The sequence below is a fragment of the Schistocerca cancellata genome, chromosome 2, assembly GCF_023864275.1.
Source record: "Schistocerca cancellata isolate TAMUIC-IGC-003103 chromosome 2, iqSchCanc2.1, whole genome shotgun sequence".
NCBI classification, from domain to species: domain Eukaryota; kingdom Metazoa; phylum Arthropoda; class Insecta; order Orthoptera; family Acrididae; genus Schistocerca; species Schistocerca cancellata.
Genome location: NC_064627.1, coordinates 735,194,431 through 735,266,519, shown reverse-complemented (window position 1 = coordinate 735,266,519; position 72,089 = coordinate 735,194,431).

Below are 72,089 nucleotides of genomic sequence, written 5' to 3'. Positions count from 1 at the left end.
TGGCACCAAGGCAGAAGCGACTCTCATCGCTGAAGACGACACGTCTCCATTCGTCCCTCCATTCACGCCTGTCGCGACACCACTGGAGGCAGGCTGCACGATGTTGGGGCGTGAGCGGAAGACGGCCTAACGGTGTGCGGGACCGTAGCCCAGCTTCATGGAGACGGTTGCGAATGGTCCTCGCCGATACCCCAGGAGCAACAGTGTCCCTAATTTGCTGGGAAGTGGCGGTGCCGTCCCCTACGGCACTGCGTAGGATCCTACGGTCTTGGCGTGCATCCGTGCATCGCTGCGGTCCGGTCCCAGGTCGACGGGCACGTGCACCTTCCGCCGACCACTGGCGACAACATCGATGTACTGTGGAGACCTCACGCCCCACGTGTTGAGCAATTCGGCGGTACGTCCACCCGGCCTCCCGCATGCCCACTATACGCCCTCGCTCAAAGTCCGTCAACTGCACATACGGTTCACGTCCACGCTGTCGCGGCATGCTACCAGTGTTAAAGACTGCGATGGAGCTCCGTATGCCACGGCAAACTGGCTGACACTGACGGCGGCGGTGCACAAATGCTGCGCAGCTAGCGCCATTCGACGGCCAACACCGCGGTTCCTGGTGTGTCCGCTGTGCCGTGCGTGTGATCATTGCTTGTACAGCCCTCTCGCAGTGTCCGGAGCAAGTATGGTGGGTCTGACACACCGGTGTCAATGTGTTCTTTTTTCCATTTCCAGGAGTGTAATACAAATCAGATTGGTTCTTTAAAAACAGTGCTCATAGCACGATCCACATAACAAACATTTCTTGCTGATGCATGGAGCCGAAATTAATTACTCACGAGTTGCGAAGAATATTGTTTCAGGTAACATACGTCAGTGTTGTGCGCGGCTAATATTCGGTGGTTTTAATGATCATTTTTCTGAAGATAAATGTTTCCATCATAATCAATAGTTGTATAGAATCTGTTGTATGAACTGTGATTTAGTGACACTTACACAACTTACAGACAACACTTTAACACAACGTTAACTTGGACCAAATCTTTAGCCGGGAGAAAAAATTATTTTGTAATTACTCACTGTAATGAAATAAGATTATAATTTTCATTTACAAATTTGTTAAATACCAAACCAGTGAATAACATAGCTAACGCCACAACCGACACCCCACTACGTTCAGATTGATCTTTCGTACTTCCTTTTCCAGATTTTCTAGCTTCGCTACCACATTAACACTTGTGACATTCCACGCTCTAACTCGTAAAACGTTACCCTTTCGCTGGTTACTCAATCCTTTTGTCATGATGACATACCCATTTGCGGTTTCCTGCCGGACATTGTAATGGTGGGCTAATTCGCATTCTTTGGAAAATGGGGGAACGTTTTGCTACTTTTTTCAGTCACGAGCTACAGGCCTTGTGAATTCACATTATGTGCGTCAAAAAATACCAAGCGTTAATACACTACTGCTTACAATGGATGAAAGTCGCCGACAAAGGATCAAATAGTGCCATTTCGGAAGCTGGTGGCTCCTTTACAGCAGATAAAAAACTACCAGTAGTGTTGATGCCGTCTTCAGTGGGAAGACTGGTTGATGCAGCTCTCCATGTTAATATATCCTGTGGCAAGCCTCTTCTTCTCCTAATAACTATGGGAACTTGTAGCATTCTGAATCAGCTTACTGTATTCATCTCTTGGTCACCCCTTACAATTTTTACACCACACTTTCCTCTAATATTAAATTCGTGAACCCTTGATGTTTCAATATGTGTTATATCAACCGGTAGCTTCATTTATTCAGGTTGTGTCATGTCTTTCGTTTCTCCTTACTTCTATTCAGTATGTTGTCATTAGTTACATGATCTACTCCTCTAATCTTCAGGATTCTTCTGTAGCGACACATTTCAGAAGCTTCTATTCTCATCTTGTCTAAAGTGTTTATCGTCTCTGTTTCTTTCGCTTTCATGCATGGCCATACCGAATACAAACACTTTCAGAAAGGAGTTCCTGACATTTAAATCTATATTTGATGTTAACAAGTTTCTGTACTATTCTATCCATTTTTACCATTGACAATTCTCCTGATGACGACATTTTCGGGAGTGGTCCCCGCCCGGAAATCCTAATAAGGAACTGCTATACCTCCGGAATGTTTCACCCAAGAGGATGCCATCGTCATTTAACCATGCAATATAACTTCCTTATTGTATTCTGGAATATTTGTCTCAATTAAGTTCATCTCTTGTCAATATTATGATTTTTATATCTCGGGTCGTTAATGAAATTGTAGGTGTGTCGACACAACTTAAGACTCCTTATACATATTTGCATTCTAAATTGCATTCTCCTATATGTCTACTACTTAAAGTATGTTACCGACCTTCGTTTCATCATCAGCACAATCTCACAATATCGAGTTAGACAAGACTGTCCATTCTGGTGGTGATCGTTCCTCGGGCTGACCTGCTCCTCATCTCTCCCTGTGTTGGGGCGCACGTGCGATATTTACAGCGGGATTCTAGCTAAAACAAACGCTGCAGGAATTGTAGCAAATGTACCGGCCGTACAGATGAGTAAAAACTGCAAGGCGTTGACAGTCAGCGAAAGCATTGGACATTGCTTCGCTGTACATCAATTTAGCTCTCACACTGTCTTTACTACAAGCTAGTAATTGTCGATGTTAAAGACAGCATAATAAACGGTAATTCCATCCTATAACGACAAGCCAACAAAGGGAAAGTTATTTGTCTTATATTAGGAAGTGATGGAATATATCCATATATGTTTGTTGAGCGTTGTCGAATTCTAGTTAACTCATTGGTGATACTGTTATCTGTAGTAAAAACATATAGTCCGAAAGACAATACAGTGCAAGGGATTCTCGTTCTCTTGCACACTGTCCTATCCGTGCACCTACTCAATTCGTATTTGTTACTGACGAGGCATTTGTCATATGTGATAGTTCCTTAGCATTGTTTTCTAACAACATTGCACGCCTTGAAAAAGAAGTATGCGCCGACTAAATAATCACCTGTCAAAAAGCAGAAACATTTTGCAGTGCTGATTCAGTGAGGTTCTGAAGGTACCGACAAGGGACGTGGAACCATCCCGACTCCAATGCCGTGGCCAGCTTCACTAGCTTTTTCGGTTGGGGATACGTTGAGCATCAGCCCGATCGGTGATTTTCTACGGATTTTAGACTGGGTTTAAATCCTGGGAGTCTAATGTCCAGGGGAGTTCGGTGAACTCATGATGGTGCTCTTCTAAACAAACAAATACATTAAAAGCTGTGTGACGCGTTGCATTGTCCTGCTTCTAGATGACATCGTCACAAGAAAAAAACAAACGTAACTTAGTGGTGTACTTGGTCCTGTACTTGGTCCCGGAAGGCTAGATACATACTTTTATTGATCCACTGTGCCTTCCAGAATGACAAGGTCATCCAGGGAAAGACACGAAAGCATTTCGCGGACCATGACGCTTTTCGCTTCAGACGTTTCAAGCCGTACACGCTTAACGCAATTCATCTGGAAAGGCCATCTCTCACCATTCAGTGGACATCCAGTTGCGGTATTGGCATGAAAATACCAGCCTTCGTCTCCGATGAACAGCACTCAGCCTGGATGCATGGACCAGACGCTTGCTGCGAAGGCCCACACGCACCAACGTTTGCCGAACGGTCGGTGAGGAGACACCGTTGATAGCCCCTTTGTTCATCTGGGCACCCAGATAGTCAACAGTTGAACATCTACCAGTATTTTCGCCCTCACTCATCTCCGCAGCCGTCATTCGCCCGTGTCAGTTGTGGCCCGCGGTGAACCGCAGCTGCCATGGTGCTGGTTTTGGATAGCGCCATTTTACCATGTACGATACACCTTAACGACGATAGCCTGCGAACGGTTTGCAATCTTAGCCATATCGGAAATGCTTCCACCCTTTGTCCGATAGCCAATGAGCACAGCCGCTCGGATGTCAGATAAATCGTTCCGTCTCCGCATTATGTCAACGACTGAAAGCGTTATATACCCTCCACTGACAGTGCTGTCACCTGCTGTCCGTAAGTGGCTATTGCACATTGACGCTGTTCATAGGCGAGGGTCACATTAATGTGATTGGACCTTGTAGTTCCATCTTCTGATACTCTCCATCAATGAGTTCTGTGGTAATTGCTTCCACCACTCTGTGATCATGCCCCTGTTTCTACTGACCTCAGTATTTAGTAAATACACCGACACTTCTCCAGAATTAACAGCTCATATTCCACATAACTCACGTTCCCCATCATGACTGAAACGATCTGGTCAGGACCGCGCTGGCGTATCGCCACAGAGGCAGCTGGGAACCCTGCAGCGAACTGGGCCAGGTCGCGCTTTGCTGCGTGGAAACTTGGCGACACGGCAGGCCCGTACAGCAGCAGCGTGTATTTTAGCAGCGGCGGCGTTGTGCTATCTTTGGACCCTCTGATTTCCTGGCGTCCCGGTAGGAGGCGCGAGAACTGATTCGCTCGTTTTATCGCTGTTTGCCAGTGAGGAAAAGGAGAAAACCGTATCGCGGTCGGAGTTGGTGTTGGTACGAGAAGGCAGCGGGTACGGACTGAGGGGCCGGTCTGCTGAGACGGCGGCAGTTGGAGCCACTTCATGTGTTCGGAGCCGTATGCACGATAGCATACCAGGTTTTCGAGAGAGAGTGCACCGGCAATTTGGCTTCTGTGGTGTTCTCGCCGTGTGCAGTGTGGATGTTGACGACCGGAGAAGTGCTCTGAATGATGGCATATGGAGTACTAAAGCAGTTATGGTGCGTTTTGTGTTTATTCCCTCACCTGTGGAATTTGAAGATAAAGTTTTTTGCAATTATTGTAATCTATTTGAGGCTGCAACTCTTACTTCGTTGATTTACTTAGTGATTTCTACTTACGTATGTATAAGCAATTGGTCTGTTAAAATCTCCAAGTCATTCTCGGGTTACAAGAATGTTAACATAGCTGAGCCACTGACTGAGGTGGTAAATTTGTCTCTGAACTGTTCTGCTTCATCTGTTCATGCGCACTGGTGTTTCCATTTGTTGTTTCTTAGCTTTAAGTCTTTCCTTACCTGTTGTAAGTCTGAGCAATGTTGAATCAGATTTGATGTTTTAAGCTAACGTTCTTCTAAATTTGTGTTAGATGGGTTTAAATCTTGAGGATCTGCAACCTCAATTTTATCTGCAAATGCTGAACCTGAAGTCCTCGCCAGACGAGCAAGCTCGTATCTATTATTCTGTAGTTTCAAAAGTGTATTCTATGTCTGTTGATAACTCTGCTGTTGGTTATCGAAAGTTTCTTAACCTTTCATATTAGAAGATTTAGTATAGTAATTGAAATTTCTGCTTACAGTTATACGGATTAAGCCTTATTCACTTACCTTAGAGTTTGTTTGTATTGTATTGTATGCTAACTGAGGACCTAGAAACGACGGAGAGGCTCCGTCCCCGCTGCAGCCGCAGTGGTCTACAATCACACGACGACTACCTCATTCCACTGCACCCCTCCGCCTCCCCACACCGAGCTCAGGGTTATTGTGCGGTTCGGGCAACGGTGGACCCCCCAGGGAACGTCTCACACCAGACGAATGTAGCTCCTATGTTTCCATGTTAGAGTTATGGTGGTGTACGCGTACGTGGAGAATGTTTGCGCAGAAATCGCTGACATAATGCAGCTGAGGCGGAATAATGGGAACCAGCCCCCATTCGCCGAGGCAGATGGAAAACCGCCTGAAAACCATCCACAGACTGGCCGGCTCCCCGGACCTCGACCCAAGTCCGCGCTAGACTGCTCGCTTAACCGAGTTTAGTAATAGCTTATCCAACATTACGCTACTTTTAGGCCTTTATTAAGGCTTGAAAGACATGAACACCTTACTGCAGGAGCTCTTGACTTTAGTGTCGTAATGTGTATGCTATTTATTGACAGCTATGGCTTCTGAGCCGCGACACTGTAATTGGCGCGGAGCTTGCCTACGTGTATGTACTCCGTATTTCGGCATGTGTTTGTGCCCAGACGGCGTCTACGCTAGCCGTTAGGTCTCGCTAGAGTTTGGATACCAGCCGCAGTTATTAAACAAGACTTTCGGATATTCTGTTTGAGGAGTGGTTTTATATAACTGCCTTTCCGAGCTTGCTCTGTCTTGTGATCTAACGTAAAGAACCTAAGAATCTATTTTCTGAACTTGAGTTCACGAACGTTTACTGTACTATAAATTTGAGCGTTTAAATTAGAAATGTAATTCACTCCTCTGACTGTCAGCTTGGCCGAACTTGTCGCACACTTCTTGAATCTCCTTGGAAGATTACCAGACTTAAAGTGTAAATTTGTCCTTTCTCTCGGAGGATTGATTCTTGTTCTTCGTCGTTGTGTATGTTAATGTGGGAATTAAAATTAAAAGGAAGGTCAGCGTTGGCCGTAATATTGATGTTTTATTGATAGCAGAATCGATTTTCGATCACATAGTGATCATCTTCAGTGCTGTGGTGAACAAATTAAACTCAGACACAAGATCAATATTACGGCTTACGCTGTCCTTCCTTTTAATTTAACACATACGGTCGTTGTGCACACAGCACTCCATGGAGTCGCCAAACAGTTAATGTAGGGATCTTCACTTAACTCCACTGTTATATTTGTTTAGGTTTTATCTAAGGACCTCACGTCAGTTTAAAATTTTGGATTACTTTAACCTGTTGTCTACTGAGTTTTAAGAGTGACCCCTGAAGCTTTTGAGTAGCGTCTTCCTATTTATTGTGATAAAGAGTAGTTGTTTAATTATTGTTATTTCATTTTAAATTTACTTGTGTAAGTGAAGCTTGGTGCTTAAATTGACATTTCTCTATGTTAAAGACACCTTTATGTTAGAGAAACTTGCTGTTCATTGTTATACATCGAAGAGCCAAAGAAACTGTTACACCTGCGTAGTATCATGTAGGTCTCCCGTGAGCACGCAGAAGTGTCGAAGCACGACGAGCATGGACTCGACTAATATCTGAAGCAGTGCTGGAAGGAATTAACACCATCAGTCCTCCATGGCTGCCCATAAACCAGTAGAGTACAAGGCGGTGGAGATCTCTTCTGAACAGCACGTTGCAAGACATGCCGCGGAAGTTTTTAAACTCGCAAGAGCGTTGCTAAAGCCACTCTCTAGCAGTTCTGGACTTGTCAGGTGTCGCATTGTCCTGCTGGAATTGCACAAGTCCGTCGGAATGAACAATGGACGTGAATGTTTGTAGGTGATCGGACAGGATGCTTATGTATGTGTTACCTGTGAGAGTCGTATCTAGACGTATCAGGGGTCCCATATCACTCCAGTTGCACACGTTGGCCACCATTACAGAGCATCCACCAGCTTGAACAGTCCCCTGCTGACATGCTGAGTCCTGGTTTCATGAGGTTGTCTTCATGCCCGTACACGTCCATCCGCTTGAAACGATTTGAAACTAAACTCGTCCCACCAGGCAACGTGTTCCACTCATCAATCGTCCAATGTCGGTATTGACGGGCCCAGGCGAGGCGTAGGGATTTGTGTTGTGCAGTCATCATGGGTACACGATTCGGCCTTCGACTCCGAAAACATATCGATGATGTTTCGTTGAATGATTCGCACGCTGGCACTTGTTGATGGCCCAGCATTGAAATTTGGAGCAACTTGCTGAAAGGTTGCACTTCTGTCACGCTGAGCGATTCTCTTCAGACGTCGTTGGACCGTCCCCTGCAGGATCTTTCTCCGGCAGGAGCGATGTCTGAGGTTTGATGTTTCACCGGACTCCTGATATTCACGTGGATCTGTCGTAAGGGATATTCCACACTTCACCGCTACCTCGGAGATGGTGTGTCCCATCGCTTGTGTGCCGACTACAGCACCACTTTCAAACTCACTTAAATGTTGATAACTTGCTATTGTAGCAGCAGTAACCGATCTAACAACTGCGCCAGATGCTTGTTGTCTAATATAGGGGTCGCCGACCGCAGCGCCGTGTTCTGCCTGTCTACGTATCTCTGTATTTGAGTACGCATGACTGTATCAGTTTTTCTGGATCTTCAGTATATATCGTGTTACTAGGGGAGGCCGAAATGCACGCGTTTTACCTCACGCCGGCTGGCGCGAGGAGGGAAGAACTATACTGACGTGAGGTCTGGAAAATGACAAGGAATTAGAATTCAGAAATCGGACGTAATTAACTTTAATCCATTAATGATGAACGTCGCTCTTGACGGTACATGAGTCACAATATCATCTGTTCAGAAGACATAGTAACTGAATATGGCGCCTTGCTAAGTCGTAGCAAATGACGTAGCTGAAGGCTATGATAAACTGTCGTCTCGGCAAATGAGAGCATATGTAGACAGTGAACCATCGCTAGCAAAGTCGGTTGTCCAACTGGGGCGAGTGCTAGGGAGTCTCTCTAGACTAAACCTGCCGTGTGGCGGCGCTCGGTCTGCAATCACTGATAGTGGCGACACTCGGGTCCGACGTATACTAACGGACCGCGGCCGATTTAAAGGCTACCACCTAGCAAGTGTGGTGTCTGGCGGTGACACCACATATCGGGTGCAAGAGAGGACTGTACTTTTACTCATAATTCTGACACTTGTCATATTTTCAAATAAATATGTGGTTTCTTAAGGAAAAATGATGTACTCAGCCTGGGTTCGCTTTTCCACGTCCCCTAGAATTTCAGTGATTTCAGCTTTCCAGCTCTATCTCGCCACCCTCACTTAGTTACACTGAAGAAAATGCTGCCTCCTCAGCCGTCCATTATTGCGAAAGTGTTGGCGGTGCTGGATTTGGTGCGCGAACTGACCTCTCGATTGTTTCCCAAACATTTTCGATGAGATTCATGTCGGACGATTTAGAATTGTCAAGAAAGTTTCCAAACAAATTGGAAAGAATTGTGGCCCCGTCACAACGAATAGTCATCCATAAAAATTCATTCGTTGTGTGGGAATATGAAATGTATGAATGGCTGCAAATGGTCTGCAAGTAGCCGAATAAGTCGATGATCGGATCTATTGGAGCTGAGGAGGCAGTCCATTCCATGTAAACAGAGCCGGCACCATTATCAAACCTCCACAATCTTGCACAGTGCCTTATTGACAACTTGGGTTCATAGTTTCATAGGTATGCGCTACACATTTGAACACAACCATCGCCTCTTACCAATTGAAATCGGTACTCATATATCCAGGCCACGGTTTTACGGTCGGCCAGACCCACTGATATGTTCATGAGCCTAAGAGAGGCGCTGCAGGAGACGTCGAGCTCTTAACAAATGCATTCTCTGCGGTTGTTTACTGCCATAGCGTATTAATGCCAAATTTCGACGCATTATCCTAACGGTACATTCATAGTACGTTCCACATTGAATTATTCTGTTATTTGAAGCAATACTGCTTATATGTTAGCACTGCCAACGCTACGAAAACGCTGCTGCTCTCGGTCATTTAGATAAGAATGTCGGTAACTGCGTTGTCCGTGATGAGAGGAATGCCTGAAATTTGGTATTCTTGGCCCACTCATGTCGCTGTGAATCTCGTAATACTGAATTCCTTAACGATTTCCGAAATGGAACGTCCCATGCGTCTAGCTCCAAATAACATTCCACGTTGGGAGACTGTTAATTCCCGTCGTGCGGCCATTATCACAACGGAAACCTTTTAACGTGAATCTTAAGTACAAACGACAGCTCCGCAAATTCTCTACTGTTTTATAGCCAGTGTACGCGATTCTATCGTCTTCTATATATACCGTCTTCTATATATTCGTCACCTCAGTGTACACTGGTGAGCCAAAACATTATGACCACAGCCCACCGCAACGTTGAATGCCTCCTGGTGAAGCGAAAGATATACCTATTCAAAAAAGCAGATAAAAATTCATTTGGCGCCGTCCTGAGAGACAATCTCCACTCATTCCAAATTAATAATGTTTGTGTAGACCAGATTTGGCTTAAAGTCAAGGAAATAGTATCGGCAGCAATCGAGAGGTTTCTACCAAATAAATTAACAAACGACGGAGCTGATCCTCCTTGGTACACAAAACGGTTAGAACACTGTTGCGGAAACAACGAAACAAACATGCCAAATTTAAACAGATGCAAAATCCCCAAGATTGGCGATATTTTACAGAAGCTCGAAATTTAGTGCGAACTCCAATGCGAGATGCCTATAACAGTTTCCACAAAGAAACTTTGTCTCGAAACCTGGCAGAAAATCCAAAGAGATTCTGGTCGTATGTGAAGTATGTTAGCGGCAGGAAACAATAAATGCCTTCTCGGCACGATAGCAATGGAGATACTATTGAAGACAGTGCTGCCAAAGCATGGTTACTAAATACAGCCTTCCGAAATGCCTTCACAAAGAAGACGAAGTAAATATTCCAGAATTCGAGTCGAGAACAGCTTCCAACATGAGTAACGTAGAAGTAAATATACCCAGAGTTGTGAAGCAACTTAAATCACTAAATAAAAGGAAGTCTTCTGGTCCAGACTGTATACCAATTAGGTTCCTTTCGGAGTATGCTGCTGCATTATCTTCATACTTAGAAATCATATACTACCGTTCGCTCGACGAATGATCCGTACCCAAAGACTGAAACGTTGCACGGGTCACACCAATGTTCAAAAAAGGTAGTAGGAGTAATCCACTAAATTACAGTCCCATATTCTTAACGCCCATATGCAGCAGGATTTTAGAACATATACTGTGTTCGAACATTATGAATTACCTCGAAGGAAACGGTCTATTGACACTCAGTCACCATGGGTTTAGGAAACATCGCTCTTGTGAAACACGACTAGCTCTTTATTCACATGCAGTGCTGAGTGCTATTGACAAGGGATTTCAGATAGATCCCGTATTTCTGGATATACGGAAGTCATTTGACACTGTACCACACAAGCGGCTCATAGTGAAATTGCATGCTTATGGAATATCGTCTCAGTTATGCGACTGGATTTATGATTTCCTGTCACAGAGGTCACAGTTCGTAGTAATTGACGGAATGTCATAGAGTAAAACAGAAGTGATTTCAGGCGCTCCATAAGATAGTGTTATTGGCCCTTTGCTGTTCCGTATCTATATAAACGATTTGGGAGACAATATGAGCAGCCGTCGTCGGTTGTTTGCAGATGACGTTGTCATTTATCGAAGTCAGAAAATAAAAAAAAACTGCAAACAGTTTAGAAGAAATATCGGAATGGTGCGAAAAGTGGCAGTTGGCCTTAAATAACGAAAAGTGTGTGGTCTTCCACATAAGTGCTAAAAGGAACTCGTTAAACGTCAGTTACACGATAAATCAGTCTAATCTAAAAGCCGTAAATTCAACTAAATACCTAGGTATTACTATTGCGAACAACTTAAATTGGAAGGAACACATAGAAAATGTTGTGGGGAAGGCTAACTATAGACTGTATTTTATCGGCAAGACACTTAGAAAATGTAACAGACCTACTGAAACGTCCCCTTAGAAAAATTAAACAAGACTGTGCTTAAACTGACACACAATATTTTTAGCGCAACGCAATCTGACTATCAAAGATCCCTGCAAAAGAATGGCCCTGAGTAACATTAAACTATACCTTTCAGAAATCACTTACCTCACCAAAAATCTTCATTACTCGAACTACTGCAATACAGCGAGCGCCACTACTGCCAGCTAAATAAAAGATTCAAACTACGGAAGGCACTAACTACTGATAGGGATAGTTAGCAAATGAAAGATATTAATAGAGAACAAACAATGTATTTACCTTAATAATCATAATATATATAGGAGTTCATGACAAATTACAAAACTCCGCCATCTCTCTCCCCACATCTACCACTGCTGGCGGCTCACCTCCAACTGCACAACGCTACGCGCTGTTCACATCCAGCTGCCGCTGCCCAACACTACAATGGCAGACAACAATGCAAACTAGCCACAGACTGCACACAGCACAGCCAGTGATTTTCATACAGAGCGCTACGTAACGTTGCCAATAAGAAAACATAAACAGCCTACTTACATAGCCCCATGCTCTCCACAAAAAATTTTACAAATTGTTTTTGGCAGTGGCCAATAATGATTTGAAAAAATTTTTCATAATGACAATAACAAAGATATCAAATGCACACACTTATTTATACAATGTTGGTCAAAAGCTAAAATTTCCTCACAGTCCATAAAGACAGTCCAGATTGTTCATCACAGAAAAATTTCAGTGGTTTTTTTTTTCAAAGTCTGAGCAGTATAAGAGAATGCACACGGAAGTAGTGGATTTCCATGCAGTCTTGAAGAAGTAGTGGTGTCCTTCCTACGGAAAGACAGTGCTGACTCTTGACATGCTGACAGGTAATGGGCCACAACAGAGCAAACCCACAGCAGAGTCATTCGAAGTTTTGAAGAATATTGGTAACTAGGTCACCACAGAGCAGACCCACTGTAGTCCTGGTAGAGAGTATGGTATTGGTGGGCCACCAGAGGTGCAGACCCACTGCAGTCCTTGTAGAAATTGTGGACAGGCCCACTGTAGTCCTGGTAGAGATTGTGGTATTGGTGGGCCACCAGAGGTGCAGACCCACTGCAGTCCTTGTAGAAATAATGGTATTGGTGGGTCATCAGAGATGCAGACCCACTGTAGTCCTTGTAGAGATGGCCAGCAGCCATCTGCTGCGACTGTGCAGATGCACAATCACCATCGAAGAGTCTTGCGGACATTTTTGTGGGGAGCATGGGGGCTATGTAAGTAGGCTGTTTATGTTTTCTTATTGGCAACGTTACGTAGCGCTCTATATGAAAATCACTGGCTGTGCTGTGTGCAGTCTGCGGCTAGTTTGCATTGTTGTCTGCCATTGTAGTGTTGGGCAGCGGCAGCTGGATGTGAACAGCGCGTAGCGTTGCGCAGTTAGAGGTGAGCCGCCAGCAGTGGTGGATGTGAGGAGAGAGATGGCGGAGTTTTGAAATTACATATATTATGACTTGTGATGATATTAAGGTAAATACATTGTTTGTTATCTATTAAAATCTTTCATTTGCTAACTATCCCTATCAGTAGTTAGTGCCTTCCGTAGTTTGAATCTTTTATTTAGCTGGCAGTAGTGGCGCTCGCTGTATTGCAGTAGTTCGAGTAAGGAAGATTTTTGGTGAGGTAAGTGATTTGTGAAACGTATAGGTTAATGCTAGTCAGGGCCATTCTTTTGTACGGATTTTTGAAAGTCGGATTGCGTTGCGCTAAAAATATTGTGTGTTAGTTTAAGCTTTCATGCCTTCCTTTGTACATATTTGTTCATTTCCTTTAATATCTAGTTCCTAGCTGCACTGCAGCATTGGTTAAAATAAAATTTTATAGATGTACTAATATAAATATTTTATGCCTACAGATCCAGAAAAAAAGAATAACTTTGATGTACTTCAAAAAAACGAAGGAGCACAAAAACACATTTCCCTTCACAGGAATTGCATATAATTTTCTTTTCAAGTACTTGGTAATTTTTTGTAGAATTAGTTTTGGTGGTGCACTACTTTAATTACATAGACATTAAGATGTGAATAGACATTTCCCTTATGTGCATTGTTGTCTTTAGGGCACTATTTTTTCTGCTTGAGCTATGTCATGTTTAGGTATAAGTTACTGCTGTTTGCCAGGCATAGTGTTACTGAATTTGACTTTGCGTTACTCTTCTAAGCTAGTTTTACTACTGATTTATTTTTCTTCTTTGCTGCACAGTGCCTTATATTAGTTGTAGTACTGCAATTGCTTTGCCTATTTAAAATTTTTGTCCTTGATGTTTGTGTTAATTGTTTTATGCTGCTGCATTGCCTCGTCCCTTAGTTTAGCATCTGAGCTCAGTAGATTTAAGTTAGCTTAAGAGGGGGTAGCCTATAAGAGAATGAGTTGCGATGAATTTGAAGAAATGCACTGAGAGGCTATACGAGAAAAGTAGAGAAATCAGGTATAGATAGGACTTTTGGAAATAATGAAGAACGAAGGGAGATCTCCGAGAAGTAAAGAAAGTTTTGTTTGCAAAATACTGCAGTACCAAATGTTACACAGAAAACAAACCCCTGTCCTTTCCTTTTGTGTTATCCCACTATGTGTTTGTGTACCCTTGTGTATTTGTTTTCTTCCTGTCTCTGTGTAGTTTCATAGAAGTTTTTCTTCTTCTAATACTAAGCTACATCCACTATGATGAGGAATACTGTTATCCTCAAATATAATTGGCATTAATAATATGTTATTTACCTTGTAAATATGCTTAGACATTATTTATTCTGTTTTGTTTTAATGCTCAAGTGTAAAGTTGATGTTTCTAAAGTTCTTCTGATCTTTATGTATTTACTTATGTCATAATATATGTAGCACTTCATGACAAATTACAAAACTCCGCCATCTCTCTCCCCACATCCACCACTGCTGGCGGCTCACCTCCAACTGCGCAACGCTACGCGCTGTTCACATCCAGCTGCCGCTGCCCAACACTACAATGGCAGACAACAATGCAAACTAGCCACAGACTGCACACAGCACAGCCAGTGATTTTCATACAGAGCGCTACGTAACGTTTCCAATAAGAAAACATAAACAGCCTACTTACATAAAGAAAACATAAACAGCCTACTTACACTACTAAGGAGACTGCCTACACTACGCTTGTCCGTCCCCTTTTAGAATACTGCTGCGCAGCGTAGGATTCTTACCAGATAGGACTGACGCAGTACATCGTAAAAGTTCAAAGAAAGGCAGCACGTTTTGTATTATCGCGAAATATGGGAGAGAGTGTCACAGAAATGATACGGGTTTTGGGATGGACATCATTAAAAGAAAGGCGTTTTTCGTTGCGACGAAATCTTCTCACGAAATTCCAATCACCAACTTTCTCCTCCGAAAGCGAAAATATTTTGTTGACACCGACTTACATTGGGAGGAACGATCACCAAGATAAAATAAGGGAAATCAGAGCTCGTACAGAAAGATATAGGTGTTCATTCTTTCCGCGCACTATACGAGATTGGAATAATAGAGAATTGTGAAGATGGTTCGATGAACCGTCTGCCAGGCACTTAAAAGTGATTTGCAGAGTATCCATGCAGATGTAGATGTAGATGGTGCTGTTGCAGACACGTGACGCTGTAAAAAAAGAATGTAAGCGAAAGAGAAACGAGTGGGCGGTCAGTACAGCGAAGATACGGGCAGCAAATGAGGAAATCTACACATGTAAGAGGTTTCGTCAAAGAAAACATTATTGTGGCGCTGTGGCTAAAAACGACTATCTCTGAAACGGCGACACTGGTCGCCTGTTGGTGTACTACTATCGTGAGCACCTAAAGAAAGCGGCTGAAGCATGGTGAAATAATGAGTAGGCCGTACGGTATTGGACGACCACGTCTCAGGTCGGAGGATCCCCCACTGTGTAATGCAGGACAGGCAGCGATCTGTGGCAGATCTCACGACATCAACAATACTGGTGCAGGCAGAAGTGTTATGGAGCGGACCGTTCAAAGGCCGTTGTTGAACATGGAGCTCCGTATCACACGACCCCTACATGTGCCTGTGTTGACCCAACGACATGGAGTTTACAGTGGGTACAACATCACTGAGTTTTAACCGTGGATCAATACAAACGTGTAGCTAGTCGAATAAATCGCTTTTCTTGTTACACCAGGTCGATGGCTGGGTCCTTACCTTGGGACTGAAGTAGTTATAATCCACACTTCCTGTGTACAAAATACAGTCACGCCCACAACTGCAAAATATGGATACAATTTAAAACTTCTTCGCTCTTCGGTCCATAGTGGTTTTATCCGTATCTAATTGTTTGATGGAAAATATGACAGCCAGAAATTTTTATTTGAAAGTCATCCTGTTATATCTCTGTTAATTGAATTGCCATTTGTTACAAATCCCTTTGTGCATCTTATTCACAAAAAACTGGTTGATGTGCTAATATTCCTATGTCTATTTTAATTATGTGCCGAGGAACATGGCCCTTATGTTTCCGACGGTATCAGAGATCCTTTTTATCTGAGTATACAGTTTCTGGTTTGCTTGTCTGCTATACTGACCGTGTCTAGTTCTCCTAGAGACGTATATTCTAGGTCCCTAAATTCTCCTGAGAATATTTCGTTCCTCATGTTCTAGCCGGTTAAGTAATCCAGGCCTAAGAGCTTTACGTCTCTCTGCTGCCTATAATGCTTCAGAGAATACCACTGACTGGCACAGTCTAAATTTTGCGTTATAGGTGTTCATAGTAAGTTTGCACGCTAAACTGTTGTTTGTTATTCCTGACACCATAATTTCTTTTAATGAGATCAGTTGCTATCCATTCCTCTTTTTATCTAGACAGAAGTGCCACAGAAACTGCCATAGGTATGCTTATTCAAATACAGAGATATGGAAACAGGCAGAATAAGGCACTGCGGTCGGCAAAGCCTCTGTAAGATGTGTCTGGCGCAGTTTTTAGATCGGTTACTGCTGTTACAATGACAGGTTATCAAGATTTAAGTGAGTCTGAACGTGGTGTTATAGTTGGCGCTCGAGCGATGGGACACAGAATCTCAAAGGTAGCAATGAAGTGAGGATTTTCCCGTACGACCACTTCACGAGTAAAACGCGAATATCAGGAAACCGGTGAAACATTAAATCTTCGACATCGCTGGGGCGGGAAAAATATCCTGCAAGAACGGGTCGAACGGCGACTACATAGAATCGTTCAACGTGACACAAGTGCAACCCTTCCGCATATTGCTGCAGATTTCAGTGATGGGCCATCAACAAGTGTCAGCGTGCAAACCATTCAACGGAACATTCAGATTTGGGCTTTCGGAGCCGGAGGTCCACTCGTGAACCCTTAATGACTTCACGACACAAAGCCTTACGCCTCGCCTGGGCCCGTCAACAACAACATTGGACTGTTGATAAATGGAAACCTGTTGTCCGGTCCGACGAGTCTCGTTCCACATCGTAGCAAGTGGATGGACGTGTTCGGGTATGGAGACGACCTCATGAATCAGGGGACCGTTCAAGCTGGTGGGGGCTCCGTAATGAGGTGGGGCGTGTGCAGTTGGAGCGATATGGGACCCCCGATACGTCTATATACGGCTCTGACAGATGACGTAGATGACTCATCCTTAAGCCTACTGTCTGATCACCTGTATAGGTTCATTTCTATTGTGCATTCAGACGGACTTCGGCAATTCCAGCAGAACAACGCGAAGATACACACGTGCATATTGCTACAGAGTGGCTCCAGGAGCACTCTATTGAGTTTAAACACACCCGCTGGCCACCAGACTCCCTAGATATGAACATTATTGAGCATATCTTGGATGCCTTGCGACGTGCTGTTCAAAAGAGACCTCCACCCCCTCGTACTCTTATGGATTTATGGACAGCCCTGCTGGATTCATTGTGTCAGTCCCCTCCAGCACTACTTCAGACATTAGTCGAGTCCATGCCATGTCGTGTTGTAGCACTTCTGCGTGCTTGGGGGGGGGGGGGGGGGGGGGTGTCTACACGATATTACAGCTCTTCAGTGTGTATTATTAGGCGACTCCACGGGAACCCGGAACCAAATACCAGCTGCAGGTTGCTTATGTAACGGCTTGCAGGAGGAACGAAAACATAATTGAGAGTATTTCGGGGAGTTATTGTCCGAATTTAAAGAATTAATATGGTGCAGTAATCTGTACTTAAGAGGTGTAATCTCATGTTAAAAGCTTAAGACAACAACACAAGTATTAGAGTCAGAAACACTGTGTTCGTCTTGAGGAAGTGTAACGACGCGAAAATACGCGGAATTTTGTTCAAATGGTTCAGATGGCACTGAGCACTATGGTACTTAACTGCTGTGGTAATCACTCCCCTAGAACTTAGAACTACTTAAACCTAACTAACCTAAGGACATCACACACATCCATGCCCGAGGCAGGATTCGAACCTGCGACCGTAGCAGCAGCGCGGCTCCGGGCTGGAGCGCCTAGAACCGCTCGGCCACCGCGGCCGGCGGAATTTTGTTCATCCAGTATTTAAACATGAGAGCACTTAGCGGCTTCGAGCCAATTTTACAAATAATTTCAGACATTTTTGAAACCTATTCTCACTTACGCCCCCCCCCCCCCCCCCTCACACACACACAGACAGACAATACAGGCTGAGTCACTAATTATTGCTATCTAGAATAACTCCGAAAGTATGATAGTTGCTGAAAAGTTTGTGGGACCAATTTTGCATGGGACAAAGGGGTCCATAATATGACTTATTTTTCTTTTTTTTTTCTAGGTGGGGTTGCTTCAGAGATATGGAGGGAAACTTCTTTTTTTTAATTGGATGCTGTAGTTTGGTACTTATTTTCTGATAGCGGCTATTGAGACGAATCCAATAATCTGTAACAGTAAGGTTTTGAAGGTTAACGAAGTTCACAAAGGTGACACGAACGTCCATTTACAGAAGGTGTTCGAAGTGATGACCATTGACATGAATGCAGTGCTGCAATCTTCTTATTAAGGATTGAGTGGTATTCCTTAGCACATCGGCGCTTATCGAAGCACATGCTCTGACAGTTCCCTCTCGTATATCGTGCTAGTAATAAATATTCACGGAATACGACGTATCCATGTAATGTGTCATTGACATGTAAACACCATTCGACTGTTTCGTGATACAACACTAATAGAAACGGTAAGATTAGTACCGTCGAATCAAGCGAATGTGAATGATGTATTCCTTCGAATAACAAATCGATATGTTTCTCATTTACGGAAATTGATGAAGAAATTCTGTGAGAGCTAGAGACTTATACGCTGAAAAATATCCTCAACGTACTGACCCTACACGTCTTACATTAAAATATGTGTATGATAAATTGAGAACAACTGGACCTTTAACGCATCGGAAACATGTCCAGCAAAGGGAAGTTACTAACGAGGAAACGGAAATTGTTACTCTTGCTACTGTGGTTCGAGATCATTGTGTTAATTCCCGTCAGATCGCAAGTGAACCTGGCATGAGCGAGAGCAGTGTTGTTCGTGTTCTTCACCGCCATAAATATCATCCTTACCATATCAGTCTCCACCAAGAATTAACTGGCACGGATTGTAGGTGTCGCATTGAATTATACGCATGGGCTCAACTTCAGATTTTGAGGGATGACACCTTTATTAATTTGATTGTATTTACTGACGCAGCTACATTCACGAACCATGGAAATGATAAACTGCATAAAATGCATTATTGGACAACTTAAAATCTATGTTGGCAGTGGCGAAGTGTACACCAAAAACCGTGGTCTGTGAATGTATGGTGTGGGATTAGGGAGGACAGAATTATAAGCCCCTGTATCATCGAAGGAAATTGGAAAATTGGAAATTTGTGGTAAGTTCCTAAGGGACCAAACTGCTGAGGTTATCGGTCCCTAGGCTTACACACTACTTAATCTAACTTAAACTTACTTACGCTAAGGACAACACACACACATACGCATGCCCGAGGGAGGACTCGAACCTCCGACGGGGGAAGCAGCTCGAACCGTGGCAAGACGCCTGCGACCGCGCGGCCACCCCGCGCGGCATTGAAGGAAATCTTAATGGTTGGAAGTACATCACATTCCTGCAAGAAACATTAGGTCTGTTACCGGAAGTAATACTTATAGGAACAAGGAACAAAATGTGGTGTCAACACGATGGGTGTCCGGCAAATTTTTCGCTGATGGCTAGAAGTGAGTTGCAGAGACAATTACCATATCATAGGATTGGGTGCGGAGTTGATCAGTCGTGGCCGGCTCGTTCGTCAGACAGGTCGCCTCTGGATTTTTTCTTGTGGGGATTCGTAAAAGATTTTGCTTATTAAGACGTTCCAACTATACCTGAAGATATGCGAGAGAGAATTGTCAGAGCATGCACTTCGATAAGTGCCAATGTGATAAGGAATACCACTCAGTTCATGATAAGAAGATTGCAGCACTATACAATTATTAGTTGAAGACTTACGCTTAAAAATGTTTACCTTAATCCATCAGAAGTGAAACCGACGTTCTTCGTCCAGTAATTGACTTTATGAGAATTTTGTCAGTATTTAAGAAACTATGCGAATGAAGGATAACTGAGAAGGTGATCCATGTAATACCCTCCAATAATGTTGTCGTGAAGATCGAAACGATATAATCGCCATTCGTTGCAAGTGCAAGTACGGTACCTATGAAAAAAAAGAAACAAAGCTGAAGGTTAAAATCGACTTCAAAGATATAGCTCACAAAGTAGTTAACGCTTGAAATAAGGTAAGACAGTAGATAGAAAATTGAGTAAATTAGGTACGTTACTTTCTTACCTATCTGAAACCAGGCACGGGAGTTGCAGCTTGCAAATGTGGACCCTGACTTCTGTGACCACCAGGAAACACTGACAGCCCAGGTAAGTAATAACTATCACGTTGACGCTGTGTCGCAATGTGCACGTGACTAAGAGCGCTGGTCGCTCGCTTACAACCAGTCGAAGTTCGTCAAAGCATTATGATCCTTTAAGTCTAACTAACTATTCAACGTATTTTGTATAATTACTGAATTTAGGTTCCACCTTCTAAGCAAAACACTGTTTTTTCTTGTTACCCAAACATGTTTCGGAACATCTATGCCATCATGAATGGGTTTTGCTTATCGAATAATCGTAGAATGGGAACATATTTTAGGTTGTAACTGATATTTAAAAAAATTAGGCCTCATTTTGTTAGGTCAGTTACAACCTAAAATATGTTCCCTTCTCACAACTGTTCGATAAACAAAATCCACTGATGATGGCACGCAGGTGCCGAAATATGTTTGAGTAAAAGGCGGAACCTATATCCAATAATTTTAACTGCAAACAAAGAAAAACACAAGAGCTGCAAATCAAAAAAAAGAATGATATTCTGTACACTATCTTTTTTGTATTTAAGAATTTTCACTGCCTCCAACAGATTTTTTTTCTATGGAGGATTACAAGACTTTCAGCAAGACTTGTGATGCCATGTCCCTCTTCCTGTAGGTGCGATATTGATGCAGATTTGGAGTTCATTAAACGAAATTGTTCCTCGAACGTTTTACTGAAGGACTTAACTGTTTGCCTATGTGGTTTTTGGGACAACCGTTACATTTAGTACAGTAAGCACAGGCTGCCTTATATTGCTACAGGATACACTTTCTCTGTGACTACATTTTTCATTCTGGTTAGAAGGAAACTTTCTCGGTTCGTTCGTCTAGTTTTCCTTTTTTTTTATTTCAAAAATGTTGACAGTATCCTCAAAACGGCAATACCTTAACTAAGAACGTTGGATTCATCAATGATGCATAAGAGAAATAATTTTTGTGAGTATAAGTCTTCAAGTTGCATAGACTGTAAACTACATCCTTCTGAAGAAGGGCACTAAATACCCGAATCTGGTCGAGAAATTAAATTTCTTATATTCAACTTTTGCTTATTTTTTCATTATGTAATACTACAGTTGCTGAAGATGGAAAAAATACTTATCTTCAAGTAATCTATATGTATTGTATTGTATTGTATGTTAATTGGGGGCCTAGAAACGACGGAGAGGCTCCGTCCCCGCCGCAGCCGCAGTGGTCCACAACCCAACGACGACTACCGCAGTCCACTTCACCCCTCTGCCGCCCCACACCGAACCTAGGGTTATTGTGCGGTTCGGCCTCCGGTGGAGCACCCAGGGAACATCTCACATCAGACGAGTGTAACCCCTAGGTTTGCGTGGTAGAGTAATGGTGGTGTACGCGTACGTGGAGAACTTGTTTGCGCAGCAATCGCCGACATAGTGTAAGTGAGGCGGAAGAAGGTGAACCAGCCCGCATTCGCCGAGGCAGGTGGAAAACCGCCTAAAAACCATCGACAGACTGGCCGGTTCACCGGACCTCGACACAAATCAGACAGGCGGTTTAGTGCCCGGGAGCAGGCGCTCCTTCCCACCCGGAAAGCCGTGCGTTAGACCGCACGGCCAACCGGGCGGGCTAATCTATATGTAATACAGTTTATCTTTCAGTTCGTAAATCGGTAGGCTACAAGCCGTAATGTGGTCAATTAAAACCAACTTCTACCAGCTCTCAACGGTATTTTCATTCTTCATGACCTATAGCACGTGCGGATGCCGTGCATATAGAATACTTTATTGGTTAAATTGTGTCTTACAAATTTTCATACAATGTCTCGATCCAGAGCGGTAAACCTGTTTTAAGCGACTGCCTCTCGTATTGAGTGGTTTGATTACGACTATAATTTGATTGTCAGTGAATAAATTTGTAGAGAGTGCTGCAAGAGAGGTTAAACAAACGGCCAGAATGAGACATTTATACTTGTTTGTACCCTCTTGTTCGATCCAGCGAATCGTTTATTGGTTATTAATAAATTGTGGCGAACGAAACTGTGAGGTACTTGGCTGCCGGCAGATTGGCGCCATTAGAGCCAAGCACGTCACTGCTACTCCCGCTACGGTCATTTAAGTCTGTGTCCGCGCGCAGGTTCCCGCCGCCGCCCACTGGGGAGGGAACAGCTCTGCCGCTGATACTCTCAGGCGTCGTGTTTGTGCGGCGAACTGGAGTCGGCCTGTGGCGGGCTTTGCGGAGGATTCGGCGCGCCTGAGTAGATATTAAACTGGAAACAACTCTCGAGCACACGTCTCGGTGAGCCAAGTGCACCGCCGCTTTGAGAGCGGCCGGTCCCAGACGGACGTGCGAGTTGGCAAAAGTGGCAGCGGCTGCGCGATGAGCCGACGGTCGGGCAGTTCCCGCCTGCTCGCACGCACTCTCTGCCCACGCACCCACACGCGCACGCACGTTATTGCACGGCCCTCTACTTTTATCTGCGCCCGAGCAGCAGTAACGGGCAACTGCGTGCCGCCTTTGAGGGCGATGTGCAGATTAAATTAATTTTACGCTGTTTTAGTTCCGCGCGGAAATTATTCATTAAGGGCTTGCGGTGGAGCGGTGCGGACGGGGTCTCCCCGTAATACGTCATAGCCGGCGGCTGGACGTTCGGCGCACGCGCAGTAGGCGCCGCCTCGGCCTCTGCGAGCTGGACCCCATTAGTTGCGGCTTGACGGGTCGCTCCACTGGGCGGAGAGCAATGGTTACCAGCTGCAACCGTCATTACAAGTAACTGCCGCTCACATGTGGCACTAATACTTGGTCATTACATCGCGAGAATGACGTTCACACAGCCTATCTCGATGAGTCTGTGGAGTGGGGATGTAACAAGGTTTCATCAAAGTGTTATTTAGTTTTAGAAGTTAAGAAATGTGTTAATATTACAGTGCTAGTGTCAACTGCATTATAACAGAAATTAGTTCGGTGAATACCTCTGAACATAAACTTCAATAGGGCAAAAATTGTTCAAATTGCTCTAAGAACTATGGGACTTAACATCTGAGGTCATCAGTTCTCTAGACTTAGAACTGCTTAAACCTAATTAACCTAAGAACATCACACACATCCATGCTCGAGGCAGGAATCGAACCTGCGACCGTAGCAGCCGCGCCTTTCCGAACTGAAGTGCCTAGAACCGCTCGGTCACAGCGGCCGGCAAACTTGAATAAAGCTAAACAATACTATCTACAAACAGTAGATGTATGAACACTTGCATGCAATTGTTTCATACTGACCCTGAGACTGAAGCTCTCAAGTAGCAGTAGTATTACGTCCAGCCAACAGCAATAGATTATCAAAACTAGACGTATTCATCATAACGGGTTATCTCCAACCGCTGCTTACAAAAAAATGTCGTAATTCATCTTCCAGATAGCTTTTAATTATTTTCTCATGGTATTTTCGTGCGTGCTGCCCATTTGCATAGCACTTGTTAGTTACAGAGTAGGCGATGGTTGCAGCCTTAACATGGCTTTTACAGTATTGTTCTGAAGCCAGTTCATAGATATAGGGCACTGATGGGACCGTGTATACGATTGAAGTTCACGTCCTCAGCGTCAATTAAGGCACGTGGATGGTGTAGAGTCTCCGAACGTGGTTGCACTATAATGAAACAACATGAAAATGACGGCTGTAGCTGTTTCATTTTATTACGTAGGTGAAAGGGCCGAAGTCACGCAGAACATCAACCATTAGAATGGATACACAAAAACTTGAAATAGGGCAGTTTTGAACAAAAATAGTATTACACAAATATTGCCAGATATTAATTAATTTAATTAGTCAACAATCTCTTTAGTTTCCTCTCGAACGCAATAATTATACACGCAGAAGGAGAGAGAGAGGAAAAGAAAAGAGAATGCGAACCACAAAGGACTTCTACGAATGGGACGAAAATCTGTAAATCTAATGTAAGTGTACAGACAAGCAATTGAATATAATATCAGAAAAATTGGTTTTTTTTTTCAAGACAAAAGACCTTCATAATATGAGCAAGTCAATTACGCGTTGGTCCACCTCTGGCAGTTATGAAAACTGTTACTCGGCTCACCATTGATTGACTGAGTTGTTGCCTGTCCTCCAGAGGAACATAATGACAAATAATGTCCATTGGCACGTTAGACAGTCAAAATCACGACATAGATGGAGGGCCCTGCCCATATTTCTCCAAATGTTCTTAATTGGGGGAGATCCAGTGAACTTTTTGCGAATGTAGAGTTTGGGAAGCACGAAGACCAACATTAAGAACTCTCACCCCCTTCTGGTCGGCATAATCTTTCTGAAATGTAAAGCCCATACTGGCCTGCCACAAAGGACAATAAAACGTGATCTACTGGTAGTGTCTCGGTCCTGAGTTCGAAACCCATCACCATTCAATTTTTTATTAATAATCACCGTTGGCGGCCGAACACTTCCAGAATAACACCTCACTCTCATTCTGTCAATGGCGTTGTCAAAGAGGAAAGAGGAGTGAACAGAGATTCAGGGCACTCTCTTGTCCTTGGGTAGAAACTGTCCCTAATAGCGGAAGAATTAGCAATGGTTAACGGGATGAGGATGCAGAGGGAAATGCAAACCACTACATTATGGACGCATAACGTGTATCCACATGATACGTTCCCTGTAAGTGAAGAGAGTGATATGATGGTGTCTGCATTGGCAAAAGATTCCGCACTAGTCCCCCATTCGGATCTCAGGAAGGGGAATGCAAAGGGGAATCTGACCGTGAGAAAAATACTGAATAACCAATGAAAGGATAACATTCTACTAGTCGGGGTGTGGAATGCCAGAAGCTTGAAAGTGGCAGGGGAGCTATAAAATCTGAAAAGGGAAATGCTAAGCCTCAATCTAGATATAGTAGGGGTCAATGAAGTGAAATGGAAAGAGGACAAGGATTTTTCGTCAGATGAGTATAGGGTAATAGTAACAACAGCACAAAATGGTATAACAGCAGAAGCATTCGTTATGAATAGAAAATCAGGACAGAGATTGTGTTACAGTGAGAAGTCCAGTGATTAGGTTGCTCTTATCAGGATCGAAAGCAAACCAACACCGACAACGACAGCTCATGTGCTCATGCTGACGTCGCAGACTGAAGATGAGAAACTAGAGGAAGTGTATGAAGATATCGAAATTGTAATACAGCACGTAAAGGAAGAGGAAATATAAGTCATGGGGGACTGGAATGCAGTTGTAGAGGAAGGGGTGGAAGAAACGGTTACAGGAGAATAGGGGCTTGAGATAACGAATGAGACTGGAAAAAGACTAAGTTCTGTAATAAACTTCAGCTAGTAATAGCGAATACTCAGTTCAAAAGTCACAGGACGACGAAATGTACTTGGAAAAGGCCGGGTGATACGGGAAGATTTAAGTTAGATTACATCATGTCAGACAGAGATTACGAAATCAGATACTGGACTGTAAGGCGTACCCAGGAGCAAATATCCTGGCAGAAAATCTAAAGAGATTCTGGTCGTATGTAAAGTATGCTAGCGACTAGACACAATCAATGCCTTCTCTGCGCGACAGTAATGGGAATACTATCGACGACAGTTCTGCCAAAGTAAAGTTATAAAAAAAAGCATTCTAAAATGCCTACAAAAAAGACGAAGTAAACATTTCGGAATTCGAAGCAAGAACACCTGCCAACAGAGTAACTTAGAAGCAGATATACTCGGAGAAGTGAAGCAGCTTAAATCACTTAATAAAATGAAGTCTTCCCGTCCAGGCTTAACAATCATATACAACCACTTGCTCGCCGAAAGACTGTACTCAAAGACTGGAAGTTTGCACGGGTCACAACAATATTGAAGAAATGTAGCAGGAATAATCCACTAAATTACAGGCCCATATCATAAACGTCGATATGCAGTAGGCTCTTGGAACATATATTGCGTTCGAACATTATAAATTACCTCGAACACAAATGGTCTACTGACACAAATTCTAGACGGATTTAAAAAAAGTCGTTCTTGTGAAACACAAAGGTGTCGAGTACTATTGACAATGGATTTCTAATTGATCCCGTATTTCTGAATTTACGGAAGTCTTTTGACTCTGTGCCACACAAGCTGTATGTAGTGAAATTGCGTGCTTATCGAATATCGACTCAGTTATGTGACTGGATTCGTGATATCCTGTATGAGAGATCACAGTTCGTAGTAACTGAAGGAAAGTCATCGAGTAAAGCAGATTTGATTTCTGGCGTTGCCGATGTAGTGTTATGGGCACTCTGCTGTTTGCCTGCCGTTGTGACCGAGTGGTTCTAGGCGCTTCAGTCAGGTACCGCGCGCCTGCTACGGTCGCAGGTTCGAATCCTGCCTCGGGCATGGATGTGTGTGATGTCCTTCGGTTAGTTAACTATAATTAGTTCTAAGTCTAGGTGACTGATGACCTCCGATGTTAAGTCCCATAATGCTCAGAGCCATTTGAACCATTTTTGAACTCTTCTGTTCCTCATCTATGTAAAGGATTTGGGAGACAATCTGAGCAGCCGTCTTAGGTTTTTTGCAGATGACGCTGTCGTTTATCGACTAATAAAGTCACCAGAAGATCAAAACAAAATGAGAAACGATTTAGAAAACTTCTCTGAATGGTGCGAAAATTGGCAGTTGGCCCTACATGACGAAAAGTATGAAGTCATCCACATGAGTGCTACAAGGAATCCGTTAAACGTCGGTTACACGATAAATCAGTCAAATACAAAGACCATAAATTCAAATAAACATCTAGAAATTACAATTACGAACATCTTACATTGGAACACATAGAAAATGTTGTGAGGAAGGCTAACCAAAGACTGCATTATATTGGCAGGACACTTAGGAAATGTAACACATTCTCTAAGGCGACTGCCTACACTACGCTTGTTTGCAGTCTTTTACAGTACTGCTGCACACTGTGGGAGCCTTACCAGATAGGTTCATCGGTGTATATGGATGCAGTTCAAAGACGGGCAGAACGTTTTGTATTATCGTTAAAGAGGGTAGAGAATGTTACTGACATGATACAGGATGTGGAGTGGACGTCGACAAAACAAAGGCGTTTGTCGTTGTGCAGGGATCTTCTTACGAAATTTCAATCATCATGTTTCTCCTCCGAAACCGAAAATATTTTGTTGACGCCTACGCCAAAGGGAGAAACGATCATCATAATAAAATAAGAGAAATCAGAGCTCGCACAGAAAAATGTAGGTGCTCGTTTTTTCCGCGCTGTTGCATTGCAATAATAGAGAATTATTGTGAACATGGTTCGACGAGCCCTCTGCCAGGCGCTTAAGTGTGATTTTCGGAGTATCTATGTCTGTAGATGTAGATCACAATGTAGTAGTGATGAAGAATAAGTCAAAGTTCAAGAGATTAGTCAAGAAGGATCAGTACGCAAAGTAGTGGGATACGGAAGTAATAAGGAATGACGAGCTACGGTTGAAGTTATCTAAGGATGTAGACACAGCAATAAGGAGTAGATCAGTAGGCAGTACATTTGAAGAAGTATGGACATCTATAAACAGGAAGTCACAGAAGTTGGAAAGAAAAAACACAGGAACAAAGAGGGTAATTCCATAAAACCATGGGAAATAAAAGAAATATTTGAGTTGATTGATGAAAGAAGGAAGTACAAAAATGTTCAGGGAAATTCAGAAATAGAAATATAGAAGTCGTTGAATTAAATAAACAGGAAGTTCAGGGAAGGTAGGACGAAATGGCTCCTTGAAAAATGTGAAGAAATCGAAAAAGACATGATTCGGGAAGGACTGATTCAACATATAGGCAAGTCAACCAACCGTCAGTGAAATTAAAAGCAAGGATGATAACATTGAGAGTGCAGTATGAATTCCACTGTTAAATGCTGAGTGCGGTTAGGTAGAAAGATTATACTGAAGAAATCTATGAGGGAGAAGATGTGTCTGAAGTGACACGAAGAAAAAGCAGTCGATTTCGAAGAGGTAGTGAGTCCAGCATTAGAATCAGAATTTGAAGGAGCTTTGGAAGACACTAGATCAAATAAGGCAGAAGGGATAGATAAAATTCCGTTAGAATTTCTGAAGTCATTGGGGCAAGTGGCAACAGAATGACTATTCACTTTGGCGTGTAGAATGTGTGGAACTGGCGACATCCATCCCTCTTTCGGAAAAATATCATCCACTCAATTCCTAAGACTGTAAAAGATGACAAGTGCGAAAATTATTGCACCATCAACTTAACAGCACACATTATCAAGTTGCTGACAAGAATAATATACGGAAGAATTGAAAAGAAAATTGAGGATGTGTTAGATGACGTTCAGTTTGGGTTTAGGAAAGGTAAAGGGAACAGAGAGGCAGTTTTGACGCTTACATTGATAGTGGAATCAAAACCAAAGAAAAATCAAGACACGTTCATAGGCTTTGTCGACCTGCAAAAAGGTGTTCGACAATGTAAAATGGTGCAAGATGTTCGAAATTGGTGTAAACTGTAGGGAGAGACCAATAATGTATAATATGTACAAGAGCCAAGAGGGAATAATACGAGTGGACGACTAAGAACGAAGTGCTCGGAATTAAAAGAGTGTAAGACAGCAATACTTCTTTTGCCCATACTGTTCGATCTGTACATCGAAGAAGCGATGATGGAAATAATTGAAAGGTTCAGGAGTGAGGTTGAAATTCAAGATGAAAGCATCTCTCTGATATAATTCACTGATGCATTGTTGTCCTGAGTGAAAACGAAGAATAATTACATGATCTGCTAAATAGAATGAGTATGGAATACGGATTGAGAATAAATCGAAGAAAGACGAAAATAATGAAATTTAGTAGAAATGAGAGCAGCGACAAATATAACGTCAGGACTGATGGTCAGGAAACAGAGGATGTTAAGAGAATCAAGATAATGGCTCTGAGCACTATGGGACTTAACTTCTGAGGTCATTAGTCCCCTAGAACTTAGAACTACTTAAACCTAACTAACCTAAGGACATAACACACATCCCTGCCCGAGGCAGGATTCGAACCTGCACCGTAGCGATCGCGTGGTTCAAGACTGTAGCGCCTAGAACCGCTCGGCCAATCCGGCCGGCCCGAGAATCAAGACATATGAGATGTGGTGATACAGACGAATGTTGAAAATTAGGTGGACCTGTAAGTTAAGGAATGAGGAGAGTCTGTGGAGAATCGGAGAAGAAAGGAACAACGGACAGGATGGCAGGACATCTGTTAAGAAATCAGAGAATGGCTTCCTTGGTAATAGAGGGAGTTGTAGAGGAAGACATAGTAATACATCCAGTAAATAATTGAGAAATTAGGTTGCAAGTGATATATTGAGGTGTAGAGGTTAGCACTGGAGAGGAATTCGTGGCGGACCGCAGCAAAGCAGTAAGAAGACTGAAAACTGATGACTACAAAGAAACAAAAATGCGTATACTGTAAAGTTGCCTCGGATGACAACCAAAGAGGTCCTGCTATGAAAATACAGCCTGGTAGTTATGAAAAGAAAACGTAAATTAGTTACAAACTACGGTGTGCCCACACTTAATCCAACAAGTAAACGTCACTACAGATATTCGAACTTAGGTTATGAAGTATCCGATATTCCTGCCATCCTTGGCGCTGATGTGGCGCAGACGAATAGCGAAATTCTGTATGACCCGCTGAAGTGTCGGAACATCGATGGTGTCAATGAACTCCTGATTGGCTGTTTTCTGCTCAACAATAGTTTTGGGATTATGGCTGTTCTGCAAGGTTCGCAGGAGAGCTTCTGTAAAGTTTGGTAGGTAGGAGACGAGGTACTGGGAGAAGTAAAGCTGTGTGTACCGGGCGCGAGTCGTGCTTCGGTTGCTCAGATGGTAGAGCACTAGCCCGCGAAAGGCAAAGGTCCCGAGTTCGAGTCTCGTTCGGGCACACAGTTTTAATGTGCCAGGAAGATTCATATCAGCTCACACTCCGCTGCAGAGTGAAATCCTCATTCTGGTATTGCAGTATACTTTGTCTTTAATGTAGCCCAACAGAATGGAATCGCGTGCTTTCATATCCGGAGAACATGGCGACCAATCGAGGCCCACGCCAGTGGCGTCTGGGTACCCCAGAGCCAAAATGCGGTCCCCAGAGTGCTCCTCCCGGACATCAAGAACTCTCCTGCTTCGATGGTATCGAGCTCCGTCTTGCATGAATAACATCTTGTCGAAATGAGAGTCACTTTGGATAACGTCCCATCATGAAATTCCGTGATTGCCGCGCAGAGTGGCCGCGTGGTTTGAGGTGCCATGTCGCGGATTGTGTGGCTACTCCCCCCGGAGTTTCGAATCCTCCCTCGGGCACGGGTGTGTGTGTTGTTACTAGCATCAATTAGTTTAAGTTATCCCTTAGAATTTCACACCCAGTTGAACATTTGAATACATTCCGTGAGGGGACATTGCACACCACACAGTCACCCGGTGAGGTGAAGATGCTTCTTAATCACAAAATGCGGATTCTCAGTATCCATAATGCGCCAATTTTGATTATTAACGAACCCATCCAAATGAAAGCGGACTTCGTCGCTAAACCAAACCAAATTAAACCATACTAATTCCCAGTATGACCCGCGTCCAACCGTGCAGTTTCAACTCCCAACGCAAACCGTTCTGAAGTTATGGCGATTTCAATAATTGTGACCCTGTAAATGTTCCCATCATTCCTGGTTGCAGGGCCGCATAGCCGGCGACAGCCAGACTGGTATACAACCTTTACCCGGGGCAACTCTAGACACGTCTTCGCTGATAAGTTCGAAGCGAGACAACTCTATTGCAGTCAACGAAATTCCAGGTCGAAGACTCGTCTGGAAACGGACCAGACAGGGGTGGAATACCAACCTGTCAGTCACCCACCATACGGCCTGACAACCAGCTGTGATGGTCTGGGTTCCCATTTTGTTATATAACAGGAGTGAGTTGGTTGTCAACTGCTGCAGATTTACACTACCTCGACGATATTTTTGTTGTCCTTGATGACAAGCCACCCTGTACTTACATTCGAGCAAGATAACGCGCATCCGCACGGTGTGATTTCCTACTACCTGCCTTCGTATTTGCAAGTCCCACCTTGGCCAGCAAGAGCGCCAGATCTGCCTTCAATTGACAACATTTGGAGCATTATGGGCAGGGATCTCCAACCAGCTATGGATTTTGACGATCAGAATGACCAACGGGACATGATATGCTGCAATATCGCACAGGACGATATTCAGCAATATCAATCAATGCCCAGCCGAATAATTGCTAGAATAAGTGTCAGAGATTGAACAACTGGTTACTGACTCGCTCAATCTGTCAAACTCATTATCGTGAATAAATGAACCATTTTTTCTGAAATTGTGATCGCGGTTCCCTGGACATGTACGTCAGGTCTACCGGTTTCTGTTCCTTCGTGTTATTCCTTCACGGTGCGTCTTTTTTATTGTTTATTGTTTTATGGTATAATTTGGTCCAGAAAGCTTGATAATACACGTTTATCCATGAACTGACTTTTGTAGAGGGGTTTTTAACCATTTAATTTCTTAATTATGACTGTTTTTTGAGAAAACGAAAAATTTATTGATAGTAACACAGTATACTTTTCACGTTACGTGCCCTGAAACAATTCCCATCATACAACCATTTCAGGAAGGCCTCATTAGAGTAACCCTATGTAAACTCTACCAACATAACTGCTTCTCTGTAGGAAAAAGATTTCAGAATGCAAGATTTTAATATCTAAACTTTGTCGTTACTGATGGTCCATCAACTAGCTAATTAGATAAATCTCTTTCTTAAATTACATTTGAAAACAAATCTTTTAAAAACACACACACATTTATCGTTATTTTTTAAAGTGCTCGTATATACTGGTGACGTTGTCGTCTGTCGGCGACGACATTTGTGACAGTGTGCATCACTCCGAACTTGTTTCTCCTTAGACCCAACACTAAGCTAACTGTTGCCAATTTATGGGAAAAATAATGTTTCGTTTAAGGAGATGCTGATGGACTGCATCACTCCGAACTTGTTTCTCCTTAGACCCAACACTAAGCTAACTGTTGCCAATTTATGGGAAAAATAATATTTCGTTTAAGGAGATGCTGATGGACTTTCTAAAACTTTTCTTTATTTGTTGATATAATCACTTTCCTATGAAGAAATCATAATCGGTTGCACTCACATTTGGTATCTTCAGATCGTAGAAAAGCTTATATTAAGACGTTAAAGCTACTCGCTATAATGTTTTATTACAAATCAGCCTTTTAAGTTCCAAACGCATCCATTAAAACTACCGTCAACTTAATGTACCGCTAATGTGACAGTTTCGTTAAGTAATATGGGTAGCTAGGGTACTGTGCGACCAGTTTGATTTTCGCACTAGCTATAGGAGCCTCATGCATCCTACAGCAAGTCAACGGAGTACTGAAGTACTTTCCATATCACCAAGCGTGTGTCAGATAAGGTATCGAAAATTAAGTCTCGCATTCAGATTGGGCCTCACACCCATACACAAATCTACTTTATAAAGAAACACATTTATTAGTTTTCTATCCCGGTATCGAGCCGTTCGTCTCTCTCACAACACGTCACATCATTCTATTCTGTGCGAGCATTAGTTGGTCTGCAGCTCACGAGGGAAGAAAGAAGAAAGGGGATTTCAGGGTACACACACTACGGAATAAGTCTCACACCTACGCCATATATGATACATTTTTACCTTTCGTAGGTAATCCTCGTGGTCTAGGGTTAGCGTCCTTGGCCCCGGGTTCGAATACCACCACTGCATAAATTTGGAATGAAAACCACCAGGAATCGCGGCCGAAGACATTTCGCCTATGAACACACCCTCATTCAGCCAACGGCCTTTTCAAGAAGGGTAAAGGAGAGGACAAACTCAGGGCACTCTCTTGCCCTTGGGGTGGGAAACCGCCGCTGTACGCAGGAAGAATCAGCAATGATTAACGGCATGGGGAGGCAGAACGCAATGGAAACCACTGCATTAAAGACACATAATGTGTATCCACAGGGCATATGGCCTGTAACTGAGAAGGCTTCATGATGATCCCTCCATTGGCCAAACATTCCAGAATAGCCCCCATTTCGATCTTCGGGAGGGGGTGCGAAGGGGGAGACGGCCATTACGAACAGATTGAATAACCAACCAAAAGATAACGTTCTACGTGTGGAAGCTAGAAAATCCGAGAAGATAAAGGGTAGCTGTAGACACTACGGGGCTCAGTGAAGCGAAATGGAAAGAACGCAAGGATTTCTGATCAGATGAGTATAGGGTAATATCAACTTCAGCAGAAAACGGTATAACGGTAGTAGGATCGTTATGAATAGGGAAGTTGGACAGAGAGTGAGTTTCTGTGACCAGTTTAGTGATACGGTTGTTCTCAGAATCGACATCACACCAACTCCGACAACGATAGTTATGGTAAACACGCGGAAGTCGCAAGTGGAATATGAACAGACAAAGAAAGTATATGAGGAATTGAAAGGGTAATTCAATAAATAAATGGAGATGGAAATCTAATAGCCACTGGATGACTGGAATGCGGCTGAAGGGAAAGGAGTAAAAGAAACGGCTACGTGAGAATATGGGCTCGGTACTAGAAATGAGAGAGGTGATAGACTAATTGAGTTCTACAGGAAATTGGAGCTAGTAATAGCAAATACTCTGTTCAAAAAAATGGTTTAAATGGCTCTGAGCACTGTGGTACTCAACTGCTGAGGTCATTAGTCCCCAAGAACTTAGAACTAGTTAAACCTAACTAACCTAAGGACATCACAAACATCCATGCCCGAGGCAGGATTCGAACCTGCGACCGTAGCGGTCTTGCGGTTCCAGACTGCAGCGCCTTTAACCGCACGGCCACTTCGGCCGGCGCATACTCTGTTCAAGAATCACAAGAGGAGGAGGCCTACTTGTAAAAGGCCGGGACATATGGGAAGATTTCAGTTTGATTACATCATTTTCAGACAGATATTCCGAAACCAGATAATGGATTGTAAGGCTTACCCAGGAACAGATATAGACTCAGATCACAACGTAATAGTCATGATGAGTAGATTGAAGTGTAAGAGACCAGTCAGGAAGTATCAGTCCCCAAAGAAGTGCGGTATGGAAGCGCTAAACGATGAAGATATACAGCTGAAGTACTCCAAGCCTATAGATTCTGTGATGAGGAATAGGTCAGTAGATAGCTCAGTGGAAAATGGAATGGGCGTTTCTAAAAAGGACAGTCGCAGAAATACAAAAGGAAAACGTAAGTACAAAGAAGATAACTGCGAAGAAACCCAGGATAACCGAATAAATAATTCAGTTGAATCATGGAAGAAGGAAGTACAAAATTTTCAGGGAGTTCTAGGAATACAGAAATACAAGTCAGTTAGGAATATAATAATTAGGAAGTGCACAGAAGCTAAGGCGAAATGACTACATAAAAAATGTGAAGGAAACGAAATAGCAATGATTGTTGGATGGACTGACACAGCATATAGAAACGTTAACACAACCTTCGCTGACATTAACAGCGAGGATGGTAACATTAAGAGTGCAGTGAGGATTGCTTTGTTAAATGCAGCAGAGAGAGCGGATAGGTGGGGTGAGTACATTGAAGACCTCTATGAGGGGTAATATGTGTCTGATGTGATGGAAGATGAAACAGAAGTCGATTCAGAAGTGATAAGGGATCTAGTATTACTATCAGAATTCAAGAAAGCTTTAGAGGACTTAAAATCAAATAAGGCAGAAGGGATAGGTAACACTCCATCAGAATTTCTAAAATCATTAGGGAAAGCGGCAACATAACAACTATTCACGTTGATGTGTAGAATACACGAGTCTCGCAGTATATTACCTGACATTCGGAGAAACATCGTCCACACAATTCTGAAGGCTGCAATAGCTACCGCAAAATCAGCTTAACCGCTCAAGCATCCAGAATGCAGACAAGAATAATATACAGAAGACTGGGCAAGGGTGTCAGTCAGATGACAGCCAGTTAGGCTTCAGGAAAGGTAGAAACTACCAAGGGGGCTGTTCTGATGTTGGAAGCAAGAATAAATAAAAATCAAGACTCGTTCATAGGATTTTTTGATCTGGAAAAAGCTTTCGATAGTGTGAAATGGAGCCAGAATCTCGAAATTCTGTTAATAATACGCGTACACTGTAGGAAATGACGGGTAATATACAATATGTACAAGAGCCAAGAGGGAAAAATAAGATTGGAAGAAGAACAAGGCAGTGCTCGGATTAAAAAGGGTGTAAGAGATGTAGTACATCCCCACTACTGTTCAGACCATACGTCGAAGAAGCAATGACGGAAATAAAAGACAAGTTCAAGAGTGGAGTTAAAATTCAGGGTGAAAGGATGTCAATGGTAAGATTCTCTGGTGACATTTGTATCCTAAGTGAAACTGAAGAATTGCGGCATCTGCTGAATGGAATGAATAGTTAATGAGTACAGAATGTGGACTGAGAGTAATAGTAGAAAGACGAAAGTAATGAGAAGAAGCAGAAATGAGAACAGTGGGAAACATAACATCGAGATTGGAGATCAAGAAGTAGGACTTCTTCTACCTAGGCAGCAAAATAACGCATGGGGGAAGTAGCAAACAGGACATCAAAAGCAGACTACCACTGGCAAAAATGGCATTCCTTGCGAAGAGAAGTCTACTACTATCAAACATAGACCTTAATTTGAGAAAGAAATTTCTGAGAATTTACGTTTGGAGCACATCATTCTGTCGTGGTGAAATATGGACTGTGGGAAAACCAGAACAAGATGAAAACGAAATATTTGTGATGTGGTGCTGTAGAAGAATGTTAAAAATTAGGTGGACTGATAAGGTTCTCCGGAGAATCAGCGAGGAAACGAACATCTGTTACGATGAAACTTTCATGATACTAGAGGAAGCTGTAGAGGGTAAATATTGTAATACACATCGGAATATATGCAACAAATAATTGGGGACGTAGGTTGCAAGTGATGCTCTGACATGAAGAGGTTGGCGCAGGAGAGGAATTCGTGGCTATCCGCATCAAATCCTTCAGAAGACTGATCACTGAAAAAAAAAGAATCTACTAAAATTTATTTAGTAAGCGTAAGTTTTGACACCAGATCGAGTCGTTACTGAGGGACACCTCGTCCATTCGGGCGTTGTTGCAGCACGCGCGTCCAACAAGTACCACGCACATGTGATACCTTTCCCACCCCACACATCGTGAAGCCCATGAGTCGCGAGATGTCTGCAGCAAACTGACTGCTGTTGTTACTGTAAAGCACTATTTATCCCATTAACCTAAAACCTAAGAAAGAAATGTGAGATTATTTTTGAAAGGGACTGTTTTTTAATTCTTGTTAAGGAAAACTGTTTAGTAATCAAACTACGTGACCGCGTAGTCATGTTCCTAAGAAAACCAAAGTGTCGGTCACCGTTGCAGCTGGCGTTCACCAGTGTGTTGTATCTACTGTATTTTCGGAGGGAAAATACAGCCCTATGTTTGCAACAAAAGCTTAAAAATTGGTGTATTAAAACTGCTAGCCCACGAGAGAACGTTATATAGGAGATAAAACAGTCACAGACGACTAGAAGGCAGATATTCCTCTTCAGGCACTCCATAACATCATTGACATGCGCAACGTGACTAAATGAAAACTATAAATGTCCTTCGTACACAGAAACGTAGTGTCTTAACGAATGTAATACGAGGGTAGTCCAGAAAGTAAATTCCGATCGGTCGCGTAATGGAAACCACAGTGAAAACCAGAAACGTTTTATTTGCAAGAGTTAGGTACAGCTTCCAACTACGTCTCTACATAGTCGCCGCTCCAACTTCGAATGTTGTCGTAGTGTTGTATCAAATTTCCAATATTCTCGTCATAGAAAGCAGCCGCCCGTGCTTTCGGCCAGTTATCTGCAATGGTCTGCAGCTCGTTGTCTGTGGAAAAGTTTTGTCTTCATAGCCAGCGGTTCTTGTGAGCAGAGATGAGACTCAGCGGGAGACAATTACGGACTGTATTGTGGGTGATCGAACACTTCTCATCGGAAACGCTGCAGGAGCGTCTTCATTGCCCCTGCAGTGTGCGGCCGAGAATTGGCACGAAGAAGGAACTGCTCGACAGTTGGGTTATGTGGTCTGCATGACACAGGCGAAATCATTAACTAGGCCCTCACACTAGGCGGGAGACGCTATTCCCTACGCATCTTTACATGCTCACTGTAAGCTAAGAACTGTAAAGAGCGACGCGACACGATCGCCGGACATACTAGAGACAATGCCCAAGCATCTGCGCAAAGCTTTACAGGATTTTCCCAGTGGTTTCCATTTCGCGACCGATCGGAAATTACTTTCTGGACAGCTCTCGTATGTAGAGGAGGACTCACCATCCGATTGGAGAATTATATGTCTCTATAGTTCGTCACCATGGACCTTGCCGTTGGAGGGTGCCTCAGTGCGTGCCTCAACGATACACATAGCCGTACCATAGGTGCAACCACAACGGAGGGGTATCTGCTGAGAGGCCAGACAAATGTGTGGTTCCTGGAGAGGGGCAGCAGCCTTTCCAATAGTTGCAGGGGCAACAGTCTGCATGATTGACTGATCTGGCCTTGTAAATTAACCAAAACGGCCTTGCTGTGCTGGCACTGCGAAAAGGCTGAAAGCCAGGGGAAACTACAGCCGTAATTTTTCCCAAGGGCATGCAGCTTTACTGTATGGTTAAATGATGATGGCGTCCTCTTGCGTAAAATATTCCGGAGGTAAAATATTCCCCCATTTGGATCTCCGGGCGGGGACTACTCAGGAGGACTTTGTTATCAGGAGAAAGAAAACTGGAGTTCTACGGGTCGGGCAGGTAGCTTAGATAATTTAAAAACTGGTAGAAGCCGACCTCGGGGAAGATCAATTTGGTTTCCGTAGAAATATTGGAACACGCGAGGCAATACTGACCCTACGACTTATCTTAGAAAATAGAATAAGGAAAGGCAAACCTACGTTTCTAGCATTTGTGGACTTAGAGAAAGCTTTTGACAATGTTGACTGGAATACTCTCTTTCAAATTCTGAAGGTGGCAGGAGTAAAATACAGGGACCGAAAGGCTATTTACAATTTGTACCGAAACCGGATGGCAGTTATAAGAGTCGAGAGGCATGAAAGGGAAGCAGTGGTTGGAAAGGGAGTGCGACACGGTTGTAGCCTACTCCCGATGTTATTCAGTCTGTGTATTGAGCAGGCAGTAAAGGAAATAAAAGAAAATTCGGAGTAGGAATTAAAATCCATGGAGCAGAAGTTAAAACTTAGAGAATGGAATGTAGTCGAATTAAATCTGTTGATTCTGAGGGCATTAGATTAGGAAATGCGACGCTTAAAGTAGTAAATGAGTATTGCTATTTGGGGAGCAAAATAACTGATGATGGTCGAAGCAGAGAGGATTTAAAATGTAGACTGGCAATACAAAGGAAAGTGTTTATGAATAAGAGGGATTTGTTAATATTTAGTATAGATTTAAGTGTCAGGAAGTCTTTTCTGGAAGTATTTATATGGAGTGTAGCCATGTATGGAAGTGAAACGTGGGCGATAAATAGTTTCGACAAAAAGAGAATAGAAGCTTTCGAAATGTGGTGCTACAGAACAATGCTGAAGATTAGATGGGTAGATCACATAACTAATGAGGAGGTATTGAATGGTATTGGGGAGAAGAGAAATTTGTGGCTCAGCTTGACTAGAAGAAGGGATCAGTTGGTAGGAAATATTCTCAGACATCAAGGGATCACTAGTTTAGGATTGGAGGGCAGCGTGGAGGGTAAAAATCGTAGAGGGACACCAAGAGATGAATACACTAAACAGATTCAGAAGGATGTAGGTTGCAGTAGGTACTGGGAGATGAAGAAGCTTGCACAGGATAGAGTAGCATGAAGAGCTGCATCAAACCAGTCTCTGGACTGAAGGCCACAAGAAGTTCGTCAAGGCTATAAAGAACTACGACTGATTATGCAGAAAAGAAGTTCCACTTCCGAATCCTCTCGCTACTGAGACGGGTGCCTTTTAGCACATGTTCAAAGTTAAGATTATCCTTTTGACTAGGAATGTGCAATATTATGTTTTGTGTTGGGTGAACTTCGTTGACGCATTTATAAACGTGATACCCACTGAAATGACCTCCTCATATGACATATACTTATTCTTTTTCTTAACGCTCTAAACGAAGAAACAACAGAAATACACAATCATATATGTGACCTGCCCGGAGTCTGAAGTGAATGATTCCCTTATACGCATTTTTCCACATCTTAAATGTTTCTCTGGAGACTGCCGCCTTGATGATAATTCTGAAATAAGGTAACTTGGCAACCGACGTTTGTCGCAACAGACGGTAAAATCATTCAGAATAAGAATGAAAAAGACTCCTTTGTTTTCATTTATATGGTTATGCGGTGCACGACTTCATACACAAGGGTAAGATGCGAAATCTGGACATGAGCAGAAATGATTAGTGAACAAGTTAACACAATAAAGAGAAGATCAACGTAACTCGTATTTCTCCAAATTCAGGAAGACTCATCACAAATAATGCAAGAAGAGGTAGAATACAGCGGTCGATGTTAACAGGGAAGTGACTCTGTGTACATAAGTGGAAACGATTATATCTGTGCCAAGAGTAGGCAACCTGTAGCGATGTGACTAGTGGCGGCTGGTGTGTAAGAGCACAAGAACACTTGAACACCCTATAACTTGTGAAACCTACAGGATTTATTGGTTATTTTTCTTTGAGTGCTGTTAAAAGTTTTGTAGATACGGTAGTGTGAAACACAGGCCACTAAATCTGCCGCGCCAAACTCCTCTTGACTCGGTGAAATTTGGCAGCACGATCGCGAGCACAGCTTTACTTGTGCTCGTTTTAAGGTGCTTCTGCTTATCCGCAACTGGCATAACGTAATTGCCTGACGGGCTAAATACATAAGGATTTGGTAAGCAAAGTGTACAATTCACGGTGTGCACAGCTAGCCGTTAGTACTCAACTACAAATTTACGTCAGAGTCACCAGCTGGTAGTACACTGCAGCAGACTTTTATCGGCGTTCACTCGCTTTATGTCCCATTAGATGTTTAGAATGGGTGGAAAGGACAGAGCATCGACTGACACTATACTGAGTGCACTATCCGAAAATTACTTCGAGCAATTAAACAGAGAACGGACTCGTAGAGATAACATCTTGGACCTACTGATAACAAACAGACCAGAACTTTTCGACTCTGTAAGCGCAGAACAGGGAGTCAGTGATGATAAGGCCGTTGCAGCATCGCTGAATATGGAAGTAAATAGGAATATAAAAAAAAGGGAGGAAGGTTTATCTGTTTAGCAATAGTAATAGGAGGCAAATTTCCCTGTACCTAACGTCCTAATAGACCAAAATGAAAATTTCTGTTCCGACACTGACAATGTTGAGTGTTTATGGGAAAAGTTCAAGGCAATCGTAAAATGCGTTTTAGATAGGTATGTGCCGATTAAAACTGTGAGGGACGGGAAAAACCCACCGTGGTTCAACAACAAAGTTGGGAAACTACTGCGAAACCAAAGAGAGCTTCACTGCAAATTTAAATGCAGCCAAAACCTCTCAGACAAATAGAAGCTAAACGATGTCAAAGTTATCGTAAGGAGGGCTATGCGTGAAGCGTTCAATGAATTCGAAAGTAAACTTCTACGTACCGAGTTGACAGAAAATCTTATGAGTTCTGGTCTTACGTTAAATCAGTAAGTGGATCGAAACAGCATATACAGACACTCTGGGATGATAACAGCATTGAAACAGAGGATGACACGCGTAAAGCTGAAATACTAAACACCTTTTTCCAAAGCTGTTTCACACAGGAAAACCGCACTGCAGTTCCTTCTCTAAATCCTCGCTGGAACGACAAAATGGCTGACATCAAAATAAGTGTCCAAGGAATTGAAAAGCAACTGAATCACTCAACAGAGGAAAGTCCACTGGACCTGACGGGATAACAATTCGATTCTACACAGAGTACGCGAAAAAACTTGCCCCCCCCCCCCCCTCTAACAGCCGTGTACCGCAGGTCTCTAGAGGAACGGAATATTCCAAATGATTGGAGAGCACAAGAAGTTCCAGTTTTCAAGAAGGGTCGACGAGCAGATGCGCAAAACTTTAGGCCTATATCTCTGACATCGATCTGTTGTAGAATTTTAGAACTTGTTTTTTGCTTGCGTATCATGTCATTTCTGGAAACCAAGATCTACTCTGTAGGAATCTCTGTAGGAATCAACATGGATTCTGGAATCAGCGATCTTGTGAGATCTAACTCGCTTTATTTGTTCATGAGACCCAGATACAGTTCTGCAAATGTCGCCTGATAAACAAAGTAAGAGCCTACGGAATATCCGACCAGCTGTGTGGCTGGACTGAAGAGTTTTTAGCAAACAGAACACAGCATGTTGCTCTCAATGGAAAGACGTCTACAGACGTTATAGTAACCTCTGGCGTGCCACAGGGGAGTCTTATGGGACCATTGCTTTTCACAATATATATAAATGACTAACAGATAGTGTCAGAAATTCCATGCGGCTTTTTGCGGATGACGCTGTAGTATACAGAGAAGTTGCAGCATTTGAAAATTGCAGGAAGATCTGCAGCGGATAGGCACTTGGTGCAGGGAGTGGCAACTGACCCTTAAAATAGACAAATGTAATGTATTGCGAATACATAGAAGGAAGGATCCTTTATTGTATAGCGGAACAAACACTGGTAGCAGTTACTTCTGTAAAATATCTGGGAGTATCAGTACGGAACGATTTGAAGTGGAATGATCATATAAAATTAATTGTTGGTAAGGCGGGTACAAGGTTGAGATTCATTGGGAGAGTCCTTAGAAAATGTAGTCCATCAACAAAGGAGGTGGCTTACAAAACACTCGTTCGGCCTATGCTTCAGTATTGCTCATCAGTGTGGGATCCGTACCAGGTCGGGTTGACAGAGGAAATAGAGAAGATCCAAAGAAGAGCGGCGTGTTTCGTCACAGGGTTATTTGGTAAGCGTGATAGCGTTACGGAGGTGTTTAGCAAACTCAAGTGGCAGACTCTGCAACACAGGTGCTCTGCATCGCGGTGTAGCTTGCTGTCCAGGTTTCGAGAGGATGCGTTTCTGGATGAGGTATCGAATATATTGCTTCCCCCTACTTGTACCTCCCGAGGAGATCAGGAATGTAAAATTAGAGAGATTCGAGCGCGCACGGAGGCATACCGGCAGTCGTTCTTCCCGCGAACCATACGCTACTGTAACAGGAAAGGGAGGTAATGACAGTGGCACGTAAAGTGGCCTCCGCCACGCACCGTTTGGTGGCTTGCGGAATATAAATGTAGATGTAGATATAGCTGTAGCAGATTCCTCAGATATGACAATTCATTCACTATGTAGTAAAACTAGATCGTACATCGGTATATGATACAGATATACTGATAGAAAAACCTAGTTTGTGGGATTCTGAATGAGACACACTGTTTTAAGTTTTGGTTTCTTTTATACAGTAATCCATTTGAGACTCTAAGAACCATAAAGTACATCATCGTCAATTGTGAAATTGTAGCATTTATTCATGCTTCTGACATCTGTCGATCTTAATAAGTCACGTTTATATGAACATTCACGAAAATATTGTCTCACTGGTTCCTATGATATTCACTTAAATGTGGAGGCGAAACGGTGTGCTTTTTGCCCTTATGGGTCACAGCGCCTCATTTGTATTCTAGTCAAGAGTAGTTGGTAGATAGTACTACTTGAATTTAATTATTTCCTGAAACGGCATTTTGTGTTTGGGGTTGGTCATTTACTGTACAGGAGTCGGCTTCCCTGTGAACTGTCAACATGAACTCTGTTTTTAAGTGCTAACATCAAAAAAAACAATTACCAGGAGGGCCTGCCATACCAGACACGTTGTATGAGAAAGTGACGAAATCAAATAAGCAAGACAACAAGCAAACATTTAACATTGGCGTGTACAATAAGCATAAGTCGTCGTGTGAGTAACTCAAAAAACTCCCACGCACGCAAAAATGCGAAATGGAGAGTAGTGAAAGCTTAATCAACATTTAACAATGAAGTGTATAATAAGCATAGCTTGTGTGAGTAAATAAGAAAGCTCCAAGTACACAAAAATGTGAAATGGAGAGTAGTGAAAGCTGCAACTCCATTTCGTTCTTGCCCTAAACCTTAGAACAAAGATTAACATAAGCAATTATTTCTTTGTTCACGTATGTGGTGCATATTATTATCATTGTCACTGACTAAGATAAGCCTTGTATTAATACATTAACAAACATTATTTCAAGGATGCCATTAATTTTTATAACACTGCTAGATCTGATTTACAACGTTGGTGGAATGTCGGATGGGTTCTGGACCCTAATTTGTTTCGAAGGACTGGGACTGATTGAAGCCCATACCTTGTACTTTCAGAATGTTTGCTTATGAGCCACTACTGTGGATGTGACTGCGAGTGCGAGCGGGCTGAGCCGCTGCTGCCGGGTCCTCCTATGTCGTGCAGTAGAGGTCGTGAGTAGATAGAGGTGTGGCTCAGCGAGCGTGCTTCATTCAATTCACCAGATACCGAACGACGTCTCAAAGACAACTTGTAGTTCCACTGTCACTGAGGCAACCGTGAAGTGAATCGGTATGTAATACCAAATCTCTCCCTCCTCCCCACCCTCCAAACCTCCTCACCGTCTTCGTGTAACATACATGATGAACGACAACGGCGAGGTGGCGGTGGGAGAGGGGGGACCGGGCCTGCACATGGTACAGCCGCCGGAAAGAAGGGCTCATTCCCAGAAGATGGTGACTGTCCAGACGGCGACCACTATGATAGGAATTCGACTCCCAATGGCTCCAGGACTGGTGCCGATGGCGTGGTGCACATGGGAGTAGGCTGCAGCGAGAGCTGCTGCGTCCACGAGATCTGAAAGCACAAAGCCTGCAGCAGGCTCACGTTGTTCACAAGGACAAATATGATTCTATTGTCGCCGCAGCAATCCTCTCGGACCCGCAGTAAAAGCATAGAATGACCAATGTGTCATAAATGGTCCCTTGCTCCCAGCGTCTCCGTCTAAGGTAGAATCTGTAAAAGACCGAATCATTAGTTTCGTACTTTGCCTGTCCAAGCGGAATGGGAGCCACCCGCCGTGGCGGGTGTGGCAACTGAAGCAAATTGCCGTGATGTCGTCCATATATTGACTCCGCCAGTGATGATACGTCGCGTAGTTGGGAGCGGTAGGAAGACAAGAAGAGCAACAGAGCTTAATGCCATGTATACGATGTTCGAACGAAGCGTTCAGCTTCGCCTTTGGATTGCGAGTTGCGATGTTGCACTCGTGATGTGCTCGAGCCAGAAGACGGTACAAAACTGTTCAGACTCGCTGGCAGCAAAATTGAGGTCCGTTGTTAGTCACAACCACTTCAGGCAATCCCTGGAGGCAAAAGATCGACGGCAAAGCCTGGATTGTGGGACGAGCCGTTGTAGAGTGCATAGGAACCACGAAGGGAAACTACCTGAACGCTTCAACGACGATGGGTCAACGGGTGTTCCAGCACCGACCAGCGAAATCAAAGGGCAATCGTTGGCTAGCAGGTAAAACGGAGCTGACTGTTGTTCAGCATAGGCTTAGCACTCAAAAGTCAACTGTTCAATTTGTGCATCCGGACCATGCCCAGTGCAATAAAGTCTCGACACGTGCTTTGTGCGATTGGCGCCTCAGTGACCTTGGTGTAGCAAACGAAGCTTGGCAGGATGGAGGGCTTACGGAACCACAACGCGTGACTAGTAATTATCAGTCCGAAGCAGAATGACGCCTTGATGAAATGCAAAGGCATTCCGACGGGCAAAATATCAGCGAACCACAGAACTACGAATCTGTTCGCCTGAATGCGGGCAACCAGTGCGGGCATTACAACAGAATTTACAAATCAGTGTCCACTGCTGTGGCGTGGGAAATTTTCCGGTGATTAAGCGGAAAGCATTGTAAAACAACTGTGTCTTGTGCATCAGTGTAGCACCAAGAAGAAGGGGGCTGATCGAATGTTGAATCTGGGTCAACAGGATGCGGGAAAGGGCATTTGCTTTGGCAGGCTTAGAGGTCGGCCAATATAAAATCTCATACTGGTAATTTGAGAAACGAACAGCCCACCGTTGCAGCTTCCACGCAGTGCGAGTTGGGACTACTGCGAAGCGGTGAACAAAGACTGTAGAAGTTTATGATCAGAACTTTTCTGCCAAAGAGGTACTGATAAACTCAGTGATACCATACACAAGGGGAGAACCTCTTTTTAAGTTGTCCCAAAATTACATTGTGTTTCGTTCAACTTCTAAGCAAAGCCAATCGGCCTGCCAACAGAAATGCACTGATGCCGTAAGCAGAAGCATCCACAGGCAAGACCACGGATTTGGCTGGATCAAAATACACAAGGTATCCATCGCTAAGCAAAGCATATTTCAACTTCTGGAAAGCACACTGAAACGCTTGCGACCAAACAAAACACGCTTTCGTCCAGGGCAAGCGGTGCAAGGGAACCTCAACTGAAGCGGTGTTAGGAATAAATCAGATGTAATACTGGAGCTTTCCTAACACAAAATGCAATTCCCGCACATTGCATGGGGGGTGGATGGTCCGGATAGCAAGCAAATGTGATTACAATGGGTGAACACCCTGACATGTTCTAAATACCTCAAGTTCAGTCTGAGGAAAACCCACATTTTATATGGGTTACATACAAACCTTGAAACAGAGTGCGAAGATTGTGAAGGTGTTCTTCAGGAGTGCGACCCGAGATGACAATGTCATCTAAATAATTCGAGCGAAAAGAAACTTTTGCAGTCAGTTGCCCCAAAAATCCTTGTAATACGACAGGTGCGGAAGCACTGCCAAACGGCAATATCAGAAATTTTAAGAGACCCAGATGAATACAACGAACTGCTGCCACTGCTAATCCACAGGGGTTTGCTAGTAAGCATCGAGCAAATCATTTTCGAAGAGTAACAATTGGTGCCTAATTTATCCATCAGCTCTGCCGGGTGAGGCCAGGAGTAGTTGGCAATTATTGTTCGGGGATTCACACTTGTCTTAAAATCGTCCCACAACCGGAGTCTGCTGGACGGTCTCATTAGAATAGTTAGAGGGGACGTTCACTAACTGGCAATAATGGATGCTAAGACCTCATTGGTCTACAAATCAGGAAGTTCTTGAGCCACTTGTTCTTGAAGAGCTTGAGGAACAAGACGAGGCCGCGCGGGATTAGCCGAGCGGTCTCAGGCGCTACGGTCATGGACTGTGCGGCTGGTCCCGGCGGAGGTTCGAGTCTTCCCTCGGGCATTGGTGGGTGTGTTTGTCCTTAGGGTTATTTAGGTTTAGTAATGTGTAAGCTTAGGGACTGATGACCTTAGCAGTTAAGTTCCATAAGATTTTACACACATTTGAACATTTTGAACAAGACGAGCTCTAACAAAACGTGTCTGTGCATTGTCCTTCATTGTGACATGGACAACAAAATTATTGGCTTTGTCTAGAACCTCAGAAAACAAATATTGAAATTCTGCACACACCTTAGCAACACTGTCTCGAAGATCAAAAGAAGAAACAGGAAGTACATCTTTCTGAGTGCTTAACCCAGACAAACTATTCTAAACCAAAATATTTGCAATGTCTCGGGACCAAAGAACTAAGAATCTCACTGTCTTCGTTGCATATCGGAAGGCTGCAGTCGGGCTACAAGCCTCTAACATAGGAATGTCTTGGCTGTTATACGTCGTCAGTGTATTGCCAAGGCATTCGTAAATGTTACGGATGCGATAGTTACCGAAGCGCCAGTGTGAAATTGCCAATGAACTTATCCTACAAAAATAGCAAGAGACACAAAATATGGTTGTCTAGAAGTGCCACTGCAGATGAGTGGGAGCCTCTCCTGAACGGCTTTTACACTGCTGTTTTGCACCAATGACACAGTGGGGCTTTGAAAACACGTTACACACTGTCTGTGACGTAGATTTGCGTGGAGGAGTGGCGAAATGGGTTACCTTACACTTCTGTAAGCACACATAGTGTACATGCACCCGTTTGCTGCAAAAAAGCAAATCGCTTCACGCAAGTTGAAAGATAGGCTAATATGTGCCGTATTACAGTGAGGACAACATTTCACACCCTGCGCTGGATGCAACACGTGTTTAAGTGAGCGCAAAGGCTGTGGCTGGACTGCTGTTTGCACGACGGCGGCGAGGCCTGTTTGTCGCGGCTATCTACTAAAAAGCAGGCGTTACCTCAAAACTATCTGCTGCACTTTCTCAGGAATTCTGATAATTTGAATCTGCAGAATGTTTTGCAACGAAGAGTCTGCGTATTTATGAATCTGTTTCCGATTTCGTGAATCATCTACATAGTGCGTGATGCCAACACAAGCCATGGTATCGCAGTAATAAGTGCCACATTCACATCTGAATCTACAATATCTAGCAAGGCCTTGCAAATCAGTCACTCACTCACGGTGTGCCTCTCCTTGTTGCTTAGTACCCAGCACTCTTACCACTTTGTGAGCGCCTGCAGTAAATTCTCGTAGTCCACTAGCTCACGGTGGGACGTGGGAACAAATTTGGCACACAAGTGATACACATTAACTCCTACTGTGGCCAATAAAAGAATGTTTGTCAGTACCCGGTATGTGATGAGCTGCGATGTGCACCTTGTACTGCACTTACCTCGCCTCGTCAAACTCACGAGGTGGAGGCACATACTCAGACATTGTAGGTGGTTTGGCTGCGTTTGTTCCGGCGTATTGCGTGAAGTCCATTGTGCCTGCCTTCATGAGGCGATTAAACGCTTAAACCAGTTCCCCATTTGTTAAGTCTGAAAGTGAATAAACTGAGTCAGATTAACTGCAGGGGGCGCAGCAACCTATTGCGGCCGAGTAATCATCGTAAATAAGGAACGGTGCGGTAACTATCGCATCCGTAACATTTACGAATACCATGGCAATACGCTGACGACGTATAACAGCCAAGACATTCCTGTGTTAAGGGCTTGTAGCCCGACTGCAGCCTTCCGATATGCGACGAAGACAGTGAAATTCTTAGTTCTTTGGTCCCGAGACATTGCAAATACAACAAGACAATTAAGCAATAAACAAGCAAAGCAACCTAAAAAACACACGCGAATAACAGCAAGAACCAATCAAATAGACGACAGAACAGCAAGCAGCAAACAAGAAGACCGCCACATGTAGGGTCGATTACTCGCCGCCCGATGATGTGTATGATTTCGTGCATGAGAGTGGTGAGTTAGTGAGGTAACTGTCGTCGTAGAGACAATGGACAGAAGCATAAATAATTGGCGAAGAAGTTAACACAACATACAGAAGATTTACTTAACTTGCATTTCTCCAAACGCACGACGACTCATTAGAAATGATGCAACAAGCAATAGTGTCCAGTATGGCTGGGAAAGCGATACCCGCGTTCGAAGAGGCTGGAAATTTCCCTATGCGTCACAGCTTTCGATACAGCATTGGGCTTGTTCAAACAACCACGTGACAGTTCACTCGCGCTGCAGCAAGTGTAAGGGAAAGGGACACGTGAGAAATAACGAACTAGCCACAACAATAAGTTACTGCTCTGTTTAAAATTTTCCAGTTTCCTGAAACCTTGGAGAAAGTAGCATTAGATTCCAGCACTGCACAACCTCTTATTGTGTCTGAACAAATTTACAATACGCGTTCTCATACACTACAAGTATTTACGGCTATATAAACATCTATACTGGTTTTTAAGTAAAGGCACCAGACAAAGACGAAAATTTTGTCCACCAAAAAATATTACATGACTGAACCCAGTACAATAAATTATTTGTATATGAGAGACGGTAATGATTTACTAAGTAGGCTGCAAATGAGCAATTCAAACCTTGTTCACGTATTAAAATAAGACGTAAAAACGTTATCAGATTTAATCAGTTAGAAAACGAAACGACAAAATTCAGATAAAAGAGTCAAAAATTAAATTCTGAACATATGAAATACATCGTAATAAAGTGACAGTAATTTTTCTTAACGAGAATGAGCTATAGTGGCAAGATCCGTCTTGGAGGCAATACAATCAGGCATCTCCTGATTGCGGGACGACCAAAAGCTCTATAACTTTACAGAATCTTGTTTGCAAACCTTTCATTTATACATTAGTTGTCATTGCTGCGGGTTACCTGCACCCGACAAGATATTTTAGTCCGCGTTTAAAAGTTATTTATGGGTTCTTATGATAGTACTGTATCTACAAAAGTCCGATCAAGCTGTCGAGCAGAAACCGAGATTTTCCGAATTGTGACGTAAACTTCTCGAACAGTGCGAGTTGTACTCAAACACAACCCTAGGCTCGAGCTATCGATGTCATCAAGGTAGAGTCTCTGTCCTCAGGCACAAACGACAATGTCGATGTCGAGATTAGACGGCATCTGCGTAACTTCCTGTAGTGATGTGGTTCCGAGAACGAGTGTCCTTAGCTGCTGCAGTGACAGAGGGCGTTCGAGGTACCAAGCCACTAGAGAGCGAGGCTCAGCGCACTCCGCTGAGTCGGCCGGACCCTGCATCGGCCTCTCACGGAAGCTTGCAATTCCACTCCTGTCACGTCCGTGGGCTGGTACTAATACTTGATACCAAGAGCTAAAGCTGTTTTTAAACGCTTATAAAAATTCAGAATACAATTATTTTTTGTACTATTTTTCCGAAACACCAGTTCGTGAAAGGGCCACATTCAACTGATCATGCGAAAAACTGTTTAACCTCAAATCAATTCCAACTGATATGAATTTTTAGACATGAGCTGTCTTTATTGTTATTGCAAAAGAAACCTTGACTCACTTAAACTGAGTGGATAAGTCTGTTGGGGTCATTAGTATTGAAGTATGAGAGAGACCTTTCCCACTAATGAATCACAATGTGTGATCCTAACGGGCACGAATACACGTATTCGTTGTGGCAGACAAACAAACAGCCCATAAATGTCATTACGAAGCGTTTCTTGCTTTGACTGAAACGCGTGCTGTGGTTACTTCATGAAGATATCTGGCTGGAAGCTAATATGAAAGTACACATCATCCCATCTCATCCCAGACATGTTCTACAGGTGACAAATCTGGGGACCAGGCAGGCCAATCAAGGACCCCTACAGTCCTTCAGGCCTTTGGGGTGTGAACTGAGGTAGGTGGGGGGGTCTTGTATTATCGTACTTGATCATTGGTTTAGTGCTCTTGTCTTGGAGGTTATAACCACAGAGTTTTCCAGGCATGCCACATAGTGGGAAGTAATCAGTGTGATAGGAATATTGGGTGTACCTTCAATAGTTGCCAAATCAGTAAGGTTTACATATACAGTAGCTCTCCACACAATGGTTGCAGGAACTGGTGAGATAAACGTCTCGAGAATCGCAGCATGTTACCAGGTCGTCTACGGACGGAGCATCGTTTGACTGCCACAAAGAAAGCAAGACTCGTCGCTAAAACCATAAAATGCTACTCTGTGTCCCAGTTGACTCCTCGCTCATACCGTGAAAGTACCCATTGTGTGGTATTATGTCGGTAGTGGACGATGGGTAACGGAGGAAGTACTTCAGTTCATCGATGGAAGGAGGAAGTACAAAAGTGTTCAGGGAAATTCAGGAATACAGAAATACAAATCACTGATGAATGAAATAAATGGGAATTGTAGGGAAACTAAGACAAAACGGTTGCATGAAAAATGTGAAGAAACTGAAAAAGAAAAATGATTGTCGGAAGGACTGACTCAGTGTATAGGAAACTCAAAATAACCTGAGATGAAATTACAAACATGGGTAGTAACATTAAGAGTGTAACAGGAATTCCAATGCTAAATCCACTGTGCGGCTAGTCCCGGCGGAGGTTCGAGTCCTCCCTGGGGCATGGGTGTGTGTGTTTGTCCTTAGGACGATTTAAGTTAAGTAGTGTGTAAGCTTAGGAACTTATGAGCTTAGCAGTTAAGTCCCATAAGGTTTCACACACATTCGAACTTTTTTGTTTGTTTGTTAAAACCAAGGGAGACAGCGGATAAGTGGAAAGGTTAAATTGAAACACTCCATACTGATGTGATAGAAGAAGAAGCAGAATCTATTTAGAAGAGATGGGGGATCGAATTCTAGATTCAGAATTTAAAAGAGCTTTGGAGGATTTAAGTTCAAGTAAGACAGAAGGGATAGATAACATTCCATCAGAATTTCTACTGTCATACGGGGGGCTGGAAGTGGCAACAAAACGACTATTCATATTGTTTTGTAGAATGCAGTCTAGCGACATACCATCTGACTTTCGGAAAAATATCTTCCACGTTACTCTGAACACGGCAAAAGCTGAAAAATGCAACAATTATCGCAAAATCAGCTTAACAGCTCATGCATGAGATTGCTGAGAAGAATAACATATAGGAAAATGGAAAATAAAGTTGAGGACATGTTAGACGAAGATCATTTTGGATTTAGGAAAGGTAAAGGCACCACAGAGGCAATTCTGACGCTACATTTGATAATGGAAGCAAGACTGCAGCAAAATCAAGATACATTCGTAGGATTAGGCGACTTGGAAGAGACGTTAGACACTGTAAAATGGCGCAAGATGTTCGAAATTCAGAGAAAAATAGGGATAAGCTGTAGGGAGAGTCGGGCAGTATCCAGTATTTAAAGCAGACAAGAGGGAATAATAGAAGTGGACCACCAAGAACGAAGTGCCCTGATTAAAAAGGGTGTGAAACGGGGACGTAGACTTTCGTCCCTGCTGTTCAGTCTGATACAATGATGGAAGTAAAAGAAAGGTTCAGGCGTGGAATTAAAATCCAAGGCAGAAGGATATGAATGATTCGATTCACTGACGATACTGCTATCCTGAGTGAAAGTGAAGAAAAATTACATGATCTGCTGAATGGACTGAACAATGTAATGAGTGCAGAATGCAGACTGAGAGTAAATCGAAGAAAGACAAAAAAAAAAAAATGAGACCCAGCAGAAATGAGAACAGCGAGAAACATAAGATCAGGATTGATGCTCACGACGTAGATGAAGTTAAGGAATTCTTCTACCTAGGCAGCAGAATAACCAATGATGGACAAAGCAAGGAGGTCGTCAAAAGCAGACTAGCACTGACAAAAGGCCTTAATTTGAGGAAGAAATTTCTGAGGATATATGCCTGGAGCACAATATTGTATGGTAGTGAAACATGGACTGTCGGGAAACCGGAGCATAAGAGAATCAAAGCGTTTGAGACGTGATGCTACAGAGGAATGTTGAGAAGTAGGTGGACTGATAATGGTTCAAATGGCTTTGAGCACTATGGGACTTAACAGCTGAAGTCATCAGTCCCCTAGAACTTAGAACTATTTAAACCTAACTAAGCTAAGGTCATCACACACATCCATGACCGAGGGAAGATTCGAACCAGATACCGTAGCGGTCCTACGGTTCCAGACTGATGCACCTAGAACCGCTCGGCCACACGGGCCGGCCGGACTGATAAGGTGATGAATGTGGAAGCTCTGTACAGAATCGGAAAGGAAAGGAACATGTGGAAAACACTGAAAAGAAAAAGGCGCAGGATGATGGGACATGTGTTAAGACTTCATGGAATGACTAACACGGTACTAGAGGGAGCTGTAAAAAGCAAGAACTGTAGAGCAAGACAGAGATTGGGATACACACAGCAAATAAATGAGGACGTAGAAGACAGAGATTGGGATACACACAGCAAAAAAATGAGGACGTAGGTTGCAAGTGCTACTCTGAGACAAAGAGGTTGGCACAGGAGAGGAATTCGTGGGGACAGCATCAAACCTTTCAGAAGACTGATGACTCACTAACAAGAAAGAAAGAAACAAAGTGGACGGCGCATTGTTACTCGGGGTCTCAACCCAGCATCCAATAATCTGCCCCTTACGGTTCGTGCTGACACTAGCTGTAAACTCTGCCTAGATTTCAGCTGTTGTTATCCATCTCCTCGACAGAAACAGTCCAACAGTCATCATCTAGTGCTGTAGTCTTCCTATAACGACCTATATCTGTTCTTCTTGTCACACTACTGTGCTGAGACTATCTCGTCAAAGGCCTTTCTGCATTCGTCAGTGTAGAGGCAACTGTCCATCCAAGGTGTTGGCACGATGTTTCCATGTCGCTCAAATCAAGTACTGAAACTATCTGAATCTCCGAAAGATGGCAATAATCTTCACTGGCAAGTTCTCTGGGCGTGTTGTACGAGGTGCATTCAAGTTCTAAGGCCTCCGATTTTTTTTCTCCGGACTGGAAAGAGATAGAAACATGCACATTGATTTAAAATGAGGCCGCATTCATTGTCAATACGTCACAGAGAAGGCAGCACCATACAGCAGATGGAATTTTACCGCCAGCGGCGAGAATGAGAATTGTTTTAAATACTTAAAATGGCGACGTTTTCCTTACTTGAACAGCGTGCAATCATTCGTTTTCTGAATTTGCGTGGTGTGAAACCAACTGAAATTCATCGACAGTTGAAGGAGACATGTGCTGATGGAGTTATGGATGTGTCGAAAGTGCGTTCATGGGTGCGACAGTTTAATGAAGGCAGAACATCGTGTGACATCAAACCGAAATAACCTCGGGCTCGCACAAGCCGGTCTGACGACATGATCGAGAATGTGGAGAGAATTATTTTGGAGAAATCGCCGTAAGACTGTTGAACAGATCGCCTCCAGAGTTGGCATTTCTGTGGGTTCTGAGCACACAATCCTGCATGACGACCTGAAAATGCGAAAAGTGTCATCCAAGTGGGTGCCACGAATGCTGACGGACGACCACATGGCTGCCCGTGTGGCATGTTGCCAAGCAATGTTGACACGCTACGACTGCATGAATGGGACTTTCTTTTCTTCGGTTGTGACAATGGATGAGACGTGGATGCCATTTTTCAATCCAGAAACAAAGCGCCAGTCAGCTCAATAGAAGCACACAGATTCACCACCGCCAAAAAAATTTCGGGTAACCGCCAGTGCTGAAAAAATGATGGTGTCCATGTTCTGGGACAGCGAGGGAGTAATCCTTACCCATTGCGTTCCAAAGGGCACTACGGTAACAGGTGCATCCTACGAAAATGTTTTGAAGAACAATTTCCTTCCTGCACTGCAACAAAAACGTCCGGGAAAGGCTGCGCGTGTGCCATTTCACCAAGACAACGCACCCGCACATTGAGCTAACGTTACGCAACAGTTTCTTCGTGATAACAACTCTGAAGTGATTTCTCATGCTCCCTACTCAGCTGACCTAGCTCCTAGTGACTTTTGGCTTTTTCCAACAATGAAAGACACTCTCCGTGGCCGCACGTTCACCAGCCGTGCTGCTATTGCCTCAGCGATTTTCCAGCGGTCAAAACAGACTCCTAAAGAAGCCTTCGCCGCTGCCATGGAATCATGGCGTCAGCGTTGTGAAAAATGTGTACGTCTGCAGGGCGATTACGTTGAGAAGTAACGCCAGTTTCATCGTTTTCGGGTGAGTAATTAATTAGAAAAAAAATCGGAGGCCTTAGAACTTGAATGCACCTCGTATTGCGACCTTTATCTCAAATATTTCAGGCTTTTTTGACACACCAAGTATCTATCATACAGCCACATAGTTCTTCATCTAAATGGAGGGCAGTTTTCCGGGCTGAAAATCAGCTTGCACAAGGATTACGTTATAATTAATACATGGGAATACTTGAGTGTCAGTGGTCCGTAAAAGGTTTCATGGAGTTACAGTTCCAGTTTCCGTCAGTGTATAGAGTGTGCGATTTGGCACCTCTGCTCGTAGCCAAGAAACAGCCTGGTTAACATCCCGCCAGGGGGCAATCGTATCGTCCGTCGCGTCGATCTAACGCCGCCCAAGACTACCTTGGTGTCAGTTGTTGCTCACGTGTAAAGAAAGGTGGCCATCTGTAACAGTACCACCGACCACTTTAAACGGCAATCGATTCTAACGTTATACCTTTGCGAGGAAGTTTTGAAAGTTGTGACCGTGAGATAACGTAATAGAAAAAGAACAATCAAACTAGGATTCGTTACCGAAACACTCATGCAGCGTATAACCAAAAGTAAAGGGTGGGTCAAGAACAGACGTTTTCCAGCACAAAAGCAAGTTGTAACATTACATATTAAAACCAGTCGGCAGCCTAATTAGGCGCTCCTGTGTCAAGCAAAATTATAAAGCAGAAGGCAGTGCTAGGCTACCTAACCTTCCTTGACACACACACCAACTATTTCCTTATATCTTTTTATACTACAACACAGTAACCCAACCTTGCAGATAAACTAACAAACAAATGGCTAACGAGATAGTAACTACTAACATATGCCTATCAACAATGCGTACCTTAAATAAACCAGGTGTAGCAGTTTATAACCCAGTTACCGTCACACATGAAACTAGTGGCAATACTGAATAGGGAAAAGCTTGAAATGAGTCTGAATTAAAATCAGGGGGTCTGCTAATGATCATAATCTATACCTTCATTGCTTAGTACAGGGTCTCTATGTCTGTGCATTAACCAACTTGCATTAGAATAGATAACACAATAAATAATTCTTTCTGAAACTTGGTTTGAAGGAACTAAACAGAATGAAAATCTAACTACATTGGCTCTGAAGGAGCCTCTCCATTGCTTCATTAACTATCTAGCCTCGGGCACGAGGACCCTTAAACTTTCATGGTTTGATGAACCATACTCATTAACAAAACTACACCGGTTTGTTTGAGAAATGGTAAGTGTTCGTATCATTAATTATTAATTAAGTAAAGCACACCAAACTATAACTCTTTAAATAACAAATGTGCTTTCATAAGCCGTCTTTCCACCTAATCAAAAATATAATTGGCTGTGCAAATGACAACACAACATTAAATTCAAGTTCAACCACTTTCTCATAATAAATTAGGACATTCTGAATTAAATTCACTAGAATAGGATTCCTGCCTAAGTTTATGATTTGGGATAATCACAAGTGTAAGGTAGTGTTTTTAGCAACACCACGATTATTCTCATGAAATCAACCAAATTTCACAAATAGCCGATCCATTTACGGAGTGCCAGATATAAACAATTTAGTGGGAGGCTGGTGGCACTGGTGGCGAAGTTTGCAGTAGCTGTTAACCTGGCGGCGATGCAGTCATAGCAATACTGTTGCCCTCGCCTGTTACATATCTTCTTGGCGTCGAAATTATGTTTTTATAGGATCAAATACCATGCCATGATAATGGCATCACCAAACGCAGCATCTGAGGCTCATAAGTACTGCCCTTAACCTCTTCTGTCCTAAAAACTCCAGGAATATGAACCACAATTATCCGCTACTGCTAACGAGATGTTAACCACTGCACTGCTCATCCCAGACTCCTTACCTCTCACAAAGGTCGAGTTGCCACTTTTGCGTCAACCATGCTTTTTCCACTCCACCAGGCTACTTCTATAGCTGTGCGGCTTCCCCAATCAACTCTCGGTTCCTTAACTATAGATGAAGTCATTTACAGTACATTATATAACAACCACTTCAGTAGTTAATTAAATTCACAAACATAATTAAAACCACATCTTTTTTTTTTTTTTGCTTTATTGTGTTTCAATTTCCCATTAGGGTGGGCTGGCACCAGCCGAAAGACAGAGAACAAACAATAGAAGTCCGTTAAAAATATACAAAGGAAATAATATGGTGAACATAGGTATTAAAAAAAGGGGGAACATCATGAAAGGCAATAGACAAAAAAAGGGAGGACTGTAAAAAGGAGATAAAAACGGTAAAAAAGTAGCGCACACAAAAAACCACACACGGCGGCACTTAAAAGAACACAAGGCTCAGTATGATCGGAGCATAAAAGTACCGACGGATGGCGTGGCACATAACAAACACTGACAGTGAACCTCAAGGCAGCACACAATTAAAATCACACCTCTTGACGCATAGGAGATACAGCACTAAACACAACACTGATGTGGCACACTGACGATATTCAAAATGGAAGGTCTGCCAGGCACTAGGAGATGAGGGAGACCGGAAGAAGGGAGGGAGGGGAAGAGAGGGGGGAGATGGGTGGGTGGCGCACTGAAGAGGGCCAGGGTGGAAGGGATGTGGGAAGGAAAGAGGCAAGGATGGGGTGCAGGGTCTCGGGGGGGGGGGGGGGGCGGAAGGAGGAAAATCGGCTCTGGGAGAAGGAGGGGAGAGGAGAAAGGGGGCCCTGGGGAGGGGGGAACAAGGCCAGGCTATAGTTCGAAAGAAGGGTGGTTGTCACGGTGAAGTTCATCATCCGGGAGGGGGAAAAACACATCGTTCAAAAGTTCACATAACTGAAATGTATACACAAAGTCAAAGAATTCCCATGACAGATACAACAGAAGTACTACAAATTGACACAGAAATATCGATACAGATACAAAATAGGTCAAAAATAGTTGTTACACATCCAACATCAGTTCCCGTCGGTTATGTAAAACATGGACGCTGAGATAAACTGCCAGAATTAAGCAGCACTTGAGCGAAAGGCTACGTTGACAATCTTCAGTTATGTGCCTGAGTAACACGACGGTCGAAACTGGGGAAAGACAGTCTCGACAATGTGTTTGCTGTGTCATATCTACAGACATGACCGGCAGGATAGACTTGCTGAGTCATATGGACTTGTTTGCGAGTTCTTAATGAGGAAACTGTACGTGACGCTATATGGAGGTTTCTGCTGCGCCGTGGTATTCTTATACTGTGCGTGACGCTATATGGAGGTTTCTGCTGCGCCGTGGTGTTCTTATACTGTGCTGTGGTGTTCTTATACTGTACGTGACGCTATATGGAGGTTTCTGCTGCGCCGTGGTGTTCTTATACTGTGCTGTGGTGTTCTTATACTGTACGTGACGCTATATGGAGGTTTCTGCTGCGCCGTGGTGTTCTTATACTGAGCTGTGGTGTTCTTATACTGTACGTGACGCTATATGGAGGTTTCTGCTGGTTTGTTAAGAGACTGTAACGCCGGAAATGCATATCCTCCTATTTCCATCTATTGTACTATAATTTTTTTCCTTGTTTTGTTACCTCAAGATATGACATTTCTGTGTCTTTACATATTGTAATTGTTTTACTATTTGTATATATATATATATATATTTATGCATTTATGTCGATGTATAATTGGTTTGTTTCGTAAATATTATTTGTATTTTTACGCTGGGTCTTGCCTAGGGAAAACTGCTATCGAACGATTACATCGATAGGTCGTGTGAAGAATCAAAGTGTGTAGGATCTTTGGTAGTGTTAACGCTGCCGCGTGGAGTGCGGGCAGAGAGAGTCTGGCTGGGGTGGTGCAGTGGAGCAGGTGTGTTGTTGGAAGCTCCCGCAAGTTGCCGCGCTTTCGGGGTTGGGCTGCATGTAATTGCGCTCGACTTGCTATGATAGTTTCTGACACGGTGTCACGGACGGGAAGCATTAGCTGGCGCACATCAAGAGCCCGTTTCGTCTGGTGACCGTGTCGAGAAGAAGGCGTGCCAACATCCAGCTTCTGCAACAGCGACGGCCGACAATGATTGACTGTCGCCACCTCCTCGATCGCCGACTTCAAACCTTCAATCAACCAACAAGGAAGACTGGTAGCACGTAAGGTTTTAGAACTGTATGGCAGACCTCAGCTTTTAAAATTGTTCCATTTGCCTCACAAAATTACAGCAACTTAGCATGAACCTTTGTTGCTCATTGTCCCAACTGAATTGCCAAGCAGGGTCCCTACCTTTTCCGAAATGAACCCGAGTGTCGTTGAAATTCAAATATAATTCGATTTCACTGCTTTAATTTCAAAGTTCAGTTAAGGCATTCATAGCTGGCTACAATATTTAGAATACACAAGCACGAATTAAGAGTGCGAGTTGTGTTACTGTATTTTATCTTACCTGTGACTGCAGCTCAGCTTGGTACGTACTAAATTTTACTATTGTTAATTGTTCAGAATCATTTAATTCAAGTTCAAAGTTAAATCTCTTATTTCTAAATTGCATAGATTCAAGCAGCTTTTGAAATGATTGTTGAGGTAGTCCAAGACTAACCGTATTTTACTGAATTTCGATGTGCTTCAGAAAGAAAGCTCACTATTAACTTCAGTCACTAAATTAACTTTAATTTTTCCGGTTTTATTAATTCTTTTGCTAAATTAAGTCAGAGTGTAGCGAAATATATTACTTCTGACAAACTTTCAGTTTTCACACTACACTTGTCAACCTTCAGTTGCCACGCTTCTAGTGCTAATTATATGTGTAATAATCTTTCTTTTTCAGTTACTATAGTAATTGTCCTTAGGACTGGCGACCGTAATTTCCCCCAAATCTCAAATATCTAATTACCGCTAGTTGATTGTTAATGTAACGACTGCACATTTACTTTCTTTATTAACTTTACCCCTATTTCAAAATTAATTTCCACCAGTTTCATTAGAATTTTTCCTTTCATTTAGATGTAACCCTTTCCTCCCTCTTTACCGACAAACTAACCTCGGTGACGATTGCTTTTCCCACATTTCCATTAGGTACATGCGGTTTAATTTTTCACTGTCATTAAGGTCGATAAGTGACGGGGAGGTTACAAGACGCTTACTGGTTGTAATATCAATAAACTTGTGTTTACACCAATCTTGTTTCCTACTGTTTCCTTTGTGCACTCTTGATTATTTATTAATATTTTGCGTGGTTCCTGTAATGTGTACTCAGCTTGAAGACAAATTCAGTTGTCTTAGATGAAACCGTGTGGGCCTTTAGGTTCAAATTTTATTTGCATGTCTTTTGGTGGAATCTGACATCACGCAAAGCACACTGCTAATGATCTCCGTCAGTTGATGTTACAAATACACCCCTTCATTGGATGCCACCACAATTTGTAATCTAGGAGTATTATTAGAACTAGCTTGGGCGTGCGGAGTTAATTGAATTATTTGTCATTGATGCTGTCTGAGTGTTTTGTTTCCTTTAACCGTTGCCTCTTTATTTTACAGTATTCTTTAATCATGGCTAATCGTTCTGACCCAGTACGGATCGCTATTTAATTTTTTGTTTTTTAAATCACCCGCGATGTCAGTATCGAGATCGGAGTGGAGACTCTGGTCACCGCATATCTTTAGCGAGTTGGCTCCCCGCGCGCAGCGAGGCGACAGAAGGAGGAAGAAGGGGGTGCGCGGAGTTAGCTCTGGACTGTGCGTGAGGAGCGACCGCGGTGTCGGAGCGCAAGGCCGCTTGGTCCAAGGACCTCGCGGAAGCAGCCGGTTTGGGACGGAACGCCGTGGGCTCGAAGATGCTAATGTGGAGGTCTGGTGTTGTCCCGATGGCGGTCATCGTGTGCTCATTCAATGGCTGAGAAGGGATTTATTAGTTCTGCCCTAGGATTCCGACAAAGAATTACGGCAAGTTTGGTGTACGAGGTGAACATAAGAATTCTAAAATGGTGCACTTTGGTGGCGCGTATGTCAAATTTATGAGTGGTGTGAGCTTTGCTTCGATACTGCAGTCTATAGTTAGAACGCTGCTTGGGAGGTGAGCTTTGATATCGGCATTGTCATATATTTAACTGCTTTAAATTAAATGGCTATTTTGGATCGAAGGTGGACCCAAGTGAGGGACCGAATCATTGCTTGTCTTACTAAGAAACCTAAGTCGGCCCCCAGCGTATTAAACTCTGTTCTCTACAGTTATAACGAGTAATTTGACACTGTGGTATTGTCCACGAGTGAAATTTGTAGGTACTGTTAAGTATTTGTAGTAATGGAAAGATCGACTGTGGAGCTTTTCTGTCGGACGCTTATGAATCGTGATAACTACAGTTCATTTCTTCAGGTATTTTACAGTTTTACTTCTCGTGGCGAAATCGTCGATAGTATTTTCATAATTCAGCTCGGGACCTCATTCTGTAGTTTGGTGTGGCCCTCCCAAGAGTGGCCAGCGGTGGTGGCCGAGCAGTTCTAGGCGCTTCAGTCCGGACCCGCGCGACTCTTACGGTTGCAGGTTCGAATTCTGCCTCGGGCATGGATGTGTATGATGTCCTTAGGTTGGTTAGGTTTAAGTAGCTGTAAGTTCTTGGGGACTGATGACCTCTGATGTGAAGTCCCATAGTGCTCACAGCCAATTGAACTGCCCAAGAGTTTAAGGCCCCAAATATTTTCTTACAGACTTTCCTAAGGTTGACCTGCAACAATTGTTGAATTGTCTCTTTTCTATCCCATCATACTGCTTTTTGATGCGGTGCGGTATAATCGAAATGTTCAGTAGTACCGCATATATTCCCTCTCTCATTTTAAGATTTGCGAGCCGCATCTGTATCGACGTATAATCCCAGTATGCAATTGGTTGCGCCCTATTAACGTTTTGTACGTAGTGGAAAATCTTTCCCGCCCCGCATGTGATCCTGAAGGACAGCACGTTGCACAACAGCCCATGACCACGACAAAATCAAAAGATATGTATGATATTCTTTTTAAATGATGTAACCACTGAGCCTAACAGTTGATTTCTGTGTTTTCCTGGATTTATTTTGAAAGGAAAAGATATACATACCTGTGTCATTTTAACATCTATGCTTAATAGTAATTAACCATAAGTCGTTGCGTGTCGTATGCATCACATATAGGGAAGTTTATGGTGTAAAGTGTTTAAAAGGAAGGAAAATAGTTTGTGATACGCTGCGCAACGTAGAGGCTACGGGGATTGAGTGTATGTTGATAGTAATCAGATTTTACTGCATTTAAGTTGTTGTTGTTTTAATTAAAATTTTGTGATAAATATTTTATTCAGGGAGAGTATTAGGGAACAATTGACAAGAATTGGGGAATGAAATACAGTACAAGAAGAATAGGTAGCTTTGAGAGATGAAATAGTGAAGGTAGCAGAGGATCAAGTAGGTAAAAAGACGAGGGCTAATAGAAATCCTTGGGTAACAGAAGAGATATTGAAATTGATTGATGAAAGGAGTAAATATAAAAAAGCAGTAAATGAAGCAGGCAAAAAGGAATACAAAAGTCTCAAAAATGAGATCGACAGGAAGTGCAAAATGGCTAAGCAGGGATGGCTAGATGAAAAATTTGTAAGGATGTAGAGGTGCATATCACTAGGGGTAAGATAGATACTGCCTACAGGAAAATCAAAGAGACCTTTTGAGAAAAGAGAACCACTTACATGAAAATCAAGAGCTCAGATGGAAACCCAGTTTTAAGCATTGAAGGGAAAGCAGAAAGGTGGAAGGAGTATATAGAGGTCTATACAAGGGCGATGTTCCTGACGACAATATTATAGAAATGGAGGAGTATGTAGATGAAGATGAAATAGGACATATGATACTGCGTGGAGAGTTTGACAGAGCACTGAAATATCTAAGTCGAAACAAGGCCCCGGGAGTAGACAACATTCCATTAGAACTACTGACAACCTAGGGAGAGCCAGCCCTGACAAAACTCTACCATCTGGTGAGTAAGATGTATAAGACAGGCGAAATATCCTCAGACTTCAACAAGACTATAACAATTCCCCTCCCAAATAAAGCAGGTGTTGACAGACGTGAAAATTACCGAACTATCAGTTTAATAACTCAGAGACTGCAAAATACTACCACGAATTCTTTACGGACGAATGGAAAAACTGGTAGAAGCCGACCTCGGGGAAGATCAATTTGGATTCCGTAGAAATGTTGGAACACATATGGCAATACTGACCATACGACTTATCTTAGAAAATAGGTTAAGGAAAGGCAAATCTACGTTTCTAGCATTTGTAGACTTAGAGAAAGCTTTTGACAATGTTGACTGGAACACTCTCTTTCAAATTCTGAAGATGGCGGGGGTAACATACAGGGATCAAAAGGCTATTAACGATTTGTACAGATATCAGATGGCAGTTAGAAGAGTCGAGGGGCATGAAAGGGAAGCAGTGGTTGAGAAGGGAGTGAGACAGGGTTGTAGCCTATCCCCGATGTTATGCAATCTGTATATTGAGCAAGCATTAAAGGAAATAAAAGAAAAATTCGGATTATGAATTAAAATCCATAGGTTTGCCGATGAAATTGGAATTTTGTCACAGACACCAAAGGACCTGCAAGAGCAGTTGTACGGAATGGACAGTGTCTTGGAAGGATGATATAAGATGAACATCAACGAAAGCAGAATGCGGATAATGGAATGTAGTCGAATGAAGTTGGGTGATGCTGAGGGAATTATAGTAGGAAATGAGGCGCTTAAAGTAGTAAATGAGTTTTGATATTCGGGGAGCAAAATAACTGATGATCGTCGAAGGAGAGAGAATATAAAATGTAGACTGGCAATGGCAAGGAAAGTGTTTCTGAAGAAATTTGTTAACATTGAGTATAGATTTAAGTGTCAGGAAGTCGTTTCTGAAAGTATTTGTATGGAGTGTAGCCACGTATGGAAGTGAAACATGCACGATAACTAGTTTGGACAAGAAGAGAATAGAAGCTTTCGAAAAGTGGTGCCACAGAAGACTGCTGAAGATGGGTAGATCACATAACTAATGAGGAGATATTGAATAGAATTGGAGAGATGAAACATTTGTGGCACAACTTGACTAGAAGAAGGGATCGGTTGGTAGGGCATATTCTGAGGCATCAAGGGATCACCAATTTAGTATTGGAGGGCTCCGTGGAGGGTAAAAGTCGTAGAGGGAGACCAAGAGATGAATACACTAAACAGATTCAGAAGGATGTAGGTTGCAGTTGGTACTGGGAGATGAAGAAGCTTGCACAAGATAGAGTAGCATGGAGAGCTCCATCAAACCAGTCTCTGGACTGAAGACCATAAGAACAACATTTTGTTACCTTTAGAGATCACAGGTGATATCTAGGGAAATTTAGAATGTTTTATTTAATTCTGAATTAATCAATTTGTATTTCCTTTGCTTCAAAAGGGATTTTGTGTTTTAAGAGTTTTAGTCTGATTCTGAGAGCTGCTCTTTGATCTGTTGCTATTCAAGAGACAGTTGGTTAAATAATGCTTCATGAACTTTTATTGAGAAATTATACTGAGGATTTTTCTGTTCGTGATAACGAATGGTCACTTACTATAACAAAATCAAGTAATAAAGCTGTAAAATTTTAAAGGTAAAAAAAACCACTTTTAGTAGAGAAACGGTGCCACACTGTACTCCCCACATCTTCCCCGTATTCAAGGTATTGGCCTTCGGGCGTTGTCTGATGTTTTCTCCGGTATCTACGCCAGCTATCGCCTGCGGGGCCATGTCAGTAATATTTGCTAACGGAAATGTTATTTCTCTGTTTTAGTTCATATATGTTTGTTTAACCATGTTGGAACAGAACTGCTGAAGAGGTAAAACTCATCTGTTGCCTATCCTATGTTCAGTTGTTGAATTTATAATAGTAAAATTGTATTCTTCTCTTACGCATTTTCATTGAAGGGTAACAGTATTCCTTAGCGCAGATGTGCTAAGGAAATACACAAATAACTTCATTATCTTTTTTGTAAATAAATTGTCTTTTGTGCTTCATATGTCACTCTTTTGGAACTAGGCACCTTCTTTCTCCAGCTCCTCCCTACCTACATCATTTCTGTATTTGTAGACTTACTTGTTAGATACACATTCGTACGTGGCTTGTTCATGAAGAATTGTCGAGCAGCTGTGACGGCAACATCGCCAATCTTCACTGTTGTAGGGTACAGCGGGGCTATTCCGCTCATTTCAACTGTAAGCCCTACATAACATGACATGAAACTTTTCAAAAATCTACAAGTGTCGTACAAATGTGGTATTTCATTATGAATACATTACAGCACACAAAAGGACGAAATTTCTTCACACGAACGAAGTATTAAACGATCATCTCAGAAAGGCGGAAATCACAGTATGTAAAAATATTGGTGCTATACCGACCAGTGTATTTTAGTGTCAAAATCACAAGCATTTGCCAGAAGTAAACCTTTCTCGTCCTTCTGCATTCCCACACACTTCGGGAAACCATGTGGCAGATTTCTGGCACTTTATCCAGAGCAGCTGCCTATAACACTTGTTACAGCTTGTTTCATATCTTTGCTGGAACATGAAGCAATTGTCTCTTTTCTTTCCGAAAAGAAACCAAGAAAACGTGTTCTCTAGAATTTTACAGTTAAACGCCAATTAAGCTAATAATTCGACTGAGAGGAAATAGCTCCACGTGTTGGGGACCAAATAGCCTCATGTGCAGTCATTTCGAAAAATGTGGCAAATCAGACATTTGCGGAATATGCACACAATATTTGTTGACACACACAGTGCATTACCTGTGTTCAAGTAGCGATAAAAATTTAAATTTCAAGTTTTTGTGGATGCCGCACCTTAATTTCTTAAGCTGTATGTACTATGGAAATAATCCATTACAAGTCGCTTACCTCTAGAGTTAGTTCTTCTGTCCTGCGAGTAGCATAACAGAGAACACCCTTACTTAAACCACACGGTGACGCAGAGACACAAACTGAAGGCAAAACGGCCTTGTCTCAGAGAGGAACTAGTGCATTGTTGCAAAATTTGTATTTCAGTCGGATAAACTCTGTGAGTAGAATAGTTCCGCTTTACCCTACATGCTCTGAGAACTAATGTTTCAGAAATCGTAATCTTCTTTCATCAAGTGGTCATTTCGCGCCTTTTAGTCGCCATCATGACTCCTATAATTACATTGGAAACGCTCCCCAGTACACAACGGCTGAGGTTCGGCACCCTGTGCCGCGGTAATGAGACCCACATTCCGGCACGCCAGAAGAGAAAGAGGGCGGCGTTTGCTGGTACGGCTGGCCGGGGCGGCCACTGGCAGTAACGAGGCCGTGCCGCAGACAGACGGGCAGGTGCCGGGCTAACAAACCTGGCGCCACTCGCGGCAGCCGCGAGGTTTTCTTCGCCTCCTTTGTCCCTCCTGGAGATCCGCCGCGGCGCCTGGAGCACCCCTCAGGCGTCGCGCTGCGCCGCAACTGTGACGTCAGGCACGCGCCGACTCCGTGGGAAAGGCAAGACGACCAAGTTGGAAGCCACGCATACAATCCACTATTATTGGAAATTTCTACTCAAATAACATCCAGATCTTCTCACCACCCTACCTACTTCATCGACATGCCAAAAATATTATTTTACTATTTATTTATTTACTTATTCTTCATAACTACAACATGTAATCTGACTAGTTGAAACAGCACATATATTGCATATTTTCGTGGATGGTAACAAATGTATATATTAATTAATTATTCGTAGCACTTAATAAAAGTGAAACCAATACTAAAAGAATGCTGTTACCAGTAATAGAATTACTGCTGCCACTAGAAAAGAACGATGAAACACTTAAACAGTTACCCAACTAGTAAGACTACCCTCAGTTCTACAGAATCTTGTAACAAGTGTGTCAAATAATGTGTACCTACTGTTATGTAATGTTATGCAGTACAGTGCCAGCCTATTCTAAGAGACACAGGGAAGATGGTATTGAATGACGTGGCAGTGTTGGATGACGTCGCACTCCCAGCATGGCAACTGGCTAATGTCACTTGTCGTCAGCCACTTACGACAACGCTACTGGCTAAGCTAATCAGCAATATACACACAGACGGAAAAAAATCACAGCACAAAAAAATAACAAATGTAATGGCAATTCGAGAATACGTTTGTGTAGATAACATATTTAAGTAATTAAAATTGCACGATCACATGTTAATTTAAACTTGAGATGAGCCATTGCAATTGCTTTAGTATGTAATAGCCAAAATGTTGAATGCAAGCATGCAAACGAGCATACTTTGTGCTATACAGGTGCCTGAAGTCCGCTTGTGAGGTGGAGTTCCATGCCTGTTGCTCTTGCTTCGTCGGTACAGGGACGGTTAAATGTGTTTCTAAATAACACTGGAAATGTCGTCTGAAGATGTCCCATACGTGCCTGATTGGAGACAGATGTGGTGATCGTGCAGGCCAAGACAATATGTCGACACTCCATCAAGTCACAATTGGGGGTGGAGCATTATCCTGCTGGAAAACACTCATAGGAATGCTGTTCACGGGCGGCAGAACAGAGGCTTTGTCGCCTTACGGGAATTCTTCACTAACCTCATCATGTCCAATCTCAAAGGTAACTAACGCATGCGACCGTTACGGTGTGTATTTAAAGCAAAGCTGATTCCTCATACTGGCGCCTCTAGCACCACCATTATGCATTGGCGCTGAATATGAATAACCATAGTCTTTCACATATAGAAATAAGTCTACGAACTTTCGTTCTTGTCGCACAATTCCTTCTTGATGCTGTGATTTTTTTCTGTCAACGTATGTAGTGAAACCAAATTTCTGAGGCGTTGATTGGCACTGTGTCGCAGCATGAAGGTCAGAACTGGCACGTTAGTCATAGGTGGGTGTGCGTGGGGGGGGGGGGGGGGGTCGTGGGGGGTTCATTATATTAATCGTTGATTTCTTGCATTAAAAGTACAATCGGTCATGGTAGACTCCGTGATAAGCAGATCGAAAGAGGCTTTCGTTAATTACAGTCAATCTCAGGGTTTATATTTGCATATTCGAGTTCGTTATTATGAGGTCACATATGTGAGTAGTAAGTATCTTCTGTGCACTCTCCCCTTAGTTGCCATGTGTGATATTAAACTGTAGCTAATGAAGTTTAAAGTGAAGTGTACGTAACGACACTACAGCTAGAAAATTATACAGCGTCCCTTTGTAAAAGGTTGTACATCCTTTATTGCGGAACTCAGTGGTTGAGGGTTACCTTCACAATTCAGCGTAGCATCTAGATCACACGAGCCCACGACCATAGCTTCGACTGCAACGAAGACATCATCTGAAAGAATCGGGTTAGTGAACGAGATGGGACGGACTTGCGTCTCTCCAATGGCAGGCTCACCGTGTACAGCTGCTGTAGTACAAATAGAGGCTGACATTGGTCTTACAAACGCAAGGACAGTGTTGTAATCTGTTCTGTTTTTGAAACGTCCTGGCAGATTAAAACTGTGTGCCGTACCGAGACTCGAACTCGGGAACTTTGCCTTTCGCGGCCAAGTGCTCTACCAACTGAGCTACCCAATCACGACTCACGCACCGTCCTCACAGCTTTACTTCCGCCAGTACCTCGTCTCCTACCTTCCATACTTTACAGAAGCTCTCCTGCGAATCTGAAAGAAAGGATATTGGGGAGACATTGCTTAGCCACGCGTGGGGTATGTTTCCAGAATAAGATTTTCACTCTACAGCGGAGTGTGCACTGATATGAAGCTTCCTGCCAGATTATAACCTGTGTGCCAGACCTTTGCCTTTGGCGGGCAAGTGCTCCACCACTGAGCTACTCAAGCACGACTCACACACTGTCCTCACAGCCTCACTTCCGCCAATACTTCGTCTCCTACCTTCCAAACTTCTGAGCTTCTGTAAAGTTTGGAAGGTAGGAAACGAGGTACTGGCAGAAGTAAAGCTGTGAGGACGATGCCTGAGTCGTGTTTGGGTAGCTCAGTTGGTACAGCACTTGCCCGCGAAAGGCAAAGGTCCCGAATTAGAGTCTCGGTCCGACACACAGTTTTAATCTCCCAGGAAGTTTCATATCAGCACAAACTCCGCTGCAGAGTGAAAATCTCATTCTGTTCTGTTTTTGTTCATTTATTTTGGTGTATGTAAGTTACAGATTGTTGTTTTCGCTATTGCATCCCCCCTCATATTATCCTGGTCGACAGACAACGTCTGCTTGATTCCTTGGGCCTACGTCAGTACGTCAGCAGCGTTTTCGCTGTAACAAGTATTCCATGGTATAATCTTACATCTTAGAATCTACATGTCCATGATTACTTTGCACTAACGGAATGTAAACTCTCGAGAAACCATTTCATTCAGTGTTCGCCGGCCTCAGTTGTCTTCTCTCCATCTCCAGAGTATGTTGTCAAGTTGAGATGGCAGCATGCAGACGTGTGGTGGAATTCCTCGTGAAATCTTAGTTTGGCTTCCTGGATATTGCAATATCGTCAAATATGCACGAGGTTATCTAGCTCTCTAGTGCAGCTTTGGGACCCAACATTCTTAATGCCTGACAGCCATTACTAGATAGGACATTTCCACAAAGTGTTTTCTGGAATTCCCTCAGGGCCATAGGTTCATCTATCACTTATCAGCCTTTTTGTTTGTAGAGATATGTAGCATACAGGTCATGACTGGTCAGATAATGTATCAGTCCACTCGACAGCTTAAGGAATCTGATTTTAAGTCCCTGTCTGATGTTAGGGAGAAATTCGTATGCCCTCCAGTCCGTGACCGAAGCGTACCATTCATTTTGCCATATTTGTAATATGCGACCTTTTATTGCTTTTTTCGTATCAGCCTCATTTCCAAGTATCCTTCGTACTTCCACTAGATTGCCTTTCTATAACCAGTAATCTTAGTGGCACTAATCGTTGAGCTCTTCTCACTATAGAGGCTGCTGGCGTCACAAACTGCAATCTATATACCAAAAAGCTCCCATCACGTCCTGTGACTGATGTTATGATAGATTGGCAGTTTAATATAATTTTCACGGGAAGCCGAGATTACCTATATGCAATTACTATAATTTTGTTTCTCACGTTTGTAGCGTTTCTGCCTGCGCCCTCTGTGTGAAGTGCAAAGTTACGACTTTCGTCCAAGAATAACTCTAGATATCTCGTTAATGATGCTCTGCTGAGCGGCACATCATTTAATTTTATTTTAGGGATTCTTGCTAGGTTCCCTTTTTAACAGCAGGTACATGGTTTATCGAGACGCTTAGACGCCATTCAGCCAGTCCATGGCGCACTGCATTACTCTGTCTCCCATAATTCATCCTCTCCAGTTGTTACCAGTCTGCTTCCATTACCTCTGTCAAGTAAACTAAAATGAAGTGATCGTATAGTGTTTTGGGCCGGGAGTCCCAGCCTGGGGAGGTTACGCCGCCGAGTCGTTTCAATTGACGCCATACTGGATGACTTGCCTGTCAATAATGATGAAATTGTGATAAGGACCACACAGCACCCAGTCCGCGAGCTGAGAAAACGTGCCCAGTCGAATCCGTGCCCGCTGCATTGTAGTCCAACGCTCTTACCTTACAGATAAGGGGGTGGAAATCCCAATCATAATACCAGACACTGATACCAGCGGGCAGCCTGTAGATACCGTGTTCAGAAAAAAAAGAGTCAAATGTATGGAAAAGTGTGATAGGGAATGCCAGTCACTTAACAGCAAAATAATAAATTTAAATGCAGGATAAACATCAACAGTGCTATTTACACTATGCAGTGAAAAGAATCCGGACAGCGATTAACGGACATTGATATAGAATGTGTCCACTTTTTGGCTTGATATCCGTTGGGACACATTCAGTGAGGTGGCAGAGTGTCCCTGGAAGAATGGCAGTCCTTTCATCCTGAGGAGAAAGTACCATAGAAAGTAGTTGAATGCCTGGGTCTGGATCGAAAAAGTTGACACTCTAACTCCCCCAAAAGTGCTGCGTAGGGTTCAGGTCGGATTCAAAGTAGGCCGGTTCTTTTCATGAATGTTATGGTCCACAGCCAATGCCTCACAGATCTTGCTTTACGACAGGATGATCCTCCATGCTAATACAATCATCATCTCCGAAATTTTCCTGTGCTGCACACAATGCACTGTGATGCAAAATGTGTCGACTCTCTTCCGCATTTAGCGTTTCCTTAGGTGCAATAAGAGGACCACACTCAGTGACATTAGGAGTGGTTAGTCTGCTAGGCATTATGTGTAAAAAAAAAGAGTTTTTGCTTGATCGCTGTAGGCCTGTTAAGTTACCGTGAAATGTCAGGGCGAGATAAGTCACAGGGCAGAGTGCCAACGCAATACGAACGTGGGGGGCCACTCGGCTTGTTACAGCAGCTCAGCGATGTAGATATCCCGAGTTGGTGGAGGAGAGTATGCCACTGCATGCTTAAAGTTAAGAGGCGGAAGGTCCCAGAACCTGACAATCTTATAAAAATATTCACTGAAAATACTGAAAATACTTCCCTACAAGCTACGAAAAATGTAAATTCGTTGTCGAAGTGGTGTTATTCAGGCAAGCTTGCTAAAATTCTTACCATACGCATAAAATTATCATTAACAAAATCATTCATATTCTCACTATATACTGTTTATAAAGTGAATAAAAGTGATACAAACACATTATATCCGTGTGACACACTATTATGAAAATCTTAATGTCATCCAGGAATGACGAAATTTCTGTTACTCTTAAACAAATGCCGAAATGTTTATTTAAGGAAACGTATAGAGACGTGAAAACAAAGAATTCTACACACGTGCGCAAACGATTATCGGCAGCATGATGGTGTTGTTCCATTATACTATCAATCCTATGTTTATCCAGAGTTTGGTAACTTAATGTAATTTTTGTAACGGAGGAATGCAACACCAATGTGAATAAAGTGGTTTGTTGGCTAGGTTTTGTGCAATTCCGTCTGTGGTGCGTAAAACTGAATAAAGTCATTAAATTTGCTGTGTGGAAAAATGTGTAAGCAAGGTAGTATATTGTACATATTTAAATGTATAAATGTTATAATATGTGTAATCTCATGCAATTTGGTCGAGCTGTAAATTGCTATGTTGAGTAAGACACTGGGCCACATGACCAAGTTCTGAAATAGACAAGCAGAGCACAGGGTA